The sequence below is a fragment of the Chaetodon auriga genome, chromosome 1 (assembly GCF_051107435.1).
Source record: "Chaetodon auriga isolate fChaAug3 chromosome 1, fChaAug3.hap1, whole genome shotgun sequence".
Taxonomy (NCBI): domain Eukaryota; kingdom Metazoa; phylum Chordata; class Actinopteri; order Chaetodontiformes; family Chaetodontidae; genus Chaetodon; species Chaetodon auriga.
In genome coordinates, this window is record NC_135074.1 from 10,141,710 (window position 1) to 10,213,798 (window position 72,089).

Sequence of the window (72,089 nt, forward strand, 5' to 3'; positions counted from 1 at the left end):
TTTCTTCTGATAACTCATCAAAAATGAGCACTTGATTTTTATATCTAATCAGAAGTAATGTGTTAATTCAAGTGATAAATTCAATTCACAGATTTAGACAAGATTTTCAGAAATGTTGTGCAAGGGTATCATAATATTTATGTTATCCCTCCTGAATATACTATCAGCTGGGCTCCGAGGCATTGTCTGTGGTGCTCCTTTAGTCTGGCAGGTCAAAAGTTCTCTAAACAAATGTTACCATTGGTCAGGGACATCAACAGTCGAGCCAGGCAGCAGAGCAGCCAACAGCCCCCCAAACAAAGGTCACTATTCATCTCGGAGGTCAATAGTTCTCTCCACGAAGCTCGTCGTCGCAAGGTCAAGAATTCCTGAAACATGGTCAGCCATTTGACTGGAGGCCTAGTTCCTCCCTGTAAACAAAGCTTGGCATTGGACTTGTGGGGGTCAGCTGTCTCTGCTCTTCCCTGGACCCGGTCCGATCAGAGGCAAAAACCTGTTTTTTTGTTAAGACATTTTTTTTTCTGATGGAGGCAAAGTTTAGTGCCAGAGCAGAGTGGCAGGTCCTTCATGTGCGACCTGAGTGCAGACTGTGAGATTGGCTGCAGCGTGGGTCTGATGGTCAGATGGTCAGTGTCAGCAGAGCTTTTGTTATGCTCACATTGTATCTGTGCGATGAACGGGAAAACAACAAAAGGGCCAAATAAATAATTAAAATGCAGAATCCCTTAGCTTCCGCATCTGACTCCTTAGTCATCCTCGGCACAGTGCCGAGCAACTGACCTCAGTGGGGAGGAGGGGGACAATTAGGTCACCTCATGATTGCATTACTCGAATGACATATTAATGTCTCAGTGCCCTTCACGCATGTCATCAGCGTTAGCTAATGACGAGGACAGAAAGACAGAAGAGTGGCTGACGTTGATTGCTTCATGCTTTTATGATTGCATCATACCGCTCTCTGAAAACAAATATTTATCTCCAGCATAAAGCAGGTGAATATGATTTATTCACCTATTCAAATTAAACCAATTCCCATTATAGGAGGAGCAGTGTATTATCCTTGTAAATTGCATATGTGTGTGTGTGTGTGTGTGTGTGTGTGTCTAGCAGTGTTTTGAAAATATCTGTAACCTTTTTATTGCACAGTCCCATAACTCCAACCCTGGCTGTGAGATATTTGTACACACAGTGACCGCAGTACTGAGGGGTTATGGAATAACAAGGAGCTCCATGCATTATTAATGGGCTCCGCTGTGAATCTGTTCAGAATAATAACGGCGATTTCCCAGAGCCTCATTACTGTGTGTTTTTAAAGCATGTGTTTGGTATCCATGGACACCCGCTCTCACATTCCCCTCCTCTCCCCCTGCGTTAAGATTCAGGTCATGCACGGCACTTGCTGTTTTTAATTTTCATTTCATCATAAGCACTTTAAGACTGTTGCCAGCGCTTATTTGCAGTTTCGCTGCAGACCTCTTCACTCGGGCTTCTGACAGGACAGATGCTGCAATTAATCACAGCAGAGAAATGGGCATCGTTTCCGTTCCGAGCTGAAGAGCTGATCACCGCAGCAGCAGCGACGGCGGGGCCTCGGCCCAAATTACAAACGCTCTCCTAAAACTAACTAATTGAAAACTAACCAAAATTTGAAAATTCTATCAGGCTGCTATCACGGAAGCACGGGAGCAGCGTCTCGCTCTAATTTGTAACAAACATTAACTCGTGTTTAAAATGTCTCAGCTGCCTTTGAAATAAAAAAGGCCCTTCTCTGGGCCAGTGGATTCACCGGCTATTGTGAAGATATGATAATTATTGTTTGCCTGCCTTCCCTCCCCCGCTCACCATATTATTCAAGGGAGCTCAGCAAACCCCTGGGGATGTCTTGGAAATGAAGCGATTTTGAAGGGAGTAAGAAAGAGGCAGAATCCAGTGCACCGGTGTGTGAGAAGGGGACTGTTATTGAGACAAGTACCAGTTACATGCTGACCTTGTCCAGTATCAACACTGTTTTTACACACAGTTACAACGGACTTCCATTCAAATCACTGAGAAACAGCACACACTATAATAATGCCAACATGGATGCTCATATACCCCTGCAGAGTATTTTTTCCTCTTATAGAATAATTCCATAGAAAACATACAAATTTGTTTTTCTCATAAAGAACCGTGTGCTGTGAACATGTGTCAGTGTGTTCATTTCAATAGCTAACAAGGAGACGTGAAGAAACACCTCAGAGGAATTATGGCTAATGGAGCTTTTGAAATAAACCGATTCCTTCAAATAAATATTTGTGATTGATAGTTTAATTTTGAACAGAGACACAAAGAAATATATTGTACTTCATACAAAATTATGGCTACTATCATATTAGTGATGGAATGTCTCTGGATTCGTCTTCATGGCCGAGCAAAAACGCAAACATTAAATTACTTTTCCTATTGTGAGCTGAAAACAACTTTTCAAGAACTCCATACCGATATGCATTTATTCTATGGACAGTTTTCAAAAGCAGTTGATTTGTAAGCAAAATACAAACAAAATTAATTGCTGCTATTGTAACTCATAAAAAAGTATAAAAGAGCAGAAATGCACTATGTGATATAGCAATCCACAGGTCGTTTAACAATGTTTTAATTAAAGCCTCACATATTAAAACTTTACAACAGGTGATATGAAAAATTTACAACATTTGCTTTTTTTTTTTTTTCCAGGGACTTCTGTACAGCTGGCAAAAATACCTCCGATGCCTTTTCAGTTGGCTTTGGCAGTGCAACAAACTGGCTCTGCTAGTTTTCTTTTTCCTTTTTAAAACAATGACGGTATCAAGGAGCAGAGTAAAAATACATCAATCCCCAAACCATCTGCCTTGATCCGGAAATTTGTATTTACCATAAAATATCCCCTTTGTTACACAAAATAAAAACATAATTTAATTGTTAAACATCTGAAGTAAGAACAAATAGATTAAAGAAGATTTTTTTGGGGGGGGTGCCAGTTACACGCTTTTGGGCAAATCATCTGGGGGGGTCGATTACTGGATAAAGGAGGTCTCCCCACTCTACAAAACATGTACAGCAGATTACAGCTACAGTTTGACGATGTGATGACATAAATGATTTATGGCAGTTTCTCTCTCAGTCTGTTCATTCATCCAGAGATATGTCCAAAGACCTTTTATTTTCTCTTCTCCTTATTCTTCAGGACATTGTCTGCATTTGTGACATGGTTTTCATATGTTCAAATATCACTGGGCATCCACCGTGTGATGATGTGATCAACCATTTCCTGCACGTTGAACAGTTGTTGAACAGTTACATCTGCGAGAATGATGGGTGAAAGAGAAAGGTTGGAGCAAAGAAAGTCTCGCTATATACTGGCCAGTGTGGGAACAAAGACTGATGTGTGGGTTACTGGTTTCCAGCAAGGATCCTGTGAGTCATTCAGTCCAGGCAGGAGCTGATCGAAATCATTTTGCTGAAACGCATTCAAAACGTCCTTGTGCTGCGCTGAACTGACAACTCGGGTCTCATAAATAAAGCTTTATTGTTAAATAAAACAGTGAAAGACACACGTCTTTCAACACATTGTGTGCCCAGTCAGTTTAAATTGACAACTGAAAGAACTCACAAACAAACAAATAAACAATCACTGGGCACTCGCCCTAACAGGCTTCTGTCGTAGCTGAGCCTAAGACAGAAATAACGCAGTTGACATGGATTCCCCCTGTACACGCGTGTGCATATCTGTCTAAAACAATGGACAAGTTCTTTGTATAACATTCTAAATCTTAAACACTTCTTAAGTGCAACTTAGAAAAGCAACGTGGAATGATGCTTTTATTCTATTCCTGTTCTTTGAGATAGGATTCCTTTTGGCTCAGTAAATGCTGACCTGGGACAGGACCTGGGCGTGGGCCTGGATTTGGGAGGGGTGTGGTTGCTGCTGTGGGGCCGGTTGGGGGCTGCCGAGTGATGCAGAGCCTCCCACTGAATGGGGTGTACCAGGAGAGTGCTGGGGTGGGGAACACTGGGACTGGTGCTGCTGCTGCTGTTGCTGTTGCTGCTGCTGGAGATGTTGAATCTGCTGCTGATGCAGCTGATGCTGCAACTGCATGTGCTGCAGCTGCATCTGCTGTTGCTGCTGCTGCTGCTGTTGTTGTTGTTGTTGTTGGTGTTGATGCTGCTGCTGCTGCTGCTGCTGCTGCATGTGGTGCTGCTGCAGCTGCTGCTGAAGGTGGTGTTGGAAATGCTGATGCTGCATCTGCTGCTGGATCTGCTGGTGATGCATCTGCTGCTGCTGCATCTGATGGTTCTGGAGGTGCTGCTGCATCTGCTGCTGCTGCTGGAGCTGCTGCATCGCATGCTGCTGCACCGGTTGCATGGGTGGGCTCATCTGAGACACCGCCGTGGACTGGGCACCCGCCACCATGGACCCTCCGGCACCCATCTGGCCGAGCATCTGCGGTGGCATCCCGGAGGACATGTTTTGGTGGGAGACTGTAACTGAGGTCACAATCTGACTGCCCCCTAGTCTCATCTGCAGCGGTTTTGGGGCAATGGCCCGTGGTAGGACTTGTTGGAGGGCCTGGGAAGCTGATGACATTGAGGGGTGCTGGTTGAGGGGTGAAGGAAGCACCAGGCCTGGGGACAGGCTGGTGGAGGCCAGAGTCTGCTGTACTGAGCGGATAGTCTGAGCCTCAGCTGATTCTGCCGCAGCCTGGATGAGGAAAATAAATCAAGAGTCATCGACAAAGCCAGTTTTTTTCTGCCTATACATACACTGTATAGTCTCTAGTCTTCAAATTGCTTCAGTTGTTTCTGTCATTACAAAAGAGTCTTCTACAACTTCACAGTGCACGATGCAATAAAAGGAAATCTGAAAAAACTGAATTCACTTTTCAGTCAAATTCACACATTTGTCGGGCGGAAAGAAGAAACCGTTTCTCACCTTGGAAACCAGGCTAGCACGGTATGCAGCGAGGGCTTTTAAATATTCTTTCTTGGCAGCTTCTGTTTTGCTTTTGTAAACCTGTGATGACACAAAGGTACGTGTGAATGGACAAATAAAGCTTCTATTTTAATTTGAGATAATTCTCATTACCTAAGACAATCCAGAGTGCATTACACAGATCACACACTGTATACACATTTCTTTCTCGCCTAAGTCTGGATATCTGATGATTTAACTTCCTGTGACTCATTTAAATACTCCAGATGACATTTTTTGACTGGCCTGAACAATCAAACTTTGCAGTACCTGCTTTTGCTCCTCTCCCAGGCCGTCCCACATGGAGGCCACAATCTTGGACACCTCTCCAAAGGTGGCGTTGGGATTCTGACCCTTAATAGCAGCCTGTGTGTCTCTGAAGAACAGGGCATAGGCAGAGACCGGCTTCTGTGGCTCATTGGGATCCTTCTTCTTCTTCTTCTTTGGAGTCTTGGGCTTCTTTGTGGGATCTATGGGGGCTGGTCGCTTCTCCCCAATGACCTGCAACGATCGCAATTATTAAGAAATGCACAAAAATATCTTTAACATCAGCCTCTTAATTCCCTGCAGCTACCACTTAATACAGTCATGCGACTGATTTCTAACTTTGCTCACCCTGTTGCCTTCGTCCTGGTCATCTTCGTTGATGGAGCTGGAGGGAGACGGCGTGGCAGACTTGCTGGCAGGCGGCGATGGGGAGGTATGGGTGATGTTGGGTCCTGCCATGTTTAGGCTCAGCTGTGCGTTGAGTTGGGATTGATTGATGGTGGTCAGCTGATTCCGTGATAGCATCCCATTGGGACTGTTCATGTTGATGATGGACTTCATCACCATGGCTGGGTTGGGTGGGTACTGGCGAAGATGGCCTGGTCCAACACTCTGTAAAGGAATAAGCAAGGGGGGCTTGTCACAAAATAATACTCAAATGTAATATTTCATTGATCCCTTGCCCTCATCTTTCACACTTCCCTTGAGGTTCCGTCTGCATGGACTTGCACCTCATTTGTCTAGCTCAAAGATATCTCCGCACTCACTAAGACGTCCTACTGCCCAGTGTACAAAGCTCAAGAAGCTGTGTCTCTTCACCAGAGAAGGAATCGGGTCATTGGATTCTGCGGATTGTTATGTGGCAGATCGCGTGTCACAATGCCCTGCGTCTTAAATGTCTCTCTGGCCATGATGAATTATCTTGACACCAAAGGAGCCAACTTTATAAGCCAGTAATAGATGGCTACACAGCTCAGTTGATTCATTTCAAAACTCTATTGTATGGAAATCTGGGAGACAGCTTTTGACTGGCCGGTCCCTGGAGGGGAACAGTGGACTCTTACTTCAAATGCCACAATAAAAAGACTGTTTGAATCACGTGCATGCAGCAACATGTCAGTTTAGCTTGAGGTGGCTACAAGCATATATGCTTTGGTGTAACGTTACTTTAAGGTTATAGCTCTGTGAAAGAGGCACCTTTCATAGATCATGTTTGACTGCCAAATAGTGGGAAAAAACTTCTATATAACCAGCTCTATAAATCAACTGACTGAAGGTATGAAGCTTAAGAGCTTTGGACAAGTCCCCTCCCTTCTACCATCCAGGGTATAATGTAATAACATTTTCATCTCTTCCACTTTTTTTCCTAGTAAAACATTTGGTTTGTGAAAGAGTCTCAGAGAAGGTGCAGGCAACATGTTTGCATTGATTGTGGTGAGGATGAAATTACAAGGACTGCCAGCTCCCCAGAGGGAAGACTGATCAGACAGCCAGCAGAGCTGACATGGAACAGAGGAAGGGACGTGAACACAACAGAAAAGGTGATTTGTTCTCCCTGGGTACATACATCTGGTATTCAGCAGCACAAACCCAATCTCTCCCAACATCAACACATCATAAACCCACACACCTGGCTTTATTGAAAGAACCTTATGAATGTGCGCCTTCAAAAACAATATTGTAACACCATTTCAGACAGGCACATATTGGTTCTACAATCCATTTCTTTCTCATATGCCATGTCTACTGCTAATCATAAATACAATCTATGAAGTGCAAGCAGATTTATATTTACAAGTGCGAGGAAGATTCTGCAAAGGTGAGAGAGAAATTGAAGACATATTGTTGTGATTCTTCAAATATGGGAGCTTTCAGTTTGTTCACAAATACAAGCTGCAATAAACAAGCCAGTGACCAAATGACTGTGATTTACATATCTGTAACCCGCCATGTTCCAAGTACTATTGTCATCTTCATCACTGAGAACACGATGGCTCGCAGTTTGCTCTCTGCTCGCTGCGAACATCAAAGACACACACACTGAGCTCATTAGTCGTGGCCATCTGTATAATAACACTTTCGCCCAATCCCAATGATGCAGTCTTGACTTAGAGCAATGGCCCATTCTGCCATTTGTTTGGAATATGGTGGTTTCTTCTAAATGGCCTTTGGATGTTGTGCATTTAAAAAAAATATGCACTGATGACCGCAGTTAAACACTTGATTATATTGCATTCAACAGCCTGCTAAATGTCGTATTTTATCACATATTATAGCAATAACTGGAGCTGCAGCCGTTCCCCCAAAAGAGCACTGATAGATACACCGGTGAAACACCACCACTAGCACATGTTTGATTTGAATGAAAAGATAACAGCTAATGAAAGAAATCATCTTAAGTAACAGTTGCCTTGATTGTGAATATGAATCTGGTGCTAGGGTGTTTATTTATGTCCCCCTGCCTTCGCATTTGCATTTTGATTGCAGTATTGTCAGCAGTCACAGCAGACATCTAACCGGATATTTTGATAGTCATCGTAAATCTGCAAATAAGTCCTTATCTTGAGAACACGGTGGCCAGATGTGCCCTTCTTGGTCAGGTCTGTGTGTCTAGGTGTGCGGTCTCTCTCTGTGTTTATATGTCAAACACTACCGAGCTGATATCTACTCCCAAATCAATAAAGTTTTTTTTTTTTTTTAATGTAAATTCATGCTGTAATATTCCCCATTGCGCTGCTTTTAATGTGAAAGCTGAAAAAGTGGCAACAACATGATGCTGTCAACAATATGCTGCAAAAAGAAGGAAAAATAGCTTGTTTTGTACTTTATTGCTGGCCTCATCCACACTTAACACAGTAAACACTCCACACAGAACATGCTGAAAACTAGGAGAGAAAAAAAAAAAAAAACACTATTGACACTGTTGTGAAACCCTTTCCACAATAAACGCAGGCCAATAAACACAGCAGCTGGACTCAAAATGCAACATAACGCATTCACCGAGTGATAAAAATCTCAGCACTGATGTTAATGAAAGCAGGCTCCAGTCTGTTCTTAAAGATATTGGAAATCAGAATTTGGAGAGAATGTATGAACAGTGGCACCATGTACTGAGCTGTAACAGGCTGAAAAGAATGTTAACAAGTTCAATTTCCATTCAATCAATGCCAGAGCTCTTGGAAATGTTCCATGGAAGGAGAGGGGTAAAATCATCTATATGGTAATTATAAGGATGAATCCCCCAGTAACTTTCGCCAGCATGAAAGGTCAGTCCTATTAAAGATAGTTTATCAGTGCTCTGCACATATTCCTTTACTCGGCTTCTAAACGGCTACATCATTTTATTTTTTTCCTCCATTTTCAGCAACCTGCTGAAGTCTGTGCTTAAGCCAAATGAGAAAAATGGAATTTTGAATGCCAGTAAAAGCTATAATAGCATGAAGATAAATTGTTTTTCTTTCCCCTGCCCTGTCTCAGTCAAACACACTTCTCTGTCATTCTCTCTCTCTGTGGTGTGCAAACTCAGTCTATCTATCTTCCCAACCTCTAACCCCTACTTAAAAACAAATCTCTCTCCGTCTCCCGCGTTCTCCCCCATTCTCCCCCAGCCCCCTCAGACTGTGAGGCCAGCAGATTCCCTCCCCTTGGTCCGGTGCAGCCACTGACCCATACCCCTTTCCAGCATTTCTCCTGGTGCATTGTGGGTATTTAAAACTTGGCCAACATGACATCATTTCATTTTGAGAGCTGCCTGAGAAAAGTAAATTACAGAATCAATCATGCAGAAGGTCAAGCTGAGACTTCATTACAAGTATTGCATGCCTGCATGAATATCTTTCATTTCTGACTGACCCAATATGTCACAATAGCTGTCTGTCGAGGGAGAAAAGAAAAAAGAAACGGAGCGGAAAAAAATCCACTCTCTTAAATTGATGTACAACTCATGTCAGTGTTTCTTGGCTTGGAAGGGAGATAAGAGGGAAGTGTAGAAAAACATGCTTTCTGCAACAGTGCTCACATTTTCCATTTAATTCTGGATATTGTGGTTTTTGACCAGTCAAAACTGAGGGTATTATACTCAGTGGCAATCTACACAACATCAAGGCACATCAAATCATGTGAACAACAAACTACAAATGGGTTTTTCAGCCTCACTTTCATCTTGCATGATGCATGTGGTCCAAATGCACTATTCTGTATTTGATATTAGCATGCCTTTGCTGCTGTAAAGCTAATGGCATATGAAACAGGTAGCTGGTAATGAAAAATATATAATGCATTGCCATGTAGGGGTAAATGCAATAGGACAGCAAGGCTCATATCTCCCACATATTGATTTTAACATCCAATACAAGTAGTTGACTCGTGCAGGTTTCGAATCCAATCGTGGAGGACATTTCAGTACATGCTTACATGTGTCAAAAAAGAAAAAGAAGAAGAAGAAGAAAAAAAAAAAAAAACGTAAAATGTGGTGAAGGCACCAGGTGTTTTTTGAAATAGAACCCAGAGACCCTCGCTGTGCGGCAGGGAGAAAATCGAGAAGAAATTGTGAATAAAGCAATACTGGCAGCTCTAACTCCAGTACTATTTGGCACTATTGAGATTCAATCACAAATCAGGAGGACACATGCTGGGAGACAAAAATGAGAGTCAGAAGCTTGTTAGGAGAGCAGATTAAATAAATAATGACTTCAGATTCAGGGCTTGCCAGGCACATTGCAGCTGAGAAAATGTATTTCTCTTTGTAGAAGCCTGGCATCTGTGGCCAATTTGCAAGACATACGCTGAACATTATGGGGAGAGGAATTAGCAGAACACTTGGCAATGCAATGACATGGAAGAAGCTTTTGAAAATAGCCCAGGTATATTCACTGGTTTGGTTTCTCATTAAGTTCTGATAAGAGACAGGCTTTCACACGCACTAAATATTCTCCACCAGTAAGCTCGTACACAGAAAAGAAAACCAAGACGAGTGTTTGGGAAATATGAGCATGGTGGCTTGATGAAAAATGTAATTGCAATAGTGCACGGTTTATTTGTTTGCCCCTGCAGCCATAACAAATAACACAGAATGTAATCATGTATATAAGGTTGTCATTCCTTTATCAGTGCACTGACAAAATGACAAAACACCTCTCTTAGGGCCTTCGTAAATCATTGTCTCTGTACGGAGAAAGCGCTGTGAACAACACTGTTACTTATCTCATTTAAAAGTTGCGTTCATCTAAAGCCGCAGATGAATAGAATGTCTATAGGCGCAAGACTTTTGGAGATCAATCCCATTTACAGAAAAAAAATGAAGGGCCACCACGAGCTTTCCCGCGGTACAATGTGTGATGACTGATAACGAGTGAGTAGTGTGCCGACGACAATGCCACGAGGCAAGGAGCAGAAACCCACATTCTCCCCTCAGTTTTTAATAGAGTCTCTGCACAATCAGAGACATGAGCCATGCAAATGGTGTTAAAGAGGAATAATGTTTGAGAATCAAATCTAATCCTCCAGCAAGTCGTGAGAACAGTCAGGAATGTAATTGTGTCAAGGTTCCGTTTCTTCCAGATGTAGAAAGCTTAACTGACCATGAAATGAAAATTCTTTAGGCAAAAGCCTTCTGGGGCTCACTTACTATATGCGGCAGAGATATTTTAAAAGCCGCAATTATTTTACATGCCAGAAGCGTGGAAGCAGGAAAAAGAGCTGTAAAATTTTATAGCCCCCTTCTCATATGGAATGTAAATAAATATCTGTAATATCAGTGTGATTCAACAAATGTGTTGGAGAGAAGGGGGTGGTGGGGTGCGGGGGGTCTGAAACACATTTCATTTATTCCCACAGTTATAATGATCATAGCACCTCTTTTCAGTGCGTTTTGTGGTTCACAAAGCAGAATTCAGCATCAACATCATCATCTCTCTGCTCATGCCTTTGTCCTTTCATGTCTTTTCTCCTAAATGAATCTTCCATTTTTGTAATAGGTCTGTAAGACAACTCAGTGACATTTCCATTTTTCCTCCTCAATGCTTCTATGATTGTGGCATTTGAAAATGCCTTTCCACCCCAAGACAACAATCTTACAATCTACAGCACATAACAGTATCAACATAAAGAGAGTGATTACTTTGTCTGCCGTTGCGTGTTTGACCATTCGCATCGGAGAGAAAAGGAGGACTAAGCTAAATATGCATTCACCCAGTCCTTTCTTTGGGGGTAATTCTCTACAACACAAAGACAAAGCTGATCCGAAACTCCAAACAAAGCGTGCGTCTTTTCTGCAGACCTCGTTTGACATTGGCCAGAAGCATGCCTCAGCATTTAGAGCACAAAAAAAGGCTTCTGGAGGCAACATGAATTAAATATGAGCATGTGAAACTGTGGCACTTTTGGGTCCCATTTTCACTGTCCTTCTGGGCCTGAATATGCTTTGTACTCTAACACCTGTGATCTATTCACATCTGCTCACCTTACAGAGGGGGACCGTCCACACTTTCTCTGTGCTTTAAAAAACACCCTCACAGTACGGAACAGAATATCATGACATTTACTCAATGTGATCATATACCTCCTGTGTTGTAAACAAGGCCAGATGCTGTGCCAGATGCACTGACAACAGGAGGCGCACAAAAACTGTGAAGGTGACATTACGGTTCAGTAAAAGGGCTCATTTAAGGACTGTATTCTTCTGATATCAGGGGTCTCCAGTTGTATATATATTCAGAAATGGTGACTTTTGGTTTGGATACACTGTCAAAACCCCCATCTGGAGAAGCAGCTAAAAGTAAGACACCTTCTGGAGCAGCGCTCGTGCAAGATTTGGGTGTGTTGACAGAAAATAAATAGACGTCTTGATTTACTCGAGTGTATATGCATAGCAGTGCTCACCACAGGTTGGCCGTTGTTGACTGACATCCCTTCCTGGTCCATCATGTTGCGTGAGATGGTAATAGAGGGCAGGTCCAGGCTCTGAGGGGGGAACTGAGGGATTAAGGGACCCCTGTGTGGAACTGGGGGCTCTGGCATCGCTGGGAAAGGTGAGTCCACTTCTGACAGACCCAGACCAGACTCTGTCTCAGGTGGAGGTGTGATGGGAGGAATCTCGAACTCCTCATCTCCCAAGCTGGGTGTATGGAAAGTCTGCAAAGAAGGCAGAAGGAAGAGGAAAATCATGAAATCCAGCAACACAAAACAGCCAACTAGCATTCGCTGAGGTGGGCCTTATCTAACATGCCGGAAGGAAATCTTCAGGGATTAAATCAGACAACTTTGTTGAAGAGAGGGAGTGTTTTAGTAGAGTGGTAATACACTTGTCTGTAAGTGCACTAAGATGTAACATTTCCTAAACCTATTAAAGTCCACTTTGAGGAAAAAGAAGGAAGAAGGCAAGTGTGGAAGAAGACGTCAAAAGCAAAAATATCAAGCAGCAATCATGGGAGAGAGAGGATACATGATAAAAGCCCTTAATCTTGAGGATGGAAGATGTTGGGTTGAAGTGCAGTGAAAATACACGTCACAGGGAGATGGGTTTAAAGAACATTTTCAAAGATTATTACGCTTGGCCAGAAGTGTTTCTTTTTGTTCCCCTTGCCTGCACCCTTAAATCTGCTCATCAAACAGCCTAATCCTTCTGCCTTTCGAATTAAAGCTTTTGGTCACACTTAATTTGCTTATGCGCCTTCTTGGAGATGGGACTGTTCACCTACTTGGGTCTTGTTTTCATCTGCACATTGCATTAAGCTTCTCTCTGCAAAGTCAATACATTCATATCCTCACAATGACCACACTGCAGGTCCACATACATGCAGCTGAACACAGGGCCAAACAGTGCGCTATCTGAGGTGCTGGGCTTGACTGCTGCTGCTGCAAAGTTACTGAAAACCTCTTCAAAGCATAGGTCTCCTACTAAAAGTGACACAATTTTAACTGCTAGCACTTGGCATACCGCTTGAAAGCATAGTGGCATGGCGCTACAATCAGGTTAAACTCAGCATTATTGGGTGTGCTGAGCAGCATGTGAAATGAAACTCAGCTCTGCATCAAGAAGATACCAGGAAACACAAAAATTAAGTGCTTCAGGTTGATCTCAAACACTTCTGTCTCAGCCTTGGGCCACTTTTAAACCTCATGAACTGTTTGAAATTTTAGACAATCCTGGCAAAATGAAAATAATTGGCTTGGATGCCAAAACAGGAGTAAACAGGCATTTATACCAACTCTGACAGGCACCTATGAGTCTCCTGCAGTCGATTTCCCGTCTTCACACACCTGCATTTCATTTTGAACAGGATTGTGAGTCCTGGACATGATCATGCCTCACTTTCTGAGATAAACCAGTATCCTTTGAAAGGGCTGCTGGTTTTTCTCACCGTCTTCGTTGGATAACTCTAAACAAAATGTGACAACATTACAGCATTTAGCCTCGTGTAAAAATCATTCCTGGCTTGTCCTACTCTAACAGAGGTGAAATCCTGCAAACCTCAGGCCTATAAACCTGAGCTGCACGACCTGCCAGCACCGCTAACCATGGTCAACAACAAAGCTAACCAGGCATGTCTTCCTTGGCTCTGTCTTTCTGTCTCCGGTAGGGTATAGAATGACAGAAGGAAGACAACGGAGGGAATATGCCATCACAGCCCTTGATTAGGGAGTATTAATGTTCCCCTTGCCTGCTTTAGCACACAGACACTTGAAACTAATTCATTGCCTACTCAGGGCAGCTGTCTTGACAAGCACTGATGAATTCCAGTGGCGGAGGCAGCTAATAGAGTTTTCATTCCCCCGTTTTCTTTCTCTCTTCCTTCTCCCTACCACTGTTTCACTTTTCAGTGCTTGTTTCACAGCTAGCGAATCAGTTCTCCTTTCAGACGGCGCTAAGGTCATATTCATCACAGCCCTGGCCTCTGGCTCGCAGAGTGCAGAATAAATCACAAGCACCTTCAGGAGGAACCATTTACTCTGAGTCCTCTGCTGTCATATTATGCTTCAGTCCACTCAAAAACCTCTGGAACTTAGTTCACAATAACGCCTGTTCAGCAGCATGGGACTAGAGTGTTTCTAAAAAAAAACAGAAAGCAAAACTGTCATGAGCCATGGACAAAGAGTTCCAGCAGTACATTGAAAGGATTGGAGACTGTTTGTCATCATGGTCTTCATCTTTTTCAGCGTCTCCAGTGGAGCAGGGTCAAGCTCCACACCAGCCTTGAGAACTGTGGCCCCAGTCTCATCTGTATCATATCATGTAGCAGTCTGAAAACACTGGCACACTATTATAATCTCTCTGACAGAGCAGTATCAGCCCTGTCATGGTCTTTCCTTGTCCAGTACAGTCAGATACACTGAACAGGCTGTGATACTCTGGCCACATTTATCCACATAAGCCCTTGCAGGAATGCATTCGAGGAAGGAAACATATCACTCATATTTTTTTTTGCTCTGGCTCTACTGTGGGTGCTGTTTGCTGATGTAAGTAGGTTTCCTGTGGTGTTACACTGTGTAAGGTAAATCAGGGCAGCACTATATAGGCCACTGGATCCTATAGGCTGGTGCACTGTGGCCTGAATTACAGAGCCAACTTAGAGATTTGGGATGTCAAAGAAGAAGGTTGGCAGAGTTGAGCTCCACTTTTGTAAGAGAGCAGCGCAAGCATGACTGTGACCTTTGAACAAAACAGAGACATGTACTTTGAGGACAGGAATGCTAGTGTTTAGTGTCTGCTAAACAGAGTGGAAGTAGAGGATAGCAGAAGAAAAATTACTGTGGGCGAGAGAAGACAAGGCAAGATCAGTATCAAAGACTGTGCTTGTGTGCATCGCCCCTCTTTGTTAATGATGATACAAATTAACATCTGCACCAGGGGCAGTGATAATGGAGACATGGCGTTTGTGTCTCATTTGGGGGGGTATGGAAGATGTCAGCTGTCTGCAAAGAAAAGGCCCTCTCCCCAGGGAAGACTCGCCAGATTTTACTGGAACGCACAGCCTCTTATAATGTTGCACACTGTCTAGTGTCATTTCTCATAAAGCCAGTCTAATTCTGCACCAGGAGCAGCTTAGGGGGCTCTGATCGGAGATTAAGAGATGCACAATCCACTTTCTTTGCATCACCAGCTTGATTATCCGTTTAAATTGTTCTGAAAGGCTCAGCAGAGCCAAGTGCCAAGCCAGATGCTGGCCTGGGATGTGCAGGCATGTACATGTTAAAGGGTGGGCAAGAGAGAGCATAACAGTGAGAAAGAGAGAGAGTATGTGTGTGTGTGTGTGTGTGTGTGTGTCTCTCCATTGGCACTTGCAGGGTCCAGTGGTATGAGGGCAGAGCAGGGCTTGTAACAGAGAGGCTTGATGTACCCAGCATGAGCATCCTGAGCAGGTGTGTTGGAAATCTCCAGTCCTCAGTGTCCACTGGAGGTCCTAAACCTGGACCAATGTATACTGTACTGCAACGTGTTCTCACCAGTTATTATATATTATATTATTGTCATATATTTGACTAATGAAATGACTACTTATCCTCTGGAGAACATGAATGTCTACACAAAATTTCCATCCAATAGTTGAGATATTTCAGTCTGGACCAATTGGCCGACCAAAATTGTCATCCCTAGAGCCACGCTGTCAGCATGGCTGGAAGTGAATTGGGCACAAAGGGTCTACAAAATAGTGCGTTAAACGGTGCATGTTTCTTTATATAATTAAAATAGAAAAACAGAGACATACAAAGAGGGATGTGTATCACTAAACTTCCCCCTCCAATGTTTCATCCCTGTGCTGCCATGGTGCTCTTTCAATATGAGGACAAAGAGCAAGAAAAAGCTTTTCAGGCAATATTCCCAGTCCTTCAATAAACGTAGTAATGCAATTCACAGATGCAATAACCAAGACCTGTTAAAGGCAGCAGCATGCAATTACTGCATATAATAGGACTCAGAATCAATAGAGGCAGGATTGAGGATCCGGTTTCAAATATCTAGACAGACAGAGTGCAGCTACTCAAATGACAACATCAACCATGGCACCCCTAATCAACATTACTTCAAATTTGGATCATTTGTAGTCCATTTCTACATATTTATAGTTCATTACACGTCTCTAATTTAATTGGGAAAGTAAAGCGATACATCTGAGTGGAACACAATCTCTGTGTACAGTATCCTTTTCCCTGAGGGAAGCAGACAAGCTTTCCCTGCAAGGATGCATGCTTTACCAGGCACACCAAGGTCATCTTATCTCATCCTCTAAGTGCATAAGGTAAATGATACAGTGGCCATCTAAACAGCAAACACAGCTCTGCTGTTCTAATGTAGAAGCAATCTGTATACTACCACATGTATACTGTGTGCAATTTTAAAAATACAGTATGTGTTTTGCAGACAAATAGTAGCTGAATGTAAACAGCTTTATATTTAGCTTTAAGGCATCTGCAGCAATGCTTGTAGCTCAAAAAGCCACAGTGGCAGCTGTCTGCAAAAGCTACACAGTCTCACTTAAAATCAGCTGGTTGGAAAAAAACTGCCCGAAACTTGTCAGTCAAATTTCAGCAGGCTGAAGCTATGCTAACGTATGTGCATGCTGTCTTTCGAGCAAAATGTAAGTCATGTTACAGCTGCAAGAAACAAGAGATGTGTTACAATAAGTGACACGTTTCTCAGAGTTTACAATTCATGTGGAGTATTCAGTACTCAGCCTTCCTACACAGGCCTTTTTTTGCATGAGTCCAATTAATAACTCAACGCTAATTATAATCCTTCCAGACCTAATTTGAGAGGGAGGCACTGCCATACAGAAGGCAGGAGTGAATCTTCATAAAATACATAAAGGGTGCATATTTTCATACAGTAACCCTCTGGTTTGATTTGAAAACAATAACTAACCAGAAGTGGTGGCATAAATGTAGCCTTGCTGTCAAGATTAGCTGTTCATCACAGAGCCCTCATAATGTAGACTTCCTTTCCCACTGTACCCTCAGCCCAAGCCAGACACATTAAGTAGATTAATATAGCATTACAGTGGAGATAGTGTGAAACCTCACAACTCAAAGTGGAAGTCACATTAATCTTCCTTTAGCTCAGGTTGCAACAAATAATACTCTGGACACTCCATCGCTTGAAAATAACAATCTATGCTGAAGACTTCTCTCTCTGTCTCTCTCTCTCTCCTAAGCACAATACCATCTGTGCCCTAACACTGGAAACAGTTGTTCCTTTTGATAAAATGCAAATGAGTAGCCCTGTTTTTTTTTTTTTTCAGAGGAGCCCCCCACCCCCAGCCCAACCCTCCTCCCTCTGACTGCCACAGTGGGCCCTCACAGCTGGGGGCTGAACGCTCTCCAAGCAGCTTGTGTCGGCGTGGTCCCCGCTGCAGTGGGCCTCAGCAGCCAGTGGATACAGAGGATGTGCCCACTCAGCGTAAATGTAGGGGAAAATTAAACTTCTTCCCTAACACTCTGTGAAGCTGCCACTTTATGAACACGAGGTCATATACTCAAAGACTTCTGTGTAGCTGCTGGAGCTTGAATGTCACAGTTGCATCCCAACTACCCAAGTGACGTGAATGAAAACAATGAGGTTAACAATGACATCTATCTCAGTGTTTTGGAGCTGTGTAATGTTGCTTTGCTGTGGGTTTTGAAGCCAGATCAATCTCCCCTGCAAATTGGATGAGATTGGCCCGTTTGAACCACAGAGGATGATGGGTATTTTTGGTGCACTTGTCTCTAATGACAGGGCAGCGGAGTGGGTGGAGGGGGAATAGAACGGGTAAATTTAGCACACTGTTAGGACAACTGTGGCTCAGAGTGGTGGTTATATACCTCCAGAGAAACAACTACAGTATTCCCTTCTTTCTTTTAATGCAACAGTACAGTACACAGTTATTCCAGCAGCTCCACAGACTGTTGGTGACATTTCACTTTTAGTAAGAGGCAGAAGATAGAGTGGCTCTGAGGCTGACAGAACTACACAATCTCTTTGGGCTCCTTCATTATATCTTTGAAAAGAGGAAGAAAACAGGTTCATCCTGAGCTTTCTGGGATATCACTTTAATTTACAGAGTGCAGTCAAGACAGTCACATCACATCAGCGTCTACTGTAAGGCAATATAGGCTGAGCCTCGCTCATCTTTCTGTAAGCTCATGGTCTTGTGTGGATCTCAAGAAAGGCAGCATTTCAGGCAATAATGAAGTTGCCAATGACAAAGATGGTGAAATTTAAACAGGAATGAGCCATTATGGATGCTTTGCTTTACTGTGTGAAATACAGGCCTTTATGATTTTGGATTTTACTGCTGCCAACTTCGCCCATCTATATTTCCTTAACTAGAGAATGAGATGACACAGAAATTACTAGTTACCAAGTAAGAAAATAAGAAAGACACATTTTCTCCACTGTGCTTGGCTGATTTGTATTGCAGAGTATGTTTGCATTAGCTGAATTTTCCATATTCAAAAGGTCATTTCAATATGGAAAAAAAGTGAAGTATACTCACATCACCAGCAGCGAGCAGGGCACCGTTCGCCTCGGCCATGTTCATGTAGTTGTTGTTGTTCTGGAACTGCAAATGAAGAGAAAACAAAACCAACAATGAGCCTACTAGTGTCCTGATAATATCCGGTGCAACTTGAGCTCCCTCCCCTTTCATAATGTACACCTGTCACTCAAACAGATTGTCGCACTTGGCTCTGAATGTTTACACACTGAGTTAACCCCTTTCTTTACATGCACAAGTGCATTCTGCCACTCTGCCATTATTGTGACATGACGAGAGGCATGTGAGAGGCCCAGGCCAATTCAAACCAGGGTAATGAGAATCTGGCCTGGCTATTCAGCTCTTATGGGATGGCAATTAAGGATAGGTTTGCATCACAAAGCCAAGTATCAAGATGCAGTGGCAGGTTATTATCTTCAAATAATCTAAGGGAGAGGAGCGATACTGAGGGGAAATAAGGAGGTGGAGAGTGTTTTTAATATGGGTGGAGTACACTTTGGGTTGATGGGAGCTGGGTTTTACAGTGTGTTTCACCGAGAGGATTTTCACATTTATCCATTCTCATGAAGAATCTGATTTTTACATTCAACACTGTATTCTCCTCACGCGTTCACCTGTTCATTCCAGAGTTGATATTACTTGCTTATTAATAATAATGAGTAGCAACAATGTAAGTGTCACACTGAACAGACGGGTTAGTGTTTAAGACAGGTGATAAGCTATTAAAACCCTTTACTTTGGTAAGCAATAACATGTTTTCACAACATACCCCGCCCCCCAGCCACCTCAACCCACACATAGCCCCCTGGCAAAATGGCAGCCACTTCCTTTCTTTGGAGACACAACCATGCTGACAGGTAGGAACAATGGGACATAGAATGAAGAATTATGGGCTAGCAGCTGGGCCCAGGAGCACAATGCACCTCTCTGTGAGTGAGGAGAGCAAAACCCAGCCTACACGGCGAAGAGGAGAAAGAGTCACAATGCGTCTGCGTCTTCATGAGGTTCCACTGAGAACACGGCTTCAACAAAGCTCTGCAGTAATCTCTTTTGTGTGTTTATTACAAAGTCACTCTCTTAAAACATTATGAGACGAAGAACTCCAATAGACGGAGAGAAAGAGAAAAAAATGACTTCTTATCTAAGCAGAAGCCAAACAATTGTAGAAACAAATTAAGATCAGAGCGAACTGAGAAGTGCATTAATATATTTTCCAGCCCTTTGTGTTTTTTTCCCTTCTCCTTTTCTTCTGAGTGGTTAGTATGCGAATGTAATTACCGAAAGAACTGCTGCTAATCAACTGCGAATGGTATCCATTAATTAGTCTATGCCCTGGAGAGAGAGTAGGGAATCAGCAGCAATGTTAACAGTGTTACGCACCAATGAGAAGGGGAGCCACAAGCTCTGCTAGCAGTTGCTGAAGCAGGTGGTTTGTTCTGTCTGGGCCTCCGGTGCCGTCTTACCTGGAGCTGCCCCACTAAACTATATCTGACTCAAGCACAGGGGGTTTATATGACTGCACAAATGCGCGCACACACACATATATATATACACAACACACACACACACACCTCAAGTGAGGAACATCTGTCAATAGCTAGCACTCCTTCATTTCCCAGCTGTGTGTAACTTTGAGACATGACATGGCTGGGTTACGTCAGCCACTCGGCTGGTAATTAACCTTATGCTGAGCTTATCTTGGAAGTGTTACTCTGTCCCCCTTCTTCTTTTAGATAACAAATTGAAGTCTCAGAGATATCCCTCTCTTTTCAAGCACTAGGAACATTGTTCTGATTGTGGGGGGAGATAGGGCTTCGTGCACTGCTGTCTCTGTTTTTTCTATCCATGTGTCTTCTCTGGATGTGAATAAGGTTTTTAAGAGTGAGCAGACAATTGCTCTTCGTTGTAAATAGTTGCCGGAGAATCCCAGAGGAATATACACAGATCAGAAATCTTTACTACTGTTATAGATGCTTGTATACTTCCCTGCCTGCCGTGCAGAAGAAAACAAGCTGAGAATGTTTCTGGTCCTTTTGTCTCACGTTCTGTGCAAACTTCTCGCTGGCATGAATAGTCACACATTTTCAACTCAATTAGTTGCCATGTTGCACATCACTGATTAATGTGGGTGACAACTTCACGAGCATGTAAGTGCTTATGAAGCAGGAAGTGATGTGTCATTAAAACAAACACCACACTGAGAGGTATGGTTGAATTACATACTGTAAGCACGGACATTAGCTTCATTAGTGAAAACAAAATCAAGTTAAGTCCAAGTGCTACTTCGTGGTTTGAAACTCCCTGGGCTCTGTCTCTGTGAGTCATGTTTTATTGTGTTTCCAGGGCCCTTTAAGAGCAGTTCCACGTCTCCTCAGAGAACTGTGACTAACATCCCAAGAAATGTCCCCAGCCACTGGTATCAATCTTCACCATTAAAAGCTGTACCATGTGGCGGCGCAGCTCGGGCCGCAGGCCTCGGCGGATGACCAGAGCAGGGAGTGGAGCTTATTATTGTTATTCCCACTTCATTTTGGGGGGGAAAAGCATTTGGCGCTCATGTTCGCAGCAGTGCCGATTGAGTCAAATGCCAGATGAAATTAAGTGTGATTGGAGGGGCCACGCAGCTGACGGTAAGGGATCGTGCTAAAATGGGTCAGCGCAGACAATGAAGGCTCTGTAATTACAATGATGTGACGAGCTAGACGAGAGCAGAGGCGGCCATGTGAGGGGCCAAACAACCCTGTGTGAGCATGGGGAAGCGTTTTGGAATCAGATGTTGCACAAATTAAAAGTTGGGGGAATTTGAAGAGTGGAATCAATTGATTTTTACAAAATAAATGCTCCTGAAACACACAACAACAACCAGCACTACAGCAACAGCTCAGGCATTAAAGTTACATGCGTCGAAGAAACCGGCATCTCACATCTTCACATTTCCAAAAGCAGCCTTGTACTTCTAGAAGGGACCCGAAGGGAAGCCATAGAAAAGAGTGATTTAAAATAGCTGTGGGTAGGAGGCTTTTATTAACAGTGGATTCACGGTTAAAGGTGCTCTGTAATATGAGTCGCTCTAAGAGCCAGACATGGCTACATGGCAGAGCAAACACTGGGCACTCAGTGTTTTTATTACTCCTTCTGCACCACCAGCACATTTCTTCAATAACTGTTTAACAGGAGAGAATTAAGAGCTTACATGGACCCTGATCCTAACGTGAAAAGACTCCACTGTCTGCATGATCGCAGGCAGACAGAAAACCAAGCAACCTCGCAGTGAATGGGATGAATATGAAATTCTAGGGTTTTCTGTAAATGCACAGTGCTGCCTTTCTTCTTATTCTAAGGTAAGATAATACTTGATGGATATTCTTTGAATCGTTGTGAAAGCTTCAGTTATTCATTATCAGACAAGAGTTACAATGAAATTTTAAACAACATCAGCCTGCGTATTGCCCATTTTTTATTTTTCTGACTGAAGCCAGCGTAATTTTAATGCTTGAATTTCCTCCCCACCTTTTAAATCCCAGCGCAGGAATATTTGTATGAAAGAACGTCCAGTGGGAAATAAGGTGTTTTACAGCTATTATAACAAACAAAATTATTTCAACCTCAGGGCGAACACAATATTGCACCAACATGACCCCATCTCACCCTCCATATGATGGAGTAACCACACAGATCCTATCAGTAAACATGAACTGGACGACCAAGATCCACAGAATACACGCCTGAAGAGCCTCTGATAGCACAGCTGCCATCCCTGCATGCATACAAATGGAAAATAAACACGCACTTGCCTATACCTTCTCATGTGAGCACTGAATACTGCTTTGTCAGTGGTGATTAAATGATTAAGAATGACTGGGGAAGATGCAGGGTGACGTTGATCTGAATTTCAAATCAGCTTCAGCAGACTGGTTTTCCTTGGTTTTCCAGCACGATCAAAAAGTCACAATACGAGTGCTGTCTGTCAGCAGGTAACCAAATTGGACACATTCTTTCTCCCCACTGAAAACCACCAAACTAATTCAATCAAGAGTCCAGGCTTTTCCAGAAACATATCAACTGCTGACAAGCGATTTTACAGTTCAGCTTGAGCTCAGTAATCACAGCCTAGCATGTGTTCTCTGGAACATGACACTTGTGCTAATATGTTCTGCAGTGGTCTCCATAAAAGACAGCAAAAACACCACAGTTAAAGCTCAACCTCCAATCCAGAGAAACCCACTGCAATTTGCTATATTATATTATGAAAAACCAGAGTCCAATTCCTTGTATGCATGCTGGGCCAATAAAGCTGATTCTGATTCTACATATTATTTTATGCAATTTCCTTCAGAGCTCAGCCTACCACCACGTTCAAATCTCTTATTCAGAGAAGGGGGTTGGAGACTTAAAAGAGCAGCACCGTTTTCTTTCCTGCAATCCTGGTCAGGCCTTTTGTAGCCTCTGGAAAAGTTACCGTCTGATTCCCGAGATCCCCCTGACCAAACGCATTCTCATTTGGAACCCAATTCAGCATAAACACTCTGCAGCTGCCTCTCTGGTTATCACAAGGCCTATTCACACCCAGCAGGCCGCCGCACAAGCAGTGCCGAGCTGACATATAGAGATACATTTCCTCCTATGTGTGCAGCAGTCAATTTGTAAAGCGACTCCACAACACACCATGTCCACACAGTCAGCTCGCAACCTGTGTTCTGATCTGCAGGCCAAATCGATTGGTAATTCAGTTTAAAGCTAAAATCTTTACCGCCACCCCCCGCCCTCAAGCCTAGCACTGTCTTCCACTATTAGGACTGCTAGTCCTCAACTGCATAGGGTAGAATTGAGAGGAAGTTCATTGTAAGCATCTCACTCTTCCTCTGCCTCTCAGTGTGAGTGCCACCGCAGTAGTCCAGAGGATCCGGCGTGAGAAAAAGTCTTGGTCTTATCTGGGATCTGAATCAAGCTGATGACAGTTTTGCTCAGGCTGTGTGCTTATTATGTCCTCTCTCAAACCACACTGTGGCCTGAACAAGTGCCATCACAGTTTGCTTTAGTAAACAAAGACCTAGAGGAATCGTTTAAACCTCTGCAGAGATCTCAAACCTGCCACAGAAGACCATGTTTCCTGGTACATCAGACCTCTCTTTAGTGTTTGATCAGAGAGTGTTTGACATGTACAGGATTAAGGCTGAAATTTGGACAATTAACTTTTGGAAGATGTCATCATCAAGGTCTCCAAAATAGTATGTGAGCAAGACATTGTAGAGGGAGGCTGTCATGACAAAACCCAAAAGCAAGAGTTTCTTCTTCAAGTTGTCACAGGGCATGAAACTAAGTTCGCATATCCAACCAAAATGACAAGCTCAACTATCAAAATAAAGGAGAAACTTTAAACGATTTCATAGCTCAGCAAATATGTATTATGTTTTTTCAAGCTTCCCAGTCATTATGGCAGTGTTGAAAGACAGTAAAAGGCGAGCTTTAGTTGGTGCATTCAGCATATTCCTTGGGGCTACATTTATATTCAGCACAGACGCAGTGTACAAGAGTGATAACATGGAGACACAAACAGACCAGGGTGAAACAGCATTTGTAATATCTTTGCATTTCTTTTAAAGTATTTGAGAATGAGATTAGGCGAGTTTACTGCATCAGTACATTAGTTCAGGCAGAAAAGCTGTCAATCACAGAAAAGTAAACTTGGCACATACTGTCTCATCTTTTACAACAAGTTAAAACAAAAGCTACACATTTTTAAAGTACTCTTTCACCTATATTATACCACAGTAGTGTCATGCGACTTTGGCTATTGCATTGAATGAGAGAGAACACATTACCAAAATAATGTTGGGACCATCAGCTATATGCTGTAATTTAACAATGGGTCTCCCAATTTAAACACATAAATACAGCCATGGGCACAGTGGTGCTTTGATCTAAATGCTAGCGTCAGCATGACAACACCATGGAAATACCCACTGATGTTTCATGGGTAATGTTAACCATCTTCAGTCTGAGTTTAACATGCTAGCATGCTCGCATTTGTGAATTAGCACTAAGCACATAGTACAGCTGGGGCTGAGAGCAATGTCCTTCCTATCCTTTTAGTTAGTTAGAAATCAAAGTATTGGGGTAATCCAATAGTTGTAGAGACATTTCACGCAAAACCACAAATGTTAAACTCACGGTTGAGCTAGATGAAAAGTCAGAGGAACACCAACGTCAATGGGAGTCATCTCCTGGGCACCATGAATGTCTGTGCAAAGTTTCTTGGCAATCCATCCAACAGTTATTGGAAATAACTGACAGAGCGACACAGCCATCCTTTGAGCAACACCACTAGTATGGCTAAATGTACTCTTTATTCTCAATTTAATCTCCCCAAACTTTTTAACATCAACAACTTTCATTAGGTTTTTGATTTCAGAGTAAACGCGATTACAGTACAGCAACACATCAAGACCATAATTTGGTAGCGCGGCCACGTCCAACACCAGGTTACACAACACAGCTAAAATACACTGAGGTTCACCATGTAGCTATGTTTTCTCTAAGGCTTCTCTAAGACTTGCAAATACTGCCAAAACAAAGATGGTCTCAGCATTTGTCATAATGGACCCATAGCCTGAGCCCCGAAGTCTCAATACAATGCAGGTCAACATTCAACATCCTGTTTTATTCCTAGCTGTTGAGTCTGCTCTGTACTTTCAAGAGCAAATCCTAAAAGAAAGCGCAAGCTAAATGGGGTTCCATCTTTGATCTGGCGGGGTGCAAAGCCATTGGCCCACGGCCACAAAGGAGCTTAGGCAATAGAGAGGGTCTCAGAAACATGGTGTAGCTTTCTCACAATGGCTTCTGTTGCATGGACACACAGCTCTTGAGGAAGCAACATGAGAACGGCTTGGCTTGGTGGTGTTGTCTTGCTTTTACTGCTAAGCCATGTCTCAAGGCTGTATACTCTCAGCAGCTTTGAAGCAACTCCAACTCAAGATGGTATCAGAGGTGTGGATTTTAACCAAGCTTACTCTGCTCTGTTCTGCCATTCTTCCACCATGGAGCAAGAGGTTGCTGTGGGGTTAAAGAAGCTGATAACTAAAAATGACACAGTGAAATGCCATAAGGGAGAGTAACAGCTTTCTGCCTCTAGAAATAGGTTTGTTTTGGTGATGCTAATGGTGATGCTTGTGCTACTTCTCTTGGTTTGTTGGATGGCTATGAGCTCTGGTACTTGGATTCACATCAAGCTCCACTGAAAGCTGCTGGGAGTTGAGTCCTCTCTTATTGCTCTAGCAGCACAGATGCATTTTTCTCTTCCCTGTGTGCCGTTACTGGCTAATACACTCATTATAACCGGCTTTGGGAATGTGCACAGTCAAGGGCTTTTAGTGATGGACTCAACACAATTCTCTATTCCTTATCTAGTAATGGCAGAAAAGTCTTTTGGTTTTGTACATGGACTAAAATGGGGCAGATAACATGCATTTAAATGAAAGTATTATAAGCAATGACAAAATTATACATTAGTATAGCAACTTGGCCTATTGGCTAGCTTGCTTTTGTCCCACTTATTTTGAAATTCAATGGCATTCGACACGAACAAATATAAACTGCAATATGTAAGATACTCTTTGTAGGACGTGTGACATTGTAAAAAAACAACAACAAAAAAAGCAGTAATTAAGCAGCAATTAAAATTACATTTCTTTGTCTCTTCCAAGGACTTGCTGATCAGAATTCTTGACTCCAGTTATAGATTGCAAAACCATCTTGTGTTTACTGTGACAATACTTTCCTAGTCGGTGTGCAACCTGTGTTTTCTGTTATTCTTACCATAAGCCCACAGTAAGCACAAACCGACCAGTTGTTCAATCTCTATAAATCTGAAAAACACAAACTGCTGAGCAGTGACTCATATATCAGTCTATTATATACTACAGGGCTGACTGTATTAAACAAATGGCTAGGCCTGCAGCTGGAAAGAGAGGCAATATAGAGAGAGCAGAGGTTATTGTCTAATTTAAATCTTGGCTGCTTTCCCGGAGCTGTACCACATTCCAATTTGTGGCTGTGTTGCTTGGCGCTACTGACAGAGGTCCGGCTGCAAATACTCTCGGGCTCCTCTCCAGAAATGTGTCTCCGAACTGACAATCAACAAGTTGGCAGAGATTAACGGAATGACTGGGGCATATTAGGTGAAATAATAAAATGCACACATCTATAGATGTTGTGCTTTGTGTTGTTCCTGCATGTGCCATTTTTCCCCACGCCCTGTGGTTGCAATACTGTATCTATAATCATTATGACCTGATGTGTAACAACAAAGGCTCCCAAATAAAGCCAGTGCATTGCGTCTGTAATGACTTTGAGCTCCATAATGGAATAGCAGCTGGAAAAGACATCTGTGCACACACATAGTAGTTAAAGAATGGTTGAGCGGGCTCTTAAAAGCAATTAGCCTTTTCAAGCATTTTCTCCTTGGCCCACTATTGTCCGTTCATCTGGTAGATTGACAGCACACCAGGACATCATTAGCAAACCTGACGGCTGTTGAGTCGGAGACATTGTTTTTCTTGTGACAGCAACCATCAGGCTAAGAGCTTCACTAATGTTTTTAACAGTATTTAAACTCAAAATGTCACTTTAACATTTCCTACTTCAAAAGCATTGCGAGATTAAGATACCGGCTTTGAATAATTACAAACACTAAGCTTCAACTTTGATTCCATATCATTGCACTGACATTTCAAGAGATTTAGAACAAAGACAACGCTACACATCTTTTAGTCATAATGAAAAAATGATTCCTTTCCTCTGTGTAAAATGACAGGTTGGAGATCAAAGGCACATGGAGACCTGGAGGTCTGCTGTCTGTTGAAGCAGTGCTTTTTAAAGAGAACAAGGTAAGTTAGCAAAGTGTTTACACATGGAAAAAAAGAGTAAAAAGCTCCCTGCAAAAAGCCTATCTGTTGATGACATTTGTCAGCGTGGGGCCAACCAAATGCAACCATTTTCTCTAAACTGAATTTCAGTGAAAATCCAATAAACACACAGATCTGTGATATGTAAATTTAATACACATTGTGGTTAAAAAACATAACTAGTAATCCAAATAATGTACACAAACACAAGGGGTTGTCCCTTGTGCATGTTCCTCCAACATAACCGCACACGAAAGTGTACAAGTAAATAATCCTGAATCTGTCTCTTTTTACAATTGAAAAAAAGCGTATACATTGTAATTGTACAACCACCCTTTACAGCTGTATTGATTTCCTCCTTTGACCAGAGCTCCCTCTGTGCACTTCTATCCCATTTCTCCAGAGCAGGCGGCTTAAACAAAAGGGGTCACTGACATTTTCTGTATTTGAGCCTTGACCTCTATTTTAGGACCATGCTGTGAGTTTCTCCCTTAAAATAAATGAGAGCAGGTCACAGTCTGCTCTGCACTCACACCTTCCCCTGCACATGTTCTCCCATCACTCTTCATTTGTCTTCATTAGGCTCACATTTAACCTGCTTCTCCAATTCTCTGCCAGTACATATATCGTCTGCAGAGTGTAAACTGTTGCCCAAATATCTTGGCATCCTGTTGTTTATATGCAGCCTTGAGGAACAAGTGAATGCAAATGATAAGTAAGACACAAGCAAACCTTCTAAATGCCTACAATATATGTGAAAGTTTTCTCATGTCTGTCAGGAGCATTCAGTTAATAAATCCTGAAAAACAAACTTCACTAATCCAATAATCAATGTATAAACAATGCCTGCAACAACAAAGAGATTTCAATGCTGGAAATACTGACTGCAGGTTTAAGTCAGAGTGAGGAACAGAATTCCCACTGTCAACTTGTCATCAGCTAATTTACCTGGAGCCAGAGGGGCAGATTCACTGGACACACAGGGAGAGTTAATCTCTTCATTCATCTTCGCTAAAGAGATCGACCCAATTAGCTTGCCACTTTGACTGACAGCGCTTGTGTTTGTCTTTTCTCCCTCAACTTTTTTCACCTTCTTAAATCAGGAGTTATGCAGTTCATACTGGCTCTGGCTCAAGGCCTTTAAAATTATTTGAGGGTAGTGTACAACAGTGAAATAATCATGATGTCTTTATTGAAATCTGTCGAGTCTGAAATATTCACCACTGCAATTTGCTGTGACTGATTAGCCAATGGAAGGGTTGCTTGGGGATAGCTCTCCAGAGCTCTGTAATTGAGCGGATTTGACTTGGGAGAGGTTTTTTCTGCTGATAACTACACACATTTCCCTTTTATAATGTACTTTTCTTTTTTTAGCCTCTCCTAAGAGCCAGTGCACATTACAACGTTTGCAGAAACAGCAGTATATAGCACAGGTTATATTCTGATTGCTGTCCGGAGAAAATTTGATCCTACGTTATGTTTCATCTGATGATTTACTGACATATCTCTGCCTGTAGTCCAGACACCAATCATCAGTAGTTGGCCTGGTCAGTCCAGAACTGTCAGATCTAGAAACTCAACGATCAGGGACAACAACAGCCCAGAAAACTGCCACCGTGGCCTCTGACATGCCATAATACATACAATATGGAGAATGTTGAAGCGAATGTCTTTGTGCCCCTATTAATATATTATCATTTATTTTGTACTAGCCACTTGAGGTGTATGTATGCCATAACAGAAATAAGAAAAAACAAGAACTGAACACGCTCAAGGGTTTTACTGAAACAGTCTTGTTTGATATGGCCAGTAGCTTGTGGTGGCTTAATGTTAGCTAGTGTTAGCACGATTTAGATACATGTCGTTTAAGGGACATTACGAAGTCAGTTTGCTGAATTTATGATTCTTGCTGTCTGCTAATACATACGATCACTCTGAACAGCTGAGGCAACATTTCAATGAAAATTTCTTGAATTATAATAACCACGGCCTTCCTGTCACAACTCACATCCTGTTGGACCTGAGACTTCTCAAATATACATCGACGTGTGAAAACCCGTGACAAACATACAAACAGAAGTGTGGTATATATTCTGCCGCAGACACATGTATGTGAGGGATTGAAAGGCTTAAAAAGGATGATAAACAGTGCACTGAAAAGGGTAAACCATCAAATAATGTCTAATAATGAGTTGCTTCATTATAATCCTGTATGGGTAATTAAGAGATTAATATGTCAATGCTGGTTTTGGCAGGTTCTGCAGCCAGGAAGGGCTATATTAATTACCACAGTTCTCGTGCCACATTGCACAGAAAACAGCTTTCTTTCACATTAAATCTCATTTATATTGTAGAGAACAAAGAGAGATGTTGTTATTCTTTTCCAGAACACACCACTAATGCTCTGGGGCATGATTTGTCATTGTTATTCAGTGCTCACTCACCTACACTTAAAACATGATCCTTCTGGATTTTAATTAAGCACCAAGGTACCTCCCAGGGGGTTTTGGCTTGGCAAAGGAAACTACTTTGATTTATGTACTACTTTGTTGTTTCTGCTTGAAGCTCACCTGTTATGAGAGACTGTGGTGATGAATGAAAGGACCGGGCAATTATTCTTATTTGTTAATTAGTTCCTGTTAGGAATGCATGCTTCTAAAAAAAAATATCAATACCCACCAATAGTGAAACTGAACATGAGCTGTCTCGTGACGTGAAATCTCCCAAACTAACTATAATCAAACAAAAAACCAGTGACTATGTTTGGACTGGGTGAGCTTACAGTAAGCTGGGTACATGTTGATACATGTTCAGCTAAATCTGGTGGCAGTTCACTGTTAAATTAACAAAGGGTGACATGAATTTGCCTCTGTGTATTCAGTCAATAGGCTAATTGACTATTTATGCATTTGCATGCATCTCTCATACCGCCATAAAGCAGCAAATGGCACAAATCAGCAAATGACATACAATACAGTACTAATTTGCAGAACACTGTGGGATCTGATATCAGTAGCGACTATATTCAAATACAATTTATGGGCTGTTGAATGAATAATTATGAACAAATATTGTGGCAGTTTAACACATTTCCCAAAGCAAAAGTGTCCACATTTGTCAATTATTAATATGCCTCTCAGCCTTTTGGGTATGAGATTAACACACCCTTTCAAAATTGTTTTTATACAGAAGATATAATTTTATGGTCAAACACATAAATACACATGGCTATACAAAAATCCACATAAAAGTACAGGTACTATACTGTGATAGGTGGGGGGAAAAAGTGAGCCTTATATAAATAATAGGCCAAACATCACTCTGCTGGATGAATATACAGCAGTGTTCACATTTCAGCACACTTATACATCCCAAAAGTATGATGGACTTTTCAACCAAAAATAATATTGTTGTTTCTCTTTCTAGACAGGTATTACTTATTCAGTAATTATATAGCATGCTACTGCAGCCAGTTTTCAATATGAAACTTGAAGTATTGGCAAGAGTATAATCCAGACTACCCAGGTGTACAATATGCAGCTGTTTTTAATAACAGACCACATGCCCCGCAATAACAGATGACAAATACTCACAAGTGATGTAATATTGTTCAATCGCTTTTTATGCAATCTGTTGATTGTGTTATGGCATCAGAACTGAAGTTACAATCACTTTTTATTCATTTAGGTTTCTCTGGATGAGTGTCAGCTGATTGCCTACAATGTAAAACACAATGTAAAATCGCTCTTTTCTCACATCTTCATCTTGGCCTGCTGTGCCACATATCCACTCTGACAAATCAAAGCAGTCGCTGAAGACAGATCTCGTGATGAGAGTGAGAAAGTGAAGATGCTCAACCACCTCAGTGACACAAGAATGGTTACAGAGACAGGCAATTGTATGAGGTCTGCTCTCCTAGATGCATATCAGAAGCTAATGGAGTCTCGAAACTACGGGGGTGCTCCGGGATCGCTATGGTTAGCTCGTGGAACTGGTGAAGGTCACCACTGCTGAGCTGAGCAGCCACAAACCCTCATAAAACCATGCAGCGTATCATTATTTTCAAAGTGTTTCATTATGGACGGTTAACCTTGGCTAACTCCGACCTAACACTTTAATCAGCTGCCTGTAATGCCTTTGAAACAGTGTAATCATTCAGCTTCTCTTCTTGTTTATCAGCGGGAGAGGCACAAATGTAGAGACATCCCTTTCCCTAGCCTGTGCAGGTATTAAAAAAGTTACACCATGAGTCAGAACCTCCTAAGACGAGGAACTAAAATCCTCATTTGAAAGGATCGTCAGTCAGTGGCAGTCCACGGAGGGAAACCCTGCCAATACTGAGACCTTGATCTTGATTCTACTCCTGCCATACCACACTATGACCGCATGTGAAAGTCCACGCGCCAGCAGAAACACACACATTACAATAAACAAGGACATGCTGTGAATGAGCCCCGACTTCAACCCTCGAAAATATCAGAAGTCGGCTCAAGAATGTCATGGACCCCATTCATGGTCCCAGTCGAGGTTTCAGGGACTGGACCTGTATTATGTGGCTGGAGCTTTTCCTGAGGCCATGTTCATTGTTCCTTTTGATCATGTAACTGAATAAAAGCTGGCCAGACTCATGAATACTGCATGATTTTCATCTCACTGGAAATCTGACATAAAGAATCCTCAAAGCTGGGGTATTTCAGTAACATGTTGAGAGTACTGCTCATTCAAATAGTGACAACTGTTGGTTAATTATAGCCAAGAGAATGATGTAAGAGTGATCTATCCAGTCAAAAAATGTTGCCTCTACAGAACATCTTTGATTTGACTTGCCTACAGTATCCGGTCCTGGCTACTGAAGCATGATTTCACTTTTTTCTGGTTATGTTTAGGCAACTCAAAGCTCTTGGTTGAGAGTTCAGGGAAGACTGTGGTCTTAGATCAATATTGAAAAAGGTCACTGAGTATTGTCTCATGCTTCAGGTCAGGTTTGCACAGTCCGCACAAATATAAAAGTTCTCCATGGTGGGAAATTGTTAAAAGCTTGTAAAAATTGTAAATATTAGTGATAGATTAGTGACTCAGCAAGAACGAGGGCAGAAAGAAAAACATAAAGTGGCTGTTGTAAAATTGTGGTGCAGAGGGGCCGTTTCACATGTGACATCTGACAAAGCAAGTATAGGGAACACAGAGGGCCAACATATGCTTCTAAGAACAGCTGCTTTATTCATCACGGCACAGCGAGACAATCCTCCATCAGTGCACTATACTGAGATTTTGATATCGCTCAAACTGAACATGAATTACGGCGAATAACAAAGCATTCATGCCAGAGAATATTCTTGACAAGCTAATGCATGTACATAAAAGATCCAATCAAAGTGTGGCAGAGTGAGATGGCAGTCTTCCAATTCTAGGGGACTATTAAAGCTCATTTACGGGGTGAAGTGGGTTTATAGGCTGCGTTATTATTGCTACGGCAGTAACTGCACGGATATACATTAACATAATCCAACTGCTACAAACAGACTTCATGTTTGAGGAGTGTTTGACAAGCACAACTGTCTAGAATATGCTAATATGTACCAGCAGGAACGACGTTTTACCTGCAAGCAGCATTTACATCAGTCTGTTTGTGGTACTTACATGTTCTGTTGTGATTTACATGTTATGTTGAAAGTCAGTCTTTCTTGAACTCTGTCTCAGTTTGCTCCAACAAGTCGTCTATCTGACCATTCAAATAAAACTTTTATTTACTCCCATTGTTTAAGCTCTTTGCCCAGCGGGTCTGAGGGATATTTGCACACCTGCTGCTATTGTCAAGCCTTTTAGTGCAACCTGGTAACACGCTGCATCATGGGAATGTGTGATGTAGGAGGGGGCGGGTGAAAAGAGGTGGATTAATCGCACGGCGTAACATGTAATACTTTACACACCTGAAGCCCATACACTGCTAATGAGAAGGAAACTCACACTCAACCTGACAAATGCACAACGTTTAACAGTGACTAATATTTCTATGACTAGGCTGCTTTAGCTTGAATGGTCACAGCTAAATTGGAGCTTCCGAATAAATCTTACACCCAGACAATAGTTCTTGTTTGGCTGACAAGACTAATTTATGTGTTACAGAAATAACTTCTAGTAAATAAAAAAGGAACAGCTGGAGGAAAGAAGTTCAATATGGAGATAGCAGCAATGAATTCAACTAGCCCAACCTAGAAAATATTAACTGGGGAAGATGAGGGACATTCGTCAGTGGCCTGTGCTCCCTGAAAAGAGCTTAGGAGAAGGGTTTAAGTCGAGCAAGTCGAGTTCAAAGGAAAACAGCTGAATGTTTTGATACAGCCTGTGAGCCCATTAAGAGAATTGGACATAAGATCTATGAAACATGGAATGGCTGCCTCTCTGGAAAGCTTTAAAAATGAATGTGTCTTAACAGCGAGGCTAACCACTAAAGGGACACAACACTTATTGAATCAGCCAACCAGAAGTGATTGACTGGTCCTTTTGAAAACTGCTTAATTCATGGTAAAAGCAGTTTTCTGGGGCACGGGGAGTTTTTCCCTTCCTTTTAATAAGTCAGCAAGGTTAAGGCTGTCAAAGATGTAGTGAACCAAAACCAGATTAAAACAGTTTATCATGGAGGGAAAAATATCTCTTGTGGGGGCCCTGCTTTGATTCAAAGGGCCACAGTATTTCACAGAAATATAAGGGGACTCCTCCAAACACCGGGGGCTAATTTTACCTTTGACCTTACAAGATAAACTAACCCAAACAGTAGATTCACTATTGTTTGTGTCAGTGACATAAACACAACTTAGCAAACCAGTAACTGAAGTGCTTCTGGTACTTGACTCAGGTTGTATCTTAGTCTTGTCATAAGATCATCAAATCTCAAAACTAAAACTCAACCCCTCGCTGACCTTGACAGTGTCATCTACTCTTCTTTTATAGGGAGCTGTAGATAAGGTTAACAACTTCCTCATAGTTGAGTTGAGTCTCTGTGTGGAACTATGACTTATGGATGTTTGTGGTGAGAGCTCAGCTTTTGTAGCTTTGCGTATCTACTCACAAAACACACTTCAGCTTAAACAGGTCTGAGCTGTATCACACAACTTTGCAGCTGCAGTGAGTGTGGACTTCTCTTTTATGCTATAGATCGTTCAGTCAGCGTCAAACGAAATGAAACATTTGAATTATCACTGCGTCATGTTTCATTGGCACTGTAATGATGCATCAAGTAATGACACACTTTGGAGAAAAGTAATAAGAAAGCAGGAGGTGCTTTAGCTGTGATTGTACTGCACTACATCTACATCATCCAATGCACAGTAAAGGGTATGCTGTGCATCGGATGCACAGAAATTAGTTAACAAATAAAATATAAGCAATCAGAAAAAACACTAATGGTCTTTTACAGGACATTTAAATAACCAGACAACACTTTAAATGCTTCAACAGAAAAACCAACTCCTCTTTCATGACTGTCAAAAAAACATTTTTCTCTCAGGCACTTCCATGCTTTGATGGATGATATAGTGATGTTGTGTACATGATAAAAATCCAATAACGAATGTGACTCTCTTGTGGATTCATCCTCTTTGTATCACCGTACGAGATGTTTCTGAAACAGCCATGAAGCCGCAAATAGTCCACACAGAGAAGGCTGCTTTTGTTCAGCAGGGACAAACACAGCCAGAGTTAATCCTCAAGGAAGAACATACAATGATACACACACTGTAGGCCTGTTGTGTAATGACTTTCAAAATGTAAGCACGGACTCTTGACTGGTTTTACAGTGGAGCATGAGATCTTAACCTTCGGCTGACTCAGGACAGCGAGCTGTTCTTTGTCTACAGCCGTGTCAGAAGTACCTCTGATGCTCGGTGGGTCCACAACCCACCAGCTGAGAAACAACTTCAGAGTGTGAGGCATGCCCAAATGAACCGCACTGAGCAATGTACGTGGAGATGTAATGAAGTGGATTTATGAGCAGTGATGGCGGCATTACAGAAGGTCATTACAAGTGCTGATGTGGGTAATGGTCTATGTCTGTCTAAGATTTCAGAGCCTTTGTCATATTCACCTCATAAACAAAGCACACATCCTGGTCTTATGTTTCCCACAGGTTCAGACTGTTGGTCCAGATCATGAGATTATACTGCTAAGACAGCAACAAATACGCCATGTGTCAGCATCTCATAGAGAGAGTGACAGAGGCGGTCAGTGTGGTCCCCTTAAAACTCCGTTTTCTAAACATTTATACTTTCCATGAGTATGTCTCAATTGCTACCGCGTCAGTGTAGGATCATAACAACTATCATCAGGTTTGCTCAACGGATATAAGTGTTAAGACATCACACAGGAAGTGGAGAGCTGTGCATTGACAACACGTTAACATCTGCCTCGTGTAAACATGTGTGCAGTGCGCTCTTTCAGACAGAGCAGTCATTCTCAGAGGCAGGAGCTCTAAAGTACAGTACGTCTTCAAGCCGGCGGACTAAAAATAACACTCTGTAATCTCGGTGGGAAAATTAGGTGTTTAATAAATCTGTTGAACTACATCTCCTGACAAGCTACAATTAAAAGACTCAGCAAAACACATCAGCTATTCACTTCTTCAACATTTAAACATTTAACATGCACCTTGAAGTCACATCCATCAGCTGCTGAGTTTGACGAAGCAGACAGCCTCTGAGGTTACCACCCCCCAAAACAAAAAGAGAAACACACACTCACACTCACACTCACACTCACACGCACACACACACAAAAAAAGCTGTGTTTGGATATGTTTAGAATGTGTGTGATGAAATGGCACCAGCTGTGTACACTGGAGAGATGCACAAGGCCCCCTGGTTGAGCAGAGTGTTAACCCCTTCACTCCCGATGAAGCAGGAAGATAACAGAGGCCTAGGCCACTATGGTTTGGACGCAACAAGAGGTCACTGTGCAAAGGTTTGCTGCTCTGCAACAGAGGTGTGTGATATGGCTCGAAAACAATATCACAATATTTCTGCAATAATGATGCAGAAATGAGGATGCAATTTAGAAAAGTCATGGTTGTCCCGACCATTAGAAGTGTTTTGTTTTTTTTCACAATGCCAAAGCGAAGTGAACAGAAACTATGCTGCCATGTTTTGGTGTCTCTTACACACACACACACACACACACACACACACACACACACAGGGGTCATCTGAGAGAGAAATGCGGCGCAGGAGTTCATCGTTTCACCATCTCTCAGAAGCGCACCACGTCGGCAGACACACCCTTTCTCACGACAAAATGTGCTTCAATCATAAAACACAATTCAGAAAAATTAATTTAGGAGAAAATCAAATGGAATCCGGAAAAAATTTAAGCAGATTTCTTGGGACCCAACAAAGACTTGCCGATGCCTGCTGAGCTAATGCAGTTTGTCTGCCTGGTCGTGAACTCACAATAGCTGGTGAGCTCTCCTCGTACTCAACCAGGTGCTCCTGCTTGAGGTGGTGAAGTGAGTTTGTTGTGTTGCCCTCTTCTGTTGTCACAGTCTTCTTGCACTTCTTTCCGTGGTACCGTAGATTGCTGTACATCTGATCTTTTGTATAACCAAACCACTTCTAATCAACTGAAGTTGCTCCCTTTTAGGAACTAACTCCTCCATCGTGGAGTCGTTGCCAATGTTACTTTCACTTTCATCCATGCTTGTCTTGCTGTGCGCAACAGTATCACATACTGAATACCGGTGTTATCGTGAACGAGATGATGCGACGCAGCCCTGCTGCAGAAGTCACTAAAGTCCTTCCTTCGGTTCTTTAAAAGGTGGGTTGAGTCTTTCTGGGGAAAGTTCGTTGATATTGCAGTCTCTCTTCAGAATGCGATTACAAGTTAACATGCCAGATTTACCTTCCCTCTAACTGCCCCCATCTCCCCCCCCCTCCCCTTTGTCCTTTGCATGAGCGAGAACGCCCCCTTTTGCTGACTGGCTGAAAAAGTGCTGTGTGGCTCGGTCCGAGCCACTTTGTTTGTTTCCCATTTCCAGAGCCGGGGCTGTGCACAAAAAGCAGATTTTATTTCAGGGCACACACACGATGGACAGCGAGCAGACCGTGAATTTCAAATTCAGTGAATATCAACAATGTTTCTCCAGAGTGACTCACCCCACCTTTAAATCTTTGTTTTTACTTTCCTTACATATACATGGGTCAGTACCATGAGCAGGCTTCTGTTTCACTTACTCTATATTTTACAGGCTCAGTAAAATCCTCTGATAATTGCAGCTGCTGCCCTGTACAGTCATGTCAAGTCTTACAGTCTGAACAACTTTGTGATCATTTCACAGCACAGCTAGTCTGTGGATGTTAAAACACAAAGATAAAATACAGAGAAATTGGTACATATATTCTCAGGAGTGCTTTTTATATGTGCAGCAATAGAGGATTTGCCTTATTATGAACTGCTTTTAGTTGCAATCCCTAAAATGTAGACCTGTTGATTTGGTGACAATCGTGGTTGCTGTAATAATAGCAAATTAGGTTTAATACAGCACCAAACACAGCAGCGACTTTGTCAGAATTACATTAAATGAGCAACTGGTGTATCTGTTTACAATACAATAGATCAAACTAAGTGTTTTGCTTTTTGTCCCATTTTGCTGCTAAATATTTTGAATCCACCACTACCAATAAAAACTAACATACAGAGAAGCAATTACTGAACGGAAATACATCGAATGGCTATTGTAAAAAATAAATAAATAAAAATAGGATCAAAAATGGGGTTGATTCCATGAAAATCTGAGGGATTTAAGGCAACAGAAGCTTGATAGGATGTTTGATAACTTGCCTGTTGAAATGCTTCACTAAGTCCTCCTGCAGAGCTCAACACCTCCAAAACTACAGCCTGTCACACGGGATGATTTCAGTTTGCACCTCTCCATCTACAGTGTGCTATTTGTCCCCATGTTAATCTAAATGCTTCTGCAACAGTGCCATTAAAATACTGCAATGTATGGCCAATTCCCAATTACTAAGAATTATGATGTCTCAGCAGTGGTGGTATCAGCTCTGCAAATAAACCTCAAGTGTTAGCACTGGTGCAGGTGAAGAGTTTGTATCAACATCTGTTGGTAATTTCAGTCTCTCTGCGCCTGGAGGTAATGAAAGCCCACACTAAATGGATACTGTATCTGAAACATTATTAAACCTTAAGAAATAATGGACCAGATGGTCGTAAATACGGGAATAACAGTGGATCCCTTTCATGAAACCATTAAAGTCAATCACATTTGACTTTTACAAATACCAAACTCAGTGGAATCTAAACTGCTCCTTGTTCTTTGATTAATGCTGTGCATGACTGTGGACCTTGCCCACAAAAACCATAACCATAACTTTAACTGTCTTGCATCACTGGCATCACCAAAATAAGAAATTGGGCAAATGAGAGCTGCATGCATAAATATATACAAACACATGTAATCATTTAAAGTTCTGCAAACTTTAAAAAGCAGCTCTTATACATTTTACTGACTACAACCAGGTGTTTGTAACACAAGCCAAAGAGCCAGTAAAACTAGGAGTCATTATCACAGATAAATTGAAAACAACGCAACTTGAAGTAACAACCAATCAGTTACAGCCAATCAGTAAAAGCAGGGGCCTTGGCGGGTATGCCCTTGAGCACAGCTGATCCGTGTTCAACCTTAAGTCAGGGTAGTTTAAGACAAACGGACCCTGCTGTGACAGCCCTGTCACCTACCTGAGCACTCTGCATTTAATGTTTAAATCTCAGAAACTCTGCTTTGGGGAGAGTTTTGATAAAGGCTCTCTGTGTAATTCTAGATTACAGAGAGATTTTTCTTGCTACATTTATTTTATGAGTGTTATTCGACTGTGTGAAGTTGTGGCATGTTTCTCTTCAGCACCGCTGTTTCTCCTTCATCTCAGTGCCAAAAAACAGGCAGCTTCATTAGTCATGACTGCAGCGCCTAATTAAGTTTGTGCCACTCGTTTGGATTTTTCTGTAAATTTAAAGGAATCTCTGATGTGTCAAAGTGCCTCTGGGCCAGTCTGTCTCTGTTGTCATTAAAACTGAACATTTCCTGTGCCAGCGTTTTGAGAGGGTATTGCCTGTGTTCAAATCAAAACTGTACATCTCGTGAAAGTTTTGCTGTTTCCCAAAGATGCTGTGACAGCTTATAAATAGATTAAAGTAGTAATGCTTCAGTTCTGTGTGAGCGTGCCACATCTTTTGGATGACAAACCGCCCGGCGTAGTGCTACCTTTCATTGAGCTGATTCAAATAAATTGGAGGATTATTTGAAAGATGCATGCAAAAGAGCCTATTTGTTCACCATGGAAAGGCATTGTAATTAGCATGAAATGCATGCTTTGTACTCTCCCTCTCTCTCTCTCCAACATCACTGGTGGAGATACTGGATAAGCACCTTCTCACCACCCTCCCTCTCCCTCTCTGTCTCCTTTTGCATTGTGGCCAATTACTGTTACAGATGGAAAATTTCACTTGACCTGGGGAATTTATGAGCAGGAATAAAATCACATGCAAACTCTTACACCAATTCAAAGCAATGTAGTTAAAATTTCTCAAGGCTGATGAAGACATGATGAAATTGGGCACATATGACAAGTTGGCCACATGACAAAGAGCTGATGAAACAGTGAGACAAACCTGGTAACCGTTTTGAGCAGCATCAGATTGCAAGGGCAAACAGAGCTGCACTATAGGGCTGAATAATTTGGGAGGGGGTGCTGTGTGTGTGTGTGTGTGTGTGTGTGTGTGTGTGTGTGTGTGTGTGTGTGTGGAGGAGAGGGGGGTGTAACCATTGTTTAAACTTCATAAAAACAGCACGCTGCAATTGTGTCATTTGTCCGTCATGGTGATGTTCCCTTTTACTGAGGTACAAGGGAGTCAAGCCCATGATGGATAATGGGCTGAATAGTTCAAGCGTTACGTCACTGACAAAATATCACAAACTATCATCTGTGTTTTACATAACCTCTGCCTCTCGTCTGAGATGTAATAAACTTGTCATACCTCAGCAATGTTCCTGTTCACAATTCAGAAACGGGGCTGCTTGTCTACAGATGGAGGGAAGTGAATAAAGCAACTTGTAAACAATGCAGAAAATAGGCTATCGAACCTGGGAGAGGGAAGACAAAACTGTTGTACATGTGGCTGACTTATGACAGTCTCAGGTTTACTGGTGCCATGCTTAAGATAAATGCACAACACAGCACCATGCTGAAAATGAATGCATTCATACTGAACGGATGAAAAGTGTGCCGTCTCTTTCTCTTTCTGTAGTTGTGTGTTTCTAGCTGTCAAGTTGGAAACTGATCATCAGAAAAGTCATTTTCTGCACATCACCAGCAACCCCGGTGTGCCGAAGGCAGCTGAATACTCTAAATGAAGTTGTAATGAGTGAGAGTGGTTTTGACGTTGATTTAGATTACAAACAGAGTAACATGCATGCCCAAGTGTCCCTGCAACATGCCATTTAACTGCATCATGTGGTGGCTCATGAAACATGATCAGCCCAGCGGAGCAGGTTGTTTGACACTGGATACTCTCACTATTATCACGTTCTGATGCACATACTGTAATGAGGGGTGTGATTGCAATGATCCATCACTGATGTTTGGTAACATGTAACTGTGCGGCCAGCAGCGTCCATGACTGTGGATCACATCATCACTCTGGAGAGAGTTCAGCAGTGCAGCGTGGCTGCTTTGAGCTGGACAAGAGTAACACTGTGCCGCTTCACCTGTATTTGCTTTAATTTCCATTACTAATACGGAACAACAAAGTTTGTGGCAGGAGGGCGGAGCAGCAACTCCGGAAAGGCAGTAATGAGTATTGGCTTAAGTCAGGGAGAAACAAGTGGAAGCAACTCAGACAATGAACATGCGATTAGTTTTAATTCAACTTCATTTCGGGCACATTTTCAGCCACTAAGGCTGATCAGCCCGGAGTTACGGCGCACTCGTGCTTTCAGCACCAGCGTGGTCACACAGCACAAAACACAAGGTTTTCTCCTTACCTTATTGAAGTTGTAGTAGCCCAAACAGTGGGCAAAATCCAGGCTTGGTGGATCCCCTGGAATAGAATTCCCACCGGCAGACGGATAAAACCTTACATCCATGGTGTGAGAGGAGCCGCGCAGCTGTAGCTGTAGCCTGCTCTGCACGGAGATCAATTTGTTTCTGCCGTTTACAATCCAAGCGCACACAGAGAGACGGAGAACGAGAGGCGGCGAAACTGACCCAAGCTTTGTCGGGCTGAATGAGACACTGCGGTGGGGTGGGGGGGGAGAGGAGAAGGTTCGGGTAAAGTTTTGGTATTCCTCCTCTACACCTGGTTCGGCCGCTTCATTTCCGAGGAAGCCCACAAGAAGGTTGGACTGAGCCCAGTACGCTGTCCCTCAAGGAGCGGTGGACGCGGTGTGCCCATGCATTTACACACAGCTGCTGCTGCTGCTGCTGTATACAAAGAAGCCACGAGACCGGCGACCGAGCGTGGGTCCACCTCCTTTTCCTCCCCCTTCAGAAATGCAGGAAAACTGAAAACTGTGACAAAGTATAACCGCGAAGTAAGTCCGCACGCTCGAAACAGTTACGCTTGCCGAGAAATGTGTCCGTGTCCTCCGCTGCGTCTCTCAGAAGTTTTAATTCTCCAACTTAGGAAACTAGTTGGTGAAGCAGTTTGAGGAGGAAGTAGCTAGCTGGCCGCACGCGCCCGCCTGCTAAATACAGCGATTGGAGGGTTTGTAAAACAAGCACAACAACACTCCACAGATGGTGCAATTAGTGAACGTGATGTAGTACAGCGGCGGTACGAGTCCTGCCTTCGGCTCTGCCTGTCGTTGTGATGAACAAGGCAAAATGTGTGAACAAGTCAGCCACTCCCCAAACACACGAAGCCACTCCCATGAAAACACTGCATTTAAGTCCATGTGACATGTTGGCATATGATAATTAATTACAATTACTGGAGTCTCTCTTTTTCCCCCCTCCATGTCTATGTTCCTTATTAAGGCACATACCACATCGTTATTTTCTGTGTTTTGTCCTAACGTCAGCTTTAAAGAGATGCTAGTCTGTCAGAGACTGACAGCATGCTTTTTATTAAATATAAAGCTCGTGCAGTTACGTCCTTTTTATTATGACTGTTGTTACAGGTTATAGCCAACTATAACTTTACATTTCGTTCCATTTTCACTTGCCTCATTGAATGCTAAAGCTAACTGGGAGCTGGTGCCAGTTTTTGTTTGTTTGTTTGTTTGTTTGTTTGTTTGTTTGTTTGTTTGTTTGTTTTTGTGAATACACCTGCACACTGGTGCAATTTCACCTGACTTCTGGGAATTTTCATACAGTTTTACTCACATTTGACTACTGGAACATTTTTGCAGTCTGTGTTTATTCGCCTCAAACAGCTAACGTGCCAACGGGATGTTAGCTTTGACTAGCTAGCAAGTTCCAGCCTGATCTTTAAAGAGAAAGTCACAAGTGTTTGCATCTACTCACATCTTTGTTTTGATCTTTGTACCACTTCTAATTCACTTCATGAACACTCTTTTAGTTTCAGACCACCACATATATTATTATCAATTAGTAAAATGTGACGGGAAACATACAGGGTTTGATCTATGGCACTGTAGAGTTAACTAGTTACTCCAGACATAAAACTGCTATAACCAGTTAACCAGTTATTAACCGTATACTGAACAATTACTGTTTTTTCTATCAGTCCTCAGTGGTTTTTATCATTTGGCTAACTAAGGCTGTTTGATAATTCTTTGCTCTTCTATCTTATTCCTAAAATGAAAGTTAAACTTCACCTGGGTCCTGTCTTCCCTTTGACCTCCCCATCTAACTTCAGAGTATCTGCATTTTTACGATATCCAGTATCCTTTTATTTACAGTCGGACAATATAATCACGTCGATACACTTCATTCATCTCTTCATTTGAAATGCAGATTCCTCTCAAGCTTGAAGTCTTGGCCAGCTTGTGCTGAGGCACTAATGTCTCCACAAACCAGATCAGCTTCAAATTGGCTCAGACTCCAGCCCGGTCTCAGACCACATACAGGAATAATGGTCAGATGCAGTAGTAATAATAATAATAACAGTCTATTCAGTAATTAGGAAAAAATGAGGAAAAATATGAGAAAGTACCACAGCTAATGGGAAGGGTGGAGGTGCTCAGAGAGAACAATACACCCCATTGTTGTTATCCTAACTATAATATTCTCAAGTATTTTTTTTTTTTGATACGAATGATGATACGAATATGTGTGTTTTAGAAAAATTAGTATTTGTCAGTGTTGACAGTCTTAGAAAACAACCTATGACATTTCCAAAATGGATGCCTGTGAGTGTTTTCTGCCCTGACAGCACTGTTAATCATGTATTATGAAGTTTAGGCAAACCAAAGTGCTTGGTCAAATGGGAAACACGTGGTTCCGAAATAACATCAATCACCTTTCATTTGTACAGTTTTGAAAGAAACATCATCTATTGCATTGATGCTGGCTTTGACTGGAGCCTTGCTTTGAAGAATGACCCCGAGGTTAATCTGACTGCCATCTACAGCTACAGAGCCACCTCCGAATGGATTAAATAGGGAATGTTCTTCCAATGCCACCTTCTGACATGAACAAAAATATCACAACTAATGATTATCACTCGTCATATCTCATCATTCTTTTGACTCTTTATTAATGAAATGGAACTTTGTTGTTGCAGGTTTCAGTGCTGCCCCACTATCGAGCATCCAACCACATATTGTTGTCTATACTGACACTGCAGACAACACCATGCTAACACTTACCTTGTGCATGTGGTGTGTGTACAGTTCCCTCAATACTCTTCTCAGGTTCCTCCTTAGACTCTGAGTCAGAAACACAAAAAGGTTGTTCAAGTGTTACTTTTAGGCGGCAGCTGGAAACTGTTATTCTCAGACAACCAGATCAGATATATTATTATTGAGTAGACGTATTTCACAGCGCTGGGGGAGAATCGGTGTACACCAGGGATCCATAGAAGCTCACCAACTGTAAGACTGATCAGGTTCACAGGTAGCTGTACTGTAAGTATGAGGAAAAAGTAAAAATAGTTTATGGTTCAGTGCTGAAACAGTTGAAAGGTTTGAGTTACGAGAAAGTCATAAAGAAATAAAAAGCAAAGCCTGTAAAACTGGGCGTAGTAAAAAATACTGATATGTTAGTGGTCACTGAAGAGTTTTAAGAGACAGAGCCAAGGAACAGGACTTTGTTTTTTACTGAAAATACAGGAAAGGAGCTAAATTAAATAGTCCGCCTAATTGTATTGTAATGTCATTAAGACATTTGCTGTTGTGAATATCAGACAAGATGAATAGTTCATTAGTGGAACATTGAAGTGATAATCCACCCAAAACCTATAAATAGCACAGTCCTTTTCACTGCAGACATTTTGACTTGACATAGCGGCAAAAGCACATGTGTAATTAATAATATTAATGATAGCTGTGTTACATTAAAGTGTCCCAGTAAGCCATGTCAGTTGGACAGCATGCACAGTACCATTACCTTGGAACATGCACACCTGAACGGAGCACAACCATAATTAATGCTATCAATTACACCTCTTTTTTTTTCTTTTTGCCACCACATATCAAATTGTCTGCCGTGAAAAAGGCCTATTATTAATACCATGTATGCTTTGAATTTCTAGCACAAACTATCATATCAACGGAAAATCGCCAGACAAGAATTGCACATATAAAGAGCTGAAATAAATAATGCTCAGTGTACTCCCAGCTGTGTGGTAAGCACACAAAGAGAGTCCTTTCATTCACCTGCCACATCCAGTTATGCAGAGTGGAGAGAATAGTCAGAATAAACAGGAAAATCAATGCTATCGGCCATGAAAATACATAAGCAGCGTTTTGTTGTTGTGTCATATTTGTTTGCAGATGCCAGGTTTTCTTTATTTACCCTCTCTGCTTTGAAATATGTCAGAATCTTTCTTCTATACCATTAGACAGTAGATTCTGTTTAATGACAACCATTCTCCCATTCAATAATCTGTGATGTTACAGCGTCAGTGTCACATCTTATTCACTGTCAGGTGGGAGTATCAAGGTCTATAGCATGAAATTACTTTGGGTGTTAACTGGATGCAGGTGGAGGTAATCAGACGTCTGCTCAGGAACAGTGTTTACTTTAACGTTCAGTTCAGTGTTCGTAAATCTTAACAAGTATGTTCATAACCACAGTTTTCATCTTGAATATGTGCACAAAAGTAAAGTAACAAAGTTCCATTTATGCACCTCTGATAAATGTCAACCTTGCATTTACAGGTTGAGGTTACTGTGGCCAAATATGTGTCTGAACAGCTTGAGAGAGGATTTACATGACGGGATATTTCAGTGCATAGGGGTGCATTTACACCATGATTTTATATTTTCATACAATCCAATTACAAAACAAGTATCCAGGACTTCATTTTAGATACATTTTAGGCGTGTAAGCCTTCCTTCAGTACACAAATTGAAATAACTCTCGCAACTGGTATTAAAAATACATCACCTGGAGGCAAAGTATGTGCAATTGGAAATAACCTTTCCTTTATTAAATACATATGTATCTCATACAACTTCACTGTCTTGTTTTCTCCTTTTTTAAGTCAGCTGAAATTACTTCTGCCCTTTAACTCTGGGAATTATCATACAAAGTCTGTGGATATAAGATAGAATATAGGTCATGTGCCGCACTGATGTTTCTAGACCTCTGAATCTTGCCATGCCGGACAATTATGAATTATACTCCACACACTGACTAATTAATTGATATATAATAGCAATAAGATAAAATATACTCTATATTTCCTTACCTTTTCAGACAGTATCCATGTTTGTCTTTCCTAGATGAGGGTGCATTTAAGCACTTGTTATGAGACAGAAGAAAACACTGCGCAAGTGGGATGTGTGTTGGCATGCAATATACGCAAGCTTAATCAATGACATACAGTGCTAAACTCTGCTGGGCTGTGCTGGAGGAGATAATCCTCATTTGAACGCTCTCCAGTGCTTGCTTAGAGATGGTCAACAATCCATGATAGTCGCCAAGAAATCTACTTTGTAATTATGGACACATTGATGCATATGCAAACCATTTTTCGTCATGTTCCTGTTTGATAGTGGCTCTTGCATGCATAACGAAGCAATGCCCTCACATACTACACACACTGATACGCCCACCCAATCAAATCTCATTCACTCTTGCACATACGCACATATAAAAAAGAAACCCACGCAGTCTCCCACACACCGCATATCAGATAAGCAAGCTCCTCATTCCCAATTCAGCCCGGTTATTGGATGTTTGGTTTTCAATACGACATGAGTGTGGTGTGTGTACATCGGTTGCTGTTGTTATTTATTCCTGTTTTCAATGTTGTTTGGCTGTGCAGCTGGGGAACGGAATTAATTTCTTTTCTGATGGTTGGGTATCAGTGTCTCAGCCAGATGAATTATGCTTTTCTACCATATGTCATTTCCTCTCAGCCTGGCAACACTCGAACCATTTGGTAACGTGAAAACAAATTATCCTCTGCTGGCTCCTGCTCGGATTCAATAAAAGCAGCGCAGAGTAATTATACGAAGGTAGAAAAGAGTAATAAATGCAAAATAATTCATTAACCCAATGATCTTTATTTACTGTACAATCCCCTTCATATTAAATGTGGGATTCTGTCAATGTGCGACACCATTAGAAATAACTGCGGACTGATGTTTGCTGCTGAAGATCCACTGAGGACAATTTTGTGTTACAAATACCTAATTTGCCATCTTACTTTTGTCATTTTAAATCATTTCAGATTTGATGTTCAGGTACTTGTCATGCTCAGAGCTCCTTTGATTACTATCATGGAGAGATTATGCATGCAGCTAAATCTGGTGTTTAACAGACAATGAGATGAAGGAGATGAGGTTATTATTATGAACAGGTTATTATATAGTTATCACTACAACAGCAAAGCAAAAGTAAAATAAAGTTAAGAAATAATGAAAAGTAGAGAGGGCTGGTGGTTGAAGTAGTGGTGAAAATGGAAGTGCTGAAAGAAGCTGTAGCTTCTGTTTAAGTGTAATAAAGCTGATGTATTCATTTGAGTGTAAGCGCTGAGTGAACATCGCTAGGAAGTTTAAATGTCAGGTGGGATAAAAAGCAACATCAGTTAAAAGAGCAACTGAAACTCAGAGTAAGAATTTAGTTTGTAAACTGGGGGTGAAGGCAGATAAAATATAAGCTGGAGAGTAAGTGATGGAAGCAGTGTAATCATTTGGAAACGGTAAAACAATGGAAGCAAACCCACTAGTTAGTTGCTCTACCTGAATAAAGTATTAATTATTATTCTCAGTGAATGAATGAATTTCTGAAACATGCACGTCCCCTTATTTGAAAGGAATAATGCATTTCAATATGCTGCCCATGAACTGATAGTGTTGACAAATACTCTGACGGTGTGCAGTGACACTGAACTGAACAATGTCACAACCACTTTTACTTTTTTTGGTTTGCACATCAGAAAACAGCTCGAACTTCACCTTGACTGGCAGCGGCTCAGTAAACCATGTAAAAGGGTTAATTAACTACCTGTACAATGTTTTCCTCCACAGAAAAACATTGCTGCTATCTACTCCTTGAGAGGAGTATTAATAGTTATTAGTTATGAAGCAATGAGTGGACATCTTTTCTTTCAAGAAACATCATACAACCAAGGCAGAGAAAAACTTTAGTGAATTCAGAGCATGAAGTGTTCTCAGATAAACATCGTGCCATTAGAGCAGTAAAAATGAGCATAGTAGCAAGACTGCGCAGTCATTTCTGTGGAGTGTTACTGAACAGCCACTCCACTGAGACTTAAAACACACACACACACACACTCATCACTGACAAATTTAAGTCTGACACCCTCTCAGAGATAGACAGTGGCCTGCAGCTAGACACAGAAAACATTAAGGCATAACACACTCCAAACCTCACAGCAAGCCATAACACAACTCGCTGTTCTGAATACAATATACGTCCCATATAAAAGCTGATAATAATTATGCTCTTCAGTTACTGTCCATATTTTATTAAAAATCTTAAAAGGCTGTAAGGCTGAAAGGGAAAAAAGCAATAAAACCTAATCAATGGCTGTTTCAGCAGTGATACTCTGTTTAGTAGATCAGAGAACATGTCTCTGTGCAGACACTGTGTTTCAGGCCTTAAGTCATTACACATCATCTTTATCCTTCTGTTGCCCTCTTGGATAGATTCCTTAAGAAATGATAATAGCTACAACATGATCATGAAGAGGAGCTTTGCTATGTGTAAGGAGAGCTTTGCTCCAAGGTCTCGGTCTGATCCGCCATGCAGCTGAGAAAGTTCTTGATGGCTGAAAACACTCACTGACTAAACTCTTACATTTTAGATGATGGCATGCTGAATGATATTCTTGATTAGTTCACAGGAATGAAACAAAGGCTGATCAGTCAAATTGTTCAGGCTAGTTCTGCAGGACGGATCAGCCAAAGGGTGCACAGTGAGAGAAAGCTGCAATAAATACTTAATAATGTGCAAAATGTAAGTATATGTCAAGTGGGAGATGTCGCTCACAGTGCCACCATCTTTATATCTGACTCTGCCACTCCCCTCCATTTTAGCATCTTTCAGCTAATTGTTTTGGTTTTAGTGCCTGCGACTTCACTGTTTTGGTCCATTCCAGTGATTGTCAATAAAGATAGAAGACATGTCTCCACATCCTCCCACTGTCAAGATATGTATTCCAGGTACGGGCGCTGCCACGTTGCTTTGGTGACATCATTTTGAACCAGAGTCTGCACTGTAGTAATGAGGGGATGGAGCCCTGGTATCAAGGTCCTGCCCACACACCCACCCAACATTTAATGACTATTTAAAACTACACTTATTGGAAAAATGATGTGTGTTAAGAGCTATCTAAAATGACAGAAACCACCTATGGGGGAAAAAAATATTTGATATATACTTTCGCATCCACTGACCTCACCTTTGAGGAGCTGCCCATCTTAACATACAGCTGTTGGTCCACTCCCATCAACACCAAAGCGAGCATTTTTACGTGATTCCTGAAACCAAACTGAGACACTGCTGGATTTGACAGGCTGCTGCATGCTCCATACAGCAGCTACAATCTTAAAATACCTCACCCTGCAATGGCTTCAGCCCCCACCCTCACCCTTATTCTCTTCTTCCAACCTCTGTGCTTGTGTTTTATGTTGAGCCCTCGGGGCCCATTGCCTATATTACACTTCTCAGTAATAATGAGGGAGATTAGACATTAAAGGTAAACAAGCTTCATTTTATTCTAACTGGATTTGCACTGTTGAATCATATCTGTGCCTATTAGATTTTCACTTGAACACGTGTAATATAATTAATGCCCCAAGCTACTGTTTGTTTGGAATTCATGGACATACTGTTGTATTCAGAGACTGCTGGCAGGTATACTGTACCAAATGTTATCTGCGAAACATTAGCAGAAGGAAGTGGTGTTCTGAATCGCAATTTCTCCCCTTCCTACTTAATATTCATACTGTGTGTTGAATTGAAACATACTAATAAGTATAGAGAATTTGTTAGTAAATAAAACTTGCTTAAGCTTTGCTAACAAATTTAAAGGATTAATCTCCCAGATAAACCAATAATGAATGACACCTGTGCACTAAGACAAAAAACACTTTTTGTTGGTGGACACACCACTGGCTATTTTGTTAGAAGTCTGAGGCCTCTGTGGACCAATAAGGAACAAGTACTGCATACTGAAAAATCTGCAGGACACTTCATTATATTATTCTCAATTAAAACCTGTCCTCAGCAGCATTAGTCATCTTAGCACTCGTCATTCATACTAATTAGCACTTGCCTTCCGTGCCACATGCTGGAAGAGGATATTTCAATATCCCATTAAGCGATTCCGAGATACGCCCTTGATTGACATCCCCTTAAATCCGAGAAGTAATTACATTATATGCTTCAGTTTTCTTTTACTAATTTCAGATTTCCTCAGGTTTTTTGATTTTTCTGTTTAATTTCTTTAAATTTATCCACATTAATAGCGTGTAAGAGGAAAAAGAGATGAACATCCAAACAAGAACCCACCCTGGCACACGGGCTCAACCGATGAGTCAAGAACAGAATAATAGGAAATAAGTAAATGCATAAATCTGAATGACACATCACGCACTTTTTCATTGTACCACATGATTTTGCAAAATATTACTTAATTAGAAGACAACCATGATAACTCCACAATGACCACATTTACACTGATGACTGATCTCTTTATAATAAGTCAAATAAAGCAGCTGCTGTTCACAGTGGACTACACTGACTTAGGCACGCTCTCTATTTTGACACATTTGCACAGGATAAAGTCTGTGCTTTACTCAATTTACTGACTGGCTGATTTAACACTCGAAAAAGGCCTGAATGTCTCTTCACACTGAGCAGCCACAGCACATAGATGACCTTCCCGAATCTGCATCTACCTCACTGTCAGCACATTTCATTAGGGACTATCTTTATTGAACGTACACGGCAGGGGAGTTGTCTTTCTGTTGAGTTTTCCTAATGTTGCATTAAAATGCTGTAAGCATCACAACGGCATTCTGGGATACTGGGATGGCAGGTGACATCTAAGAGGCAGAGATCTCAAGACTATGGAAACCTGCAGTTAGATAAATGTATTATTATCATTATTATTATAAGTAGTAGTATTTCAATGTAGATTTAGATGTAATGACTCTCACTGCATATAGTTTGGTCTTCTGTCGTGTTTTAGTCATTTTAAATGGTAAAATAATCAGAACTATCATTTCAGGGCTTAAATGAAACCTTTGCATTCAAATGTCCATGTCTTGTTGCTGTCTTTTAAAATATCTAACTAAATTGGAAGGAGTCTTTATCTGTCTGTCTGAATTATGTCTGTCCTTCAATTTTCTTGACAACCGTTCATCTGATCGACTTCACACTTGGAGGGTGTGTTGCTGAGGGCCCAGGGAAGTGCAGTGTTGAGTGCGAGCTCCTGCAACCTACGGGGCATGTTTATTAGTAGTGTGTTACCGCCAGAAGTACACACTGTGTAGTGTATGGAGACGGGACTCCTATTAACTGTTACACCACTGAAGGGCATTTTCCATCGGCCCATACGTACACTATGTCCTTCAAAGTCATGTAAGCTGTTAGTTTGTTCTGCTAAAGTCAAACATTTCAAGCATGTTTAAGTGTAAATGATGTAACTTTCAGATTGAACGCTGTTGTCCCCAAAATAGCCTGGTCCCAAATAGCTAGCTGTGAGCAATGACAGCAGCCAATTGATTATCTCACATTCAGTATTCAGTTGAACACAATACTGAGTTTTTGCACTCAAATGTTGCTTATACTCTTAGCATTGCTAGCAGATGCAACTACAGTATGTCATGGCAGGTGTATTACTCAGGAAGCGCAGTGTCAAGCATGAAGCTGATTGGATAAGCGGTTCTCGAGAAAAGCTGCCAGCAGGAATACCTGAGGCCAAGCAGTCGACCTGTTCAGATCGGCCATGTTTTGAACGGGCGCTGCACTAGTTTACTTCAATGCAGGAAGTATGCCACAAAAATTTTAATTACTTTGTGTTATGACAGAACATCTGTTACTCCAGAAAGGTTTGCTCATGAAAAATATTATGAATGTGCCCCATAGCACTGCACATATTCTAAATGGTCCAGCGTAATGAGTTTTTTGTAATGAACGTCCAATGCATGATGATTAATAGTTCTGGGCTCTTGTAGGAGGCAATCACTTATTCTGTAACATGTCAGGACGAACGTCTTTTTGTTTGTCTCTTAGTGTTAACAGAGAAGAAGCAGGTCTTTGTTTTGCTCCACATGTAAATTACAGTGTTCACAGGGCCATTGTCACCTTATCATACAAAGAGAGCACAGTCACACAGATTATTACCTATTCTCAGCACAGTGTCAAAACACGATGAAGGCAGGGAGTGGATGAAAAGAAATGACAGTCATGTATGTATGCAGTATGATTCAGTACAATCTACGCAATGTCAAATGACGAATGCCATGAACTTTGCTCATTATGTTACAGGCTGCTGCATTTTTTCATAAAATGAAATTATTTTTTCTTCATCAAAATGAATCAAGATGCACTACTGTGGGTTTGTGTATCATTTACATTTTATAAACATTTTTATCTGGTTCTGATTCTGAATATTCTTTATTTTGGAGTACACAACATAAATGTTTCCTTCGTACTTGTCTCCACTTGAGTTGGACTACTGAATATTGAATAACAATGCGTATGAGACCGTATGAGACCAATGCCAGTGTTCACAATCCTCATTCTCTGCAGTATCAGCAAAAGGCAAATAAGCAACAGTTAAAGTTGCGGTTTCAGTTAATGAAAAGTCCAAAGTTGGTCTCAGGTCTATGACAGGACACAGCTTTCTGCTTTGGCACTGAGCATTGCCATTGGCTATAAATTGTGAATCGTGAAGGTGTCCTGGTCTGTCTACCACTTTGGTCCAGACTGAAATATCTCAGCAACCACTGGATGGATTGTCCTGACATGAATTGCTGTAGAGAGATTCATGATCCTCAGAGGATGAAAACCTTCTGATGTTGGTGATCCTGTGGGGTTACTGCCAGCCCCAACAGCAGGTTGACATTTTTGGCTTTTTAGTGAAATGTTGTGACTGTTGTCAGGAATATTAGTACAGACATTCATGGTGCTCATTTTTAAGTGTCTCATCATCTATCGGATGGCATGGAATTTGGTACACCCACTCATGCTTCCCTCAGGATGAATTACAATAACTTTGCGATCACTTGATTTTCCATCTAGCGGCATCATCAGATCATAATCTTAATGTATTGAGCACTTTGGTTTCTAACTAAATATTTGCAAACCTGCCCTGTTAGTTTCAGTTTGAGGCGATGACTGTGGTCAGCTGAATAGAACAAAGGGTGTGATGAGAACAGTAGCCTTCATTTTCATAAATACAAAATGCATGAACTTGTCTTTTCCAAAAGTTCAGCAGTCAGTTGATGTTGACCTCAGATCATTATTGGGATGGCTTGGTTACCACAGACAGCTCTAATCATCCCAGCCCATTTGAACTCTACTTTGCTTATGGCAAAACTGATTCTGAAAGATGAGCCACAGAGGGAGCAGTGTTTTAACAAGTCCTATTCTGTCTCTTATATGTCCTATAATCACAGTAATAATGCTGATATCTCTGCAGCATCAAAGACAGGTTATTCTATTTGATCCAATGGGACCATTCGCCAATGCCTGTCATTGGCCATATTCTTGTGTTTATATCATGGGTTTGGAGGAATCCTCATGCATATTTATGCGGCACTGCAACTGAATGCTCAGCATGAAATGAAATACTGTGCTGCTTGAGGGTTGTTTGCCTCGAGACACAAATCTAAATCTACATATTGCCCGTTGCATACAAATAGAAGTACTACAGGCTTAAACCTGCAGGCTACCTCAATCTAGTATTGTGTTCGGGTTTGAAGTTACCAGTTCATGTGGGTATGCATGCACATTGTTTCTGCTGTCAGGTAAACTTATGAAACATTTCTTATGGGTTTTTTTTTGTTCAGTTTCTTTTTATTTCACATTTTAGTTTCATTTGCAGTTTTGTCTTTGGCTTACAAGTTGAGTGAGATTTGGCTGAATCAATAAAAACAGTACAAGTATTATTTCCTCAATTCCTCCAAAGCTGTCTTTTTACAGATGCATGTTTGTTGCCTGACAATTACCTCATGCTCTGAGCACCAAGACGGACACAGTGCATGGGCACTATGAACACAGCATCATTTTCCAGCTACATTAAAATAACTGCATTTTCTCTTGCATGGTCCAATAACTGAAGAAAGGATCTTGATTTGTTTTCCCCTATGGCTGCAAATCTCATTTTTATAGCACAAGATATTACGTGCAAACCAATTCCAAATCCACTTTTCCAGTCTACTTTTCCATTATCACAATAAAATCGGGGCTCATTTTTATGATGGCTGAATGTTGAAATACATTAAAATGGGTCTGAGAATAGCCTCACCCTCTTGGCCGTTGTCTTTTGAATTAAATGTCAACACAGGTGTAAAACAAAATGTAACCTCATATTCTGCTGAATATAAATGTGCCATTTGCTGATATAGATGAGTCTGGAAGAGAAAGAGGCTCATCTCTGTGCTCATAAATTAACCAGGCGCTGTCCGTGGTTGAGTGACAGATCTTTGATTTGTAGCAAGCAGTTAATTTCAATCCAAATCCTACATGCTCAATTCTCTGCGCCTTGCTTCCTAAACTGCCACGCAGAGGGAAAAAGGAATACACTGCCATCAAACAAATGACATGTCATGCAACCTTTCAAAGTAAGCCATTTCCTAATGTAAACTAAAGCAACCGCCACACAACTTCAGACCATCATTTAAATAAACGCGAGCAGTCAGTCAGTTAACTAGTCAAAATTAATTGCTGATGGTGCCTGGTGACAACCAATTTAATGATTTCCACCCGTGATATTTTTCCAGCGTAATTGATTTCCACAGTGTAATTATGTCAGGACAAATGCAGTGTTTTCAGCAGAGTGCCGTATTAAGTTGTGCGAGACGAGGCTCAGGAGGGCAGCCAGTTTGGACAGGAGAGAAACAGAGGGGTGGCTGGATCCGAGCCATGACCCTTCTACTGTCTCTCTCCAAAACTGTCATTTCCATTAGTGTAGACTCACCAGGGCCCTGACAAACTCTCTCATCCCTTCCAACTCTATTCCATTGGACAAGCACTGGACTGTGTCGTTAAATTCTTCATAAATGGTTGTGTTTTCTGAAGCATGAATAGCTGCACAGTGCCGGTAAATGAAATCAGTATACAGTGTATAGTGGAGAGGCTTCTTATAATGCTGCACCTTTGATTGGAATGTGAAATAGGACTTAAAGAGAGTGGTTATGGGCAAGCTACAACCTGGAGCTCATCCAAAATGTGTTCTTGAGTGGTGGAATTTAGATTTGCAATAATGATAGCTTTAAGATAATTTCTATATGTGGTATGTGTACCACAAGGCCTGCATACGTTGTAGGTGACTGATTATGAAAGAGGAGTTAGTTTGAATGTGCTTGCATGACTTGAGTCTGACAGCTCATGATAATCATGATATTAAGTTCACTTCAAATTGCAGGAGTATGGGTTTTGACATGAGCTGAAAAAAATATGGTTCTATATATATATGTATATAATAGATCTTATGTAACTCATAGACTATGTCAGTGTTTTGCCCTCTTGGATACATAGAATTGAATCAGGAAATGTAATTCACTACATGTGAAATAAAAGGCATTAAAAAAGCAATAGAAAAAGCAGCATTGCCTCCAAGATAAAAGACTGAGAAGACAAAACAAGAAAAAAAAAAACTGCAGAACTGAAGAAAAAAGAGAAGACAGGAGAGGAGAGGAGGGCTATAAAGGATGAAATGCTCTCTACAGACAATCCATTTACTCCCAAACACACCTTGGGTTATTGCGAACGATAACAATGCAGCAAGAGCCTTTTGTATTGCAGCGCACAGACACATGTTTCTCCTAGCCTGACATAATTGCCATTCTTCCTCTATTTTCTATCTGGGCAACATCAATCTCTGTTGCTGGTCTGTCAGAACTGTCGGAGGCACAGAGCAAAGTCAGGCATCCTGTATCAGGGCTTTGTGAAGTGCTGCAGCTAAGCACAAGATGCAGCTGAGGATGAGAGATCATACAACTGGCTCAACTAAAAGACTCTGTCCTCCTCTTTACATCATGTGTCACCACATAGATTTAGTGCAAAACTCTGACTTCAGCACCAAAGCCCCATATAGGCTGACAGTAACAAATTGATTCTTGTTGTCTCTGCGATGTCTGATATCACATCAATAACGGCTAAAATGGAATGGCAAAAGCAGGGACCGTGCAACAGTGAATATGGAGTCACATTAGAATTGATGATGATGATGATGATGATGATGATGTACACACGCTGTAACATGAACGTGTGCTCGGGAGATTTGAAATAGCATGTTGAATCACAAAGCATGAGCGCGTGCAGTCGGCAAAAGTACGAAAAACCCCAAAGAAAATCCTCTGCACTGTGAGCGTAGACTAATCACTGTTTCAAAAAATTTTTCACAACTTTGGGATGAAAAAGATTGTTTGAGGGGAGAAGCAATATTTCACTGGGTGAAATAGGTGCAGGCAATCTGCCTTTGGAGTGGAGAAGGCAGCAGTGTTTTATAATGGAAGAAATTCAATGTGACATGTCGAGAATGAATTGCTCAGTCAACCAGAAATATCCCTTGTTCTAATGGCTTGGGACATTCAGTGGCGTGTTCTCTCCTCCTCTTTCCCATCCCCCAATATTTCTCTCTATCGCTGCTCTCTGTCTGTATATATAACACAACACGCATCTGTAATGAATAAGCTTATAAATAGTCCTTAGTCGCTGAAATATATCAAAATATGCAGCAGCTAAATCTGAACAGCAAGTCTTAAGGGGCTTGATGGAAGCATGGTATAACTGACCTAATGCACGAAAGAAAAACAGTTTAGGATATCATTACGAGGCTGGAGAGCAGATCATTTGTGCTGCATAAAACAAAGTTGTGTCAGAGAAGTATTTTATGCAGACTGAAGGATATGAATCCTAAATAAATATATTTTTTTTATTAGAATATAGCACTGAGTGTGAATGAGTGGCATTTTTCTGACTAATTCTGGACGACTTGTAATCATTATTAACATGTAATGTATTATTTTCTATCACTGTAATAACAGGCCTGTATTTGTGGTCTGCCTATGCCAGATATTATTGTACCATAAACTTAACTGGATTATACTTAAAATCAGATTTTTAAAAACCTAGCTGCTTTTTTCCTTGTTTTATATAAAAAATGTTCCAGTTCAGCTCACATTTATTAAGCTATTACATTCATATCATTACTTCACACTATTCTTCACATAATGCAATGATATTCAAACACTAACCATGACATTTAGAAGTGTTGTTATATTCACTGATAGCACATGCTGGCCAGTTATAGAAACCGCTGGTACATAAACTGTGTGTCTGAAATGAGTGTGGTAGAGCTAATGGCACGTTTTTGTGATGACGGACTGAAACTCTCAGATGCGTTCTGAACATGTAAATGAACATAGCCTTAGCTCCAGAGGCTAAAATGATCATGCAGTAGCTCCATCTGTGAAGTGGGCTGAACATAATGTGGGGCGGCGTGTGCACTGCAACAACAGATATGTATTTTCCACAGGTCACTGCTGTGTTGTGATATGTGCGCTCTTGCCGCTGATATGGAATATTTCTTCCCCTCTCAGTGAAGATAGAGGATGCACTGTCATGTATCCTTTTGCATTATTGGCTTTTGAGTGTACACACTCCATGATTGGCACTTGAGATATTCACCCCGTCCACAGAGCATGTCTTACCTTACATGGAATATGGTTTCTTGGGATGTGTAATCAGGGGTTGGAAGATTGCTTTCTATTATCCAGGAGTTGAAAATGATAAATTGGTGCAGGGGGTAAAAATGTTTCAGATGTCAGCTTCACTGCGGGGCTATTTTCCTCACATGCTCAGTTTCATTGTGTTAGGTGTCTGATCGAAGTATTGTTGAAGATTGTGATGACTCTCCCCTGTCATCAGTGGGGTTTTGTGAGGGCCGACACAGCATATAATCTGTTCTCAGGATGAGTTAACCTGGAGTCGGCACAGGCAGGGGATCCCTGCTTTTCTGTGAACACTATACACCTTCTTATTCACAAAGCCTAGCTGCTTTCTTTGTGCTCACATGCGATCTGGAAACAAACCAAACTGAGAGGCTAAAAATATCACAGCATTAAGAGAGGTTATCTGGCTCCTGATAACAGGCTGCACAATACATTACATATTAACCAACAATCACACTCGGGGGAGTCCACACTTTCAACACAAACATTAGGAGGAGCTCTTTTTCAACACGATCCAGGCATGGTTTCAGAAAAACACACACTTGCGTTCATTTTTATTTCATGCAAAACACATCAGCACTTTCTCACGGAAACCAGTAGAACCAGTTTACATTAGCTGTAATAATATTTATATGTAATATAACACTCAATATGAGTGTCTTGCCATGCAGTATTGCTACACTTTAGTGCATTATGTTTTCATTAAAGGACAGTCTGGTGATAGTCGATATTTTTCTTATTATCATTAAATGCCATGAAAAGATTAAAACCAATAATCAACTGGTCCCACTAACCAGTGTTGTGTGTGTATCTGAAGCCTGTTATATCTCTCCTATTCTAACGTGTTCTAAGCTTCATGCAGACACAGCAGAAAAGGAACTGGTAGTTAGCATGAGTAGTGATATTTTTCATGGCACAACAGCAAAAGAAATGAGCACCGCCTACATAAACGGCATCAAAATGAAACCCACAAAGTAAGACTGCAATCAATACACTGTTTCACTGACAGCTGCAGTGCGAAAACACCACAGTGCTTTGCATTGAATACAGTGTTGAGTTTTCGAAGAAGATGACCCTGCAAAATACCACTTTATCATAAACACACAAGTGTTGGCTGAATAGTTAATACCTACACTGTCAGATGTGTTGAACAGCAAGATACTGTATACATACGGAATGTATAACAAAGTCCTAACAGTGCTGTTTATGATGCATGCAGCATCCCAGCTGTTTGTGGCAAAAATCCACAGGGTTTGAGGTCCAAAGTGTGCTGGAGAATCTGTCATTAGATCATTACCCCTGGAAACCCCCTTCCTCTTGGAGCTAATGCACTGCTGTCTATTCGCACAGACTCGTCTCCTCCGGAGTTCTAGCTGTGCTAAGCTAATATTCTGCGAGGCGTTAACATTAAGCTGGGCTTCAATGTCCGGTAGAGCTGTGGAAAAAGAGGCTCCCTGTGCAGCCCCATCCAGCGCAACATTAGTCAAATCTCCTCAGCCATGAAAAAAAAAAGAACGGGGGGGTGGGGGGTTGGGGGGGGGAATCAAAACAGAATATGCATGCATAAAATTCGACACATTTGTTCCCATGGCAACCATTCAGCATGTCATTCACTTGTCAAGCCGCATCAGGGCCGATGGGGTCCATTGTCTAGGTCCTGGTGAGCATGGCTGCCTGAAACAGACCTGGCCCCCTCTTCCTCCCTCTGACCGACATCCAGGTCATTCACCACGCTGTTATTTCTCTTTAATTCACATTCGGCTCGTTTTTTCATCGCTAATCACACAACAAATGACCACCACAGCTAAAAAAAAGAAGGGGATAATGCAGTGCAGTACTGAGGCATGGCTTTTATAATTCTTATGAATGGGGGCAGGGGGTGTGGGATTAGGGGGAAATTCAGGGCCCCTACTCTCAGACGAACACCTCAAAGATTTTCCTGCTTTAGTTTATGGATTGTTGGGCGCTGAAGGCAGCGCAGATTCAATGTCTATGACTGGCTGTCAAGATCTGTTTAACAGTCACAATGGGAGAAAAGGCCATTTGACTTCTGTAATCTTTTCTAACATGCTGTTGATTGGCACTGCTCAAGTATTTCCCCCGTGAATAGCACTGTGCTGGATGTTAAACTTGTGCAGAGGTTGTTGGATTGCTGTACACTGCTTTAAAACACTTGTTGAGGTTCATTGTTCTTATCTTTCTCCACAGAAATATTTCTCAAAATGCTGATTGAAAGAGAGCAGCATTACTGCAGCACGAGGGTGACATGGTCTGTTTCAACGAGCACTGAGTGCCATGCAATACAAATGCACACTTCCTCCTTTTAGTTAATAATCAACCCAATCTTTAGCTTGTTTGCATGAGTCACAAATTTGTCAAAGTTGCCTTCCAGGTCCAACCACTCTGTTACACTCACTTCCATTACAGGAGCAGTTATGAAGGTGTGAAATGTACCGTTTTTGGTGATAAAGCTCATTTTCTCTCGTTCACAATGTTTTTTCAAGTTGTCAACAACATGAGTTTCTAAGCAACACAGCATTGATTATTAAAACCTGTGTGGTGGAAGCTGCTCTCCAGGTTCCGCACATGTGGAGAGCAGATAGTTAGTGTGGTTGTGAGCTGCAGATGGTCCTCCTGAGGATGGCCGCATAAGCTGAGGCCAGCCATCTCTCAACACAACAACATGGCTGCTCCAACCTATCACCTGTCACAGCCCAATCAATATACATCAGTGGAGGTAATATATGGTATCGAGCAGTGTATAAATCTGTGTTGTTGTCAGTCCATTGCAGATTTCATTTGGTCTTCTGCTGTGTTAACTTGACAGGGACTGCAGCCAAAGCCACAGTGCAATTTCTTGAAAACAACACTTTCAGGTAGCTTGCAGTTATATCCACAATAATAATACAAATTGTGACTTTTTGCTTTTATCATATTGTCAGTTTCTCACCAGCACTCTCATTATTCATTGTCGCACATGTTTGCACTGCTTCATACTCGGCTTTCCCTGGAGATCAAGCAGAAATTGGGCTGTACTAACTTGTAATACCATTAAGTGAGACTTGTCATAGATCATCTGAAATGTAAGAAAAGGGATATTTTGTTGGTGGAGCCATGTCTCGGAGCGATGAGCACAACAGCAGAAGAGCATGGGAGATGAATAAATGAGAACTCTATTCTGGTACACTAAAAAATGAAACTGATACACAATCAAACAGCATAATAATGCTGCTGTGTCCTTGGACGGGGACTGAAACAATCGCCAAACAGCAAAATGTACAGGAAGGAAGAATTAAGAATTGACTTTCACAATTAAAAATGGAAACCTGGAGAGAACATTGCTATTGCTCGTGATACGCTCTGGTATATGTGAGGTCACCAGCACGGAAAGCTCGAACGCATCATCCAATATGTTTTTACAAACTTGTAGCAAAAACGGTGAACAGATTTCACACAATTATAGAGAGTGAAGAGAAAAACAATCCAAGTGCAGGTGCAAACGAGCGGCTGAATAATACTCTTTAAATCCCAGGTTTCATCTGAACTTGTATCAGTTTTTTTTTTTTTTAATGAGAAAACTAACTGTTTTCACTGTTGTTTGTTCGAATGCACTCATCAGATAATACTTTTATTTAACTTTAGAATTAGGAGAATTTTCTGAACTCTTCAATGAACACTTCATAGGTCATTTTATCGAAAAAAAAGGAAAATCACCAAAATTGGCGATACAAGGTTTCCACTGGACAGCAAAATCCTGTTTTCCTTATGCAAGTGAACACCAAAAAATGCAAACACACGCGATAAAAGAAAAACGACCGCAGTGACCCCCACGAGTATCGTGCATTGAGGAACGATTATTCGGCGGCACAATGGAAGATTTTCCCATTCAGCAGAATTTACATTATATTTTATGCATGGTAATGGCCATGAAATAATACACAAAGTTAAACCTCACATTTACTGGTCACGTAAGAGTCAAATTTGTTTTTTCATGGAGGCTGGCGTGATTGAAAGCAGTATAGAATTGTGAGACAATCACACGGAGAGATTGGGGATAAGCCTCAACAAATAAAAAGACCCAAAGGTGCACTCTGGCCCTGCTGCAGAGTGTAGGGTGTGAGAAAAGGGGAGTTAAACAGTACCCATGTTTGGGGCTATTTATTAATTTCTCCTCCGCGGTGAAAGTTTGGGTGTGGGAGTTGTGCCTAAATAGACGTGAGACATGCTCGCCACCCCTGCTCACAGCCAGTGTCAGGCCTAATGAGGCATTAATCGGAGGTGTGGGATGTTGCTCTTTAGAAAAGCACAGGGTCAGCAAAGCACAATGAAGATGGCAACAAAGACTGCGGAGGCAGTGGCCCAAATGAGCGTTTCTCTGAACTGTATGCTCAGCAATCACTTCAAAAGCACGGTGACAGAATATTCACCAAATTTCAATGGAAAACATATGAAAGGGCCTTTGAACGCTTTTGTTTGTAGGTTTTCCTTTTTTCACAAGGGTGATTAACCCCCCTCCACTACCCCACCCCCATGCACGTGCATGCATATGCACGCACACACACACACACACACACACACACACACACACACACATTACGTTTACATCACTTCTGGGGACATCACATAGACTTACATTGATCTCCTGGAGACTTACCCAAACCATAACCACTACTTGCCTAACCCTAACCCTTACCTTAACTTTAACCCCAGTCTTCACCCTAAAATCTAATGATCTACATCATGGGGACCTGAATTTTGTCCCCACAAATAAAGCGAATCCCCACAATGTGATTGTGTACACAGATGTAGGTCCCCACAATGTGAGTATTATATGCACAAACACACACAGTCATGTGTTTTCCATCACTTGTGGGGACATTATGTTGACTTGCATTCACTTCCTGAAGACTTGCCCCAACCATAAAAATATGATTTATATTTTGTTTTGTGCCATAATTCAGGAAGCTTTGCTTGTTAGTTACTTTTAAGCAATTTTTAACTAAGCACAATGGATCGCTGTTTTGATGGTCATGATTTTATTTCTTAACGATTTCTAAGCATTTGCAAGATGGGATTATTTTTATTATAGAATAAAAAATTTGCATTTAACATAGGCATAATATCAGATGCGGGCTGACCCTGCTCTTAAGTCCAGTGTATATTGAGCAGTTCACTGGAAGGATGGAAAAATGTTGATTGCTTTTCATTTGTTTCCTCAAAACAGAAGATTGTTTGATATTCATGCTAATGCTCCACTGTTTGGATTGCCTCTCGAGCTGTTTTTCTGGCTTCAATTTCTTTTTATTGTTCTTGGCACTGAAGAATAAAACAAAAAGGTTATTGAATTTGTTTTATTTGAGGAGAATATTCAGAACTGCCTCTGCATTAAAGCTACAAAATGGTCAACTATAACATTGTGTTGTTTCTTTAACATTTCTCCAGTATGTTAGACACACACACAGGGTCACTGATCATAAACTGGTTTTGTGGGGCCTTTTTTTATATTTCATGCAGCCACAGATGGCTGTAAGACCCGGCCATCTGGACGTGAATGTCCAGCCCAGAATGTGTGTATCCCAGAGGAAACTGACTATCCCCAGATACAATGAAAGGTCTGAGTTTGACCTTCCCCAACAGATATCATACTTTTCACAAATATAAATTACTTTTTTGGTTGTTCCTCTCATTTTAATTGCAGTAATTAGACAGAATGCGTACTATCTGATTTCAAAAACACAGAACTGTAAAAATAATACTAATAATAAAAACAGATTCAACTTAATAAGACTTTAATACATTGTTGTTAATCAGTTATCATTTGCTCTGGTGCATTAATTGTTTACAGACATTGGACTATATGTCAGTCATAAGTCACATCTTGAGCCAAGCTACTGTGATTACACAGCTGTTTTAACCTGGCTAATGCTTAGAAATCACATGACCTGCCGAGTTAAACTGATTTAAGCCTGCCAAACAAGTTATGAGCACAAAAATGACATATTGTCTCTCCTTTTTAGTCAATAAGAGACTTGTCAGCACACACTTGCATATTTCCACATGCAGCAAACACTTGTGATGCAGCATTAGCGTTCACATGGAGATGTGCTTCTGGCAACATTAGCTATGCTTTTGGTCTTCACTAACCTCTGCAGGGAATATCTGGTTCTTGAGACGCTAAACTGTGTTCGCCAGCTAACTCAGTAGGCCTGTGACTGCTCCTGCCAAAAATGCCTCAGTGAGATCAGCGAGAGTGAAATGAAACAATCAAGTTATTGGCCAGAAAACCAAATCAATGGGCTGAAAGATGCAGTCGTCAAGCTAAGGGAAGCTGCAGAGTTGAGTGATAATTCCCTGTGGGTTCTTCACTATAAGCCACACCTTTCACATTACATATAGTCATTTGATCCATTGTTATTGTAATATTATTGATTAAAGCTGCACAATTATTCAGTCTTGTGCCTATTATTCCCATGTTGCGTACTTCACTAGCCGATGGACAAACGTGAAGATTTCCATTTGCTTTCGCTGGCTTTTTGGAATTCACTTCACAATAAGAGTACCTTCCCTGCTCTGGACCTGCCCGTGATGGGTAACACAATCCATACTACAAGTGAATGTGATTTTTACTCACTTCTTTCTGATGTAGTAGCTTGATGATACTATACACTATCCACAAATCTAATGCAGACTTCTAGGCTAATTACCGCTGCAGCTGTCAGCAGTACTGACAGGTTGGGAGCTGCGATCTAATATCAGCTGCAGATGGGACTCCCCGCTTGGACAGATCCCAGAGCGCTCAACCAAACATCCAAGTGATGTGAAAATATGTAAAAAAAAAAAAAAAAAAAAAAAAAAAAAAAAAATTAGACATCTAATGAAAACCAAATCATTTCTCTGCGTGAACAAATATAAGGGCAGTATGTCACAGTACTGGGGTGTGTATTTGGGGTATTTTATGCAAATACAGATTTTTAGCACCATATACAACCACTTGAATGAATTTTTGGTAGGAGGAGACCATCTGCATCAGTTCAGTGGCAGAAGGAGCCCTATGATTGACTTACCTTTAATGCAGATTTACAAGAGGAACAACTGAAAATTAAATCAATAAATAAAATGTGCCACAATCAACAAGTTTTATTTGCCATTTATCTGACGCTGTGGTTGGGTAGTAACCTTAATAATATCTGGAGAAGATGACATGCTTGGCCAATATCCAATATGTAGTAAAAAGACAAAAGATTTATCAGCAAATGAATCAATTACAGTCAAAGAAGAAAGTAAACAAGCATTCCACTGTATTGGACATAGAGGAAGCCACAGTGCCTTAACATGGAGTATAACAGCTAGTATTGATTTGAATTGCCTTCCAGACACTGCCTCATCATGCCACAAATGACATTAGACTTTGATTGAAAATGCCTTTAAAGTTAACTGCTGGAAAAGGTAATTTACTGGGCAGCTACTTAATTTATTCCTCCTCTGATGCACATTCATCAGAGAGATCAATAATCAAATGATTTCCCTGATTATGTGAAATGGAATGTACTGAATTAGCTCATGTAGTAATCCGAGACAGCTCTTCATATTACAATGGAAATATGGGATGTATTACATGGTTGCAATAGCTTTATGGGGCAAATGAGATGAATTTCAAGAGGTGTCTGCCACTTACTCTTGATCTCTTGTTAAATGCAAATGAGGCCACTCAGCAGCATCTCAGTAAGTGCACCGTGGATCCTTTGAAAGGGGAAACAAATGGCTACAGGAGGGACAGGTAGGCACCAGATGGAACTATTAAGCAGGCCACATTGTTGATGCCCACAGATTTTCCCGAGCTTTTTTTAAACATTTTCTCTTGGCTTCAAGTGAAGTTTAACTATTGACCTTGTGTGTGCTCAGGGATCAAAGCAGCAGACCCGTCAGCTCTGAAGGAGATATCGAACATTTTGACAAAGACGTGTCAAATGCTGCAGCCGAGGCGTCGAGGACACAATGCAAAGTGAGGCCTCACTCACCGTTGTCTGTTGTGTTTGGACAGTAACTCATAAATACAGTGAATGGCAAATAGACTGTATTCATATAGTGCTGTTCTTGACCGACCACTCAAGGTGCTTTCCAACATGAGCCATTTCACAGTGAGATTGTGCAGGACAGGCATTAATCTGTTCACCTTAACAATCGCACCTTGTCATTCATTTCCATTGTTATACATAATGGCCCAGTTGAAATATAGGCTTTGAGCTTGATTTATAAACCTTTTCTGCAAACCCACTTTTTTCATAAGATGCACTAGTTTCATGTCACATTGCAGAGATCAATGCAGTTTCGCAGACAGTTGGCAAATGGACATGAGCGATCCTTCTGGCAACAACAGAGCTTACAAAGAGATACTGATATTCAATTAATTTATTTCACAGATTTCTTAGACCTTGAACCACGTGGCATGACTATGCTTCCTCAACAGTAGATTTAGAGATATACTAATTTTGACTTGAATATTATGGCAACAACAGCTCATTGAAATTTGAAATTAATTCCCACAAACGTTATATTCACAAATCTTGATGTTAGCAGATAGAAAAAGCAGACAGATATGCATCTACCCAGTTATGCTTTGATAACATATTCTTCTTTGTTGCCTGCCCACTATAATTTAGAGGGCATGTGATGGAAATGTTGATCAATTACAAAATAATGCGTCATATGAATAAAGACAGAACTCAAGCCATTTAGATTCACATTAGAACTAACACTGCAATGTGATCATTGCAAAGCACAAAGCAAAGAGGAACAGATGATTCTTCCAGTCATGTATAAAGCCCTTCCCTTTGAGTCGATAGAACCCTGCAGCCATTTGAAGGCACCATGACCTGGATGTGCTTCATATGAAGCCTTTAATTTGAAAGAAGTGCTAAGCATATTTTCAAATCAATCATACACATCAGATCATTGATTGAATCATGCCAACCCATGGAAACAGTCCGTGGTTATAACTCAATATTCTTTCGGTTTTGCAGTTTTTGCAGTGCAAATCATTGGACATGCGGGACATTTCACATCATAGAGATACAATGCATGCACATATTCTGTTGGAGCGAGTCGCTATAAACTGTTAGCATGTGTGTCATTGTTATTTCTCACAAAAAGCATGATGGACCTTATTTCCTCAAACCTGGAGCCATATTAAAAAGCACATGATCTGCCTTTGACTGTGTATCTATGGGGCTGCAAATATGCTGTATAAAACCATCATTATCATATTCCTCACTGGAGAGGATGGTTTGGTGACTGTCATCATACGGCACTGTGATTGACACAGCTGTTTGAAAGAACTGAAATGAAAGACATTGTGCAGTTACCTCATTGTCATATTGTCCTAACACACCTCACACAGGACTTTGTGATCATGGTTGTGATCATGTTTAAATGGAGGCTGCAGTTCGACAAAAATATCTTGCCTAAAGCATTATTGATTCACTGATGCTAGCTCATTAGCTGCATTTGGTACAGTATATTAGCATTAGCCCTGAAAGTGTACAGTAGGCTGACAATGAAACTGGATCAAGCTAGATCAAAACACTGAGCCCCAGTCAAAAATATCCTTTCATAAAAAAACAATAACTGTTCCTTTATTAGCATTAGAATCTACAAAAGAAGCCATTAAAACTACAATTAAAGAGTCTGCTGCCCATTAACTTGATTGTAATTATGAAGAGTTAGTTGTTGCACTGGTTACAATTTAAAATGAGTGAAGCACAGTTTTCTCTGCACATGGCAGTGAAAAGCTGGCAAGGTTGGGTGAGCTAGCTATAAATACTCAAGAGAACAAAAGAGCAATTGACTGCTGCAGTGTAGGTGTTACACCATCTGTTAAAACAGCAGAGATCCTACCTTCTGGATTCTTTATATTCACACAAGATATTCAGCATATACTCCTGCTTTGTTCTTGCACTTGTTTGATAGAATGAGACACAAGCTTCGACCTTTGGTTCCAAGAACACACACGAATGGAGAAAGAAATGTTATGTCGAGACTTTTGGTTCACAAACAAAATGTGGATGAAATGAGACAAAATGTTAGCTAAATGTTTCCTCGTGCGAGGCGGGCATAGAAAAGTTCAGTCCAAGCTTACATTAGGTTTAAAAAGCATGCTTAGAACCAAACTTATAGAGGCAGAATGAGAGTAATGAGAGTAATATCAGCAAGCTGCAGCCTCCATCTTCTTCTGTGTTTCCTACAATGTTTGACAGCAGATCTATTTGATCCTGGCCAGGACTCACTATTGCAATGCTAATTGGAATCCATTTAATGCCCAAGTGCACTATATACAACACTGTGTCTAAGGTGACATTGGTGCAGAGATGTATTGACAACTTGATTAATAGTGTACATAACACTGGCACACACGGTATGTTAAAAGGACAAGAGGATCTCAAAGGCAGTGCAAAGGGTCAATGCAAGAAGCTGATGAAATTTGTTAGACTTCATTCAAAGTCTTTATCGGTCTAATTACGCGCCATTCTGTAGAGCTGCCTCAAAATCAGCACAGTCAATGTGTTTTTAACTCAGTAGTTTTAACTGGTTGACCTCTCAACAGTGAAGTGCACCTGCATTCAATGAAGCAACAATTCAGAGTCTCATTAAGAAATGAGAGTGTGCCAGTTATTCGTACTTTAATACAAAGATTTTGGCCTTTGCAAGCTGTTATAAGTCATTAAAGACTGCCTTACAGAGAAATGTCCAAAGCATCTGAAGTATGTTTGAACACTGTGTTTTAAAGTAACATCTAGAACCTGCGAAGATCAGATGGAAAAAGAAGATCTGGCAGACCAAATGTACAAACGCAGTCATCTACAGGTGCCTCATTAGAGTGATCTAGGCCATTTCCAATTAGATCTAGGTCATCAGCAGCACTTCTCGGTTTACTTGTACTGACTGAGGTTTTTACTTCCATTTTTTTCTTACTTGAAGCCTGCATTCACTGATTTTTCTTCTGCCACTTGGGGACAAGTTAGAAAGAACAACACACATTTGCTGTTATCATCTGATAAATTAGTTACGGCAAATATGTTTGTGACACATCCAGCAAACAGGGAACAACATTAGCATTTTTTTGAAGTTGTGTTTCTGTGCTGATGAATTTAAGTATAACATTCACTGTTCCTTTAGCTCTGTTTTGGTCTCCAACAACTCCTGAGGGAAACATCTGGATCTTTAGCTGCGATGTGCCCCAAGCTGTTCACTAGCTCTTTGCTAACTTTGTCTGTCTGTCTTTCAGTGGTGGGCAGCTGGTGTACTGTACAAGAACTGTGCTGTGAGACCGAAGCTGAGAGATGCTTGAAGGCTCCATAGAGCTGAGGGGAACTGCAGTCAGATGTGAATTCTCTGTGGATTCATCACTTCAGAGCAACCCTTTGACATTACAAATAGTAAGTCGACCCACTGTAAATAGAAAACTATTGATTTATGGAATTTCACTGAGACCATCACTTGAAATTCGGTCAAAAAATGGAAAAAATACATGTTCAAAATATAGTCAGCATACTGTCCACTGTCTATATACTGCATAGTATAACTGAAAACCCCATTAGAAAACAATGACAGTGCAACAAAGGCAACTATTCCAGTGAGTTTCTCTTCTTTTCAAGTACTTTTAGTTGCCTAAATTTAACCAAACAAACCACAGAGGTGGCAGATCAGAAGCTGCTCATATGAGTCATTTTGGAAACTACTGAAAAACAACCTGCCTTGTTTTGGTACAAGAACTCGTTGGATAAAACACATCACGCTGGTCTTTGCACTGAATGTTCAGGCAGTAATAAGTGAAAGATGTGTTCAATGAAAAAATCCAACACATTACATTAAAAAAGCTTGTTGTGGAGCTACAGTGTTTTTGTGGAGACCATGAGAGCAGTAACCAAAGCAGTACTGTGAAAACATATTCTGCTATCATTTACTTCTTCTGATGTCTTGTTGTTAAAGGAGTAAACACAATTATCAGCTGTTCCATTGCATTTGACTGTGCAGGGCATTTTGTATCACTGTGTTTCCACGATGCCAGCTGTTTCTTTATATAGTGCCTTTGATAATGAATTGCATATGTAACCCTCTGTTCTCTGAATTTTCATGCTTTTTAGGGTGTAGCGAGGGGCAGAGAAACATCATCTACTTCATTAGCTTTCAAGTTCAGATCTGGTAATTGAAATCCATTAGGATGGTCTAAAATGGATCTGATGGTAAATACAAAGTGAATTTTTGTGGAAGCAAGGACGGGCTCTTCAAGCAAATGTAAATTTGTATATTCCAGACTGTGTGTACATGTGTGTAATCCGTGCACGCCTGCACAGCTACAGAGAATGAAAAGAGAGGAGAAGGTAAAAGGGGGAGAGGGAGAGAAATAGTGAGTAAAAAAAGAGAGAGAGGGTGAAGTGAGTGAAGTAATATCCATTAGATTTATTGTGGTGCAATTCCCAGTCCCTCCAGTTCTGCCTGAGGGGGACTATATTACATTTCATCACAGTTTCATTTTCTCGTGCAGATGAGAAATGGGAGTTCTGTTGCAGTAATGTAGCATGTATGTGCTAAATCTCATCTCTAATAAAATCAAACACATCACAACTCCTGGCATTTTTGCTACAGGTCCATGACAAAATGAAACACCATCTGTTATCGTATCAAGACCAGCTTATTAGAACATAAAAATCAAACACACCCATGGAATAAGAATGAGGATAATGAATACAGGAGGTAATGGGATGTGATGGGAGGACTGGCCTTAAAGGTGGGAGACGAGTCCCTCTTAATCAGAGTCACTTTTTTCCTAAGTGCAGTAAGTGTATGCTATACACTAAAGATAAACAGTGGCATCACATGCTGGCATGGTCCCAGACACACAGCACACACACAGCACACACACAGCACACACACAGCACACACACAGCACACACACAGCACCATCCCAACACTGTTCAGCCAAGTCAAAGCTGGCTGAACAGTTTGCTTTTCAGAATAGAGGTATTTGATATATTTGACCCAGATCCAATAACTGTTTGAAAACAGGAATATATCCTTATTTTATTACTGTTATCATGAGGCTCGATACAGACCTAACTCACAAGTGTTATTACATATTCATTGAATTTATGCTTGCAAATCACACAAAAATGATCATTTGGTGTCTGGTTCATGGGCTTGTGTGAGACTCATGAGCAAGTGTAACATGTTAATCATGGTTACTCTGACTTTCAAAAGGCCTGCTGCTAATATTCTCATAGCAAACCCAGACTAACTGCAGTGGTAGTTGCAGAGGCAGACTTTTAATAGCAATAGTTGTCCAAGTAATGTGTTTGGTGCTTCCAGCTTCTCAACTGCTACACAGCAATCATGGCTTAGCAACCAACAGCAGTAGCCTCCATCTTTTAGTATTATATTATTTATGTAGCCACCATATTAAAGACTCCTTTTGAGGGTTTTGTTTTAAACCACAAACATTTCAAAGGAGCTAATGTCATGGAGCTAATGTTAGTTTAATTACTTCAGTTCGCTAGAGCGAAAGGTGCCAGCAACACTTGAGAAATGAGAAGCCTATTTTTGTCTATCAATGGTTAATCTCCCACCATCATCACTGTAAACTGTGCTGTGTGAGACCAGAAAGGCGGAGCAACAATAACTAGCACAGATGGGGCTTAATGGTCCACTCTGTGGAGGTGCCACCTCTTTGTTTTATATCATTGTAAACTGCTCAATGAGCAGTTTGAAGGCTTCACTTTGGAACATTCTTCTCTATTGTACGACATTAAATTACAAATGTATAAAAAAAAAAATCCAATGTCATGGATTGATCATGAACATAATAAGTTGTAGCTCTATATTAGACTGCACTT

The 72,089-nt window shown here is 41.2% G+C and overlaps 1 protein-coding gene across 1 annotated transcript; it reads right to left on the reverse strand.

The window, feature by feature from the left end:
- Positions 1–2,293: 2,293 nt before the first annotated feature.
- On the reverse strand, positions 2,294–42,502 carry tox3 (TOX high mobility group box family member 3). The gene is made up of 7 exons (XM_076748939.1): positions 41,677–42,502; positions 18,730–18,795; positions 12,137–12,388; positions 5,606–5,869; positions 5,261–5,491; positions 4,952–5,032; positions 2,294–4,720 (listed from the first exon to the last, which is right to left on the reverse strand). Exons 1-7 carry the CDS (start codon positions 41,776–41,778, stop codon positions 3,881–3,883), a joined length of 1,836 nt encoding a protein of 611 aa, XP_076605054.1. The 5' UTR covers positions 41,779–42,502; the 3' UTR covers positions 2,294–3,880.
- Between the last annotated feature and the right edge of the window lie 29,587 nt (positions 42,503–72,089).

What these genes read in the sequence shown, in the direction of transcription:
- tox3 (XM_076748939.1), bottom strand. Translation starts at nt 41,778, where the DNA reads ATGGATGTAAGGTTTTATCCGTCTGCCGGTGGGAATTCTATTCCAGGG. An exon ending in GCTACTACAACTTCAATAAG is followed by an intron (nt 18,796 to 41,676) that starts GTAAGGAGAAAA and finishes CTTCATTTGCAG; the next exon opens with TTCCAGAACAACAACAACTA. An exon ending in TCAACAACGGCCAACCTGTG is followed by an intron (nt 5,870 to 12,136) that starts GTGAGCACTGCT and finishes ATTCCTTTACAG; the next exon opens with AGTGTTGGACCAGGCCATCT.